This window comes from Melanostigma gelatinosum (assembly GCF_949748355.1).
Source record: "Melanostigma gelatinosum genome assembly, chromosome: 20".
Lineage (NCBI taxonomy): Eukaryota > Metazoa > Chordata > Actinopteri > Perciformes > Zoarcidae > Melanostigma > Melanostigma gelatinosum.
In genome coordinates, this window is record NC_136653.1 from 5,202,663 (window position 1) to 5,258,283 (window position 55,621).

The window sequence follows — 55,621 nt, forward strand, 5'->3', positions numbered from 1 at the left end:
TTGTGCAATAATTCAAAATCCGATGTTGCTTCTTGTCGAGGGAACTATAGTGCAATGTTTACTTCCGGGTTTGGCCTACAAAAATACGTCATTCCTGCAGCAGTCTAATGTACTTCCATAAAGTTGAGGGACTTGTCATAGACATTAAAATAATTAGTAAAGTCGCAGGAGAGAGCCTTTAATTCACATTTAAACGCAGGACATTTGCTACTTTTACTGTAAAAGAAAGAACCGAATACTTCTTCCACCGCGTCTTGTTTGTGTTATTCTGCCGTCACATCATTAAGTCGGCTTATGTTTGTGTGTGTGTGCCCGCAGTGTTACGGCACCGTTACGTTATTGTTTATAACGTGTTAAAGCCATCTGCCATGACCGCTCTGACGTATGTGACGTCCTCGCAGCTGTCCGTCAGTGACAGCCCCGTGATGTGCAGCTACAGGTCACTACTAAGCCGCTCATTGGCTGCATTGACCGAGCAGAGCAAAGTAGGTCCCCGGGATTTTACGGACCGTACCATTCTTGCCTACACGGGGTTTCACCGGGAAACAGGGACCGCGGAATGTTACTTCACCACCGCCTGAACCACACATAGCTTACTGAAGCACAATTTGTCACTTGTTTGAATCCATTGAATTATTTTAAAACGCATTAAAATGAGAAATTGCCATAGATTAATAACTCTGTCATATTTGTTCCACCCGCTGGATCAAGTTGACGGTTTGGCTCATAAATGGCTGGAGAGAAACATTTATGAGGATCGACGGTATTACCAGGTATTTACGACAAAATGAGCGCGTCGTAGCTTGAAGGCGCTTCCTCCACATAGCTGGGGATCCAGGTGAGCCGTGTTTAAAGTTAATCCAGCATTTAACACTCAGCCCGCCGCTGCGAAGAGAGAGAAAACGCAGCCGAACGGCGCTCGTTTGCAATGTTATCACGGTAGCGTTTACATGCAGCAGCTCGGAGCTTTAGCTTTAGCTCTGCGTTTACAGGACGGAGACCAGCTGCAGACTCGTATAGCAGTCCACGCGGAGTGGTAGGGTTTGCGTGCAAGAGCACGCGCTACGAACAGCGGGGACACAAACGTATGGCCGTGTGTGTGCGTGTGTTTGTGTGCGTGTAGCTAACGCAGAGCAGGCCTGCGGCTAACCCTGCAGCTGTGCTCTCGGCGCATTAACCCGTCATCAGACTTGGGCTCCCCGCAGTGATATCTACACACGCACATCAGCGACATGTGAGAAGATGCGCAGAATACAGACGTTGCACTGACTGTTCTCGTGCTGTGCGAAACAACCTCACTTCTGTCCCCCAACTGTCCTCCTGCATGCCAGCAGTGCTGGATGTGCACCTGTACGTTGTATGGACGTGAACCTCAAGTTGGGTTTGTGCTCTCTTCTTTTAAAAGGCGTTGTGCATTAGGAGAGAGGTCATCTGTATTTACCATAAACGTAGTTATTATCAACATGAGGATTATTTCCAACTATGTGGTTGCTGTGGATATAATAACAAACACCTGTTGCCCACCTACAGCAGGAAAGCAAGAACTAAGAAAACAGAAGATGAAACCCAGTTATTATCTGATTGCAGTTTTAAAATAATTGAATGTATGCAGATGGAACCCAATGTTTGTGTAATTTGATGACATACTGTGATGTTGGCAGTAGTTTTTGTTTTGTTTGGGGCACTGTACGTTTCTTTTGTAAATTATTGCAAATGTGTTCCATTCAGATCTGCATCATAGTCTGCAGCCTGCAGCTGTAGGCGACACACATAGGAGGTGCTTATGTTTACGCTTTTGATACAGTTACTGTATCGTTAGTGATGCACCAGTCTGTTGCAGTCCTGACCCTACTAACACCACTCCTCATCAGCTGGAACTGGCTGTACTGGTTTACACTGTTGCTCAGCGTATTGCTGCGCTTCTCCGCCGGGAGGTCAAAGGTCAGCGGGGGCTTCGGGAGAGCTCTCCTGCAATGTTGCTTTTGTAGCTTGTTGCGCCACACGAGCCACCCTGAGAGCTCCGAGAGCATGATTTCATCTGGCTATGTTTAATTTTGGAGTGCTGATCTAGTGTCGGCGTAGAGGCCGTGTGACAATTCACGGTCCCACCCCGAGGTGTTCAAACCGGGTCGAGCTTTCAGATTAAACACCTTCTAAGAAGTTAAAAATGAGGAATGCGATCGTCTGTGGTGAACTGAAGACGGATCGTGGAAGAAGGAGAAAATTCCCCTCCAGTCCGTCCAATCTCTCTCACCGTGGCATCTGTTCCAGAGAGTGTTCTTGGTTTTCCTTTCCAGATGCAACAACTGTTTTTATTTTCACGCTCTGCTGAGGGCCAGTCTTTGTCCCATGAAAGATGCCGTGAAAGCAGGAAAAGTCTACTGAAACAGTTTGTTAAACTATGGTTTCACTTTGTTCAGCTATCACAAATTCAGAAGTGGGGGATTCCCCAGTACAAACACAAAAAGAGAGAGAATTCTGAGCCATTGGGGCTCTAGGGGTCTGGTGTCAACCTGACGTAGTTCGGTCTGCCTCGTGATACGGCAACATTATCACATTCACTGTTGCACCTTTTTGTTTTTGGTAGAAAAACACTGCTGTCTCAGCAATATTTTTTGCCGATGATGGAAAGCAGGTCACCACACAAATCGGCAAGCACTCTTTTTCGCATTGGGTAAAACTTTCACACTCATAACAGAAACTCCCACGGCACAGCCGACACCTACTCCATGCCGGCTCTTGATTATCTTAGTTAACAAATACTCTACGGCTCACTCTTTCTCTCCCCCACGCGCTCCGGTTTGACTGCGGTTGTCGTCATCTGTGGGGAATCCTGCTGTCTGTGTGTCGTGATTGGTTGGCTCTCAAAAACACCTTGTAAACTTCTCCAAAATAGAATATCTTAAAGGGCCAGTTCACTCGTTTTTTAAATTTATTTGGTATCTGTCATTTATATTTCTGCCAGTAAAGTGGATGTGAATGGTAATTTGTTTGCACTGCTCACATTACTTTCTTCCCCCTTGTATTTAACAGACAAATGTCCTTCCAGAAATAATGTCCAAGTGCACTACCAAGTGAGACTGGACTCGTGACCTCAGCGATCTTTAGATCCACAGAACATGATGTCGACAGTTCTCACTGCTACTTTCTAGTTTACAGAATTAGTCCCGAGGAGAACTAGAGCTGAAAGAGAGAAAATGATAATCAATGAATACCACAATTTCAAGCAAAAAATATTAGTTTCAGGTTCTCAAATGTGCAAGTTTGCATTGTTTCCTTGGTCTAACATTATGGTAAATGAAATATTTGTGGCTTTTGCGCTGTTTGTTGGACAAAACAAGACCCTGGAAGACGTCAGCTGTTGCTATGGAATGTTGTGATGGGTATTTGTCGCTGTATTAACCTCAGAGGGGAATATTTCAAAATCAAACCAAACATGCGTTCATGACTACGCCACTGGAGCTAAGTGGCAAAATATGTTTGTTTTTCTTGATTTGGGTGAAGTGGCCCTTTGATAAAAGGACAGACTCCACTTTCAGTGGCTGCTCTCCGTTTGCCTTGTGAGTGTGTCACGTTGTGTGAGTGCAGGTCACTTCAGTGCAGCAGAATAAACACACCGTAAGGTATGTTCCAGAGAGCGCCACCTCTCAAGTTTAGAAGCTCATCATACGCAGAAATCAGCTTTCATTCTGGCTCCAGTTCCATTCGCTGTTCTTCTCAGAGCAGAAAACCGGGTTAGCATACACACAGTTTTATTTGTTTAAACATTATTTACAGTCTCTGCTCTTTATAGATGATTCAGCGTGAGGAGCAACCTCCCTTCACACACACACACACACACACACACACACACAGAGCAGATTTTGACTGCGATGGCCTCCTCTATCTCGCAGCTCACTGTGGGAAAACGTCTCACACTTTAAGCGTCGTCGTTAAGCATGCGACCATTACGAGTGTAAGAGTCGCGCGGCGAGATGTCGTTCATCACCACAGTGTGAGTTTGAGGGGCTGGCATCCGGCGCCAAGCGCATCCCCGTGAGCGACGTGAGCGTTTGCTTTTGCCCGGCGAGCAGCTCCGGCATGGTTTCACATGTGGCTGGACGAGGAGGTCGGAAGTCGGGCAGAGGAAACTCGGATGCTTGTCTTAACATTTCCGTTCAATCATAACCAAGATTGTGTTACCGTAACACACAGACTTTCTTTCAATTCATTTTTTTAACTCTGGTGCCAACTCATTCCAGACTTTGAAGTGAAGCGATGGGCAATTATTAGTTCCCAAATATCTAAAATTTTGCACAAGGGGTGTGATAATACGGCCGAACATTCTGCAGAGTTGGTCGGACACTGATTGAGTTTAAATTCTGCTCTCAGGCTTGGCCTACTTTTTCCAATTATGTCATCTCCACATTGTGGGTATTGGTAAAACAAAACATGAACACGACGGCAAATTCAGCGCAGAATCCTCTGCCGTGTTAAGTTCTGCCACAAAATTAGAAAGTCCATCAGCTTGTTTAAGTCTAATTGATCGAAACCCTTGAAGTGGTCTTTCTTTTCTTTGAGTTACACCTGAATGCTAAGCAGCCGATATTCATCCCCGTCTGTTAAGTGCCGCCCGAAGATGTCATGAGCGGGGAGCAGAAGAACAAGCAAAGTGCATCTCCTGTCTGAATAATGAATGGAGAGCATATTGTGTTATGGAGGATGTGGTTCAGTAATAGTCTGGTGAACAGCGCTCTCTCTGCTAAACTGTTGGTCTTGCCAGACTCTTGCTTCCAAGGAAAGTGAATGAAAATGACACGTGAAGCCTAATGACTTGACGTTTTACTGGATTTGGAGGCTGCAGGCGGCGGGAGGCATGTTATAATATTAGATGCTGCTCCGAGCATTAGCATGGTTCCTGGCTACGTTCTACTTTTTGCAAACCATTTTGTCCGCGGCGTGCGTGCCGTCGTGTGCTTACGTAACGAGTGGACCTGAGCATCGGGCCTGTACGGGCGTAGCAACTGGCTGCTTGTCATTCCACTCTGTGATTACATCATAAGTTTCCACTAAAGTAAAAGTTAAGTCAGACCGTTTTTTAAAGTGTAGGATGGCTTTTCTAAATCTGGTTCGGGAAGTGAGAGAGCAACTCCTGCCGAGGTGCCCTTGAGCAAGGCCGGAAACCCCCAAGCTGCCCGCAAGTGAGGAGCCGGCCGTTCCGAACACATTGTGTGCTGAAGTGAATGAAGGCTTTTAAAAAGGGAAGTCGTGTTCAACCACTATCAGAAAAGGCCCCGCTGTAAGAGTTCTCGCAATCAAGTGCTTTTTTTTTCATCATTTCCTGTTTCTGTGCAGCATATTTTAAATGTCTACGTAGTGATACTTTGGGATTGTTGGTTTTTCAGCAGGGAATTTCTTCAAAGCTCTGTTTTTCTCGAAGGGGACTTTCTCTTTGTGTAATGAGTTATAAAAAAGATCTTTTCCAGTAAAGTATTAGTATAAATAACTGAAAATGTTTTGCCTTTAATAATGTTATTACTCTGCTTATTGCTTTTCTTTTTACTAGAGCTACGATCAATGGAATAATCGATCAGTGGATCGACAGAAAATTAAACGGCAGCAATTTAGACAATCAATGAATATAAAAAAGCAACATATCGGCATCTGACTATTGTTTGAAGACGGTCTTCACAGGGAGTGACACCTTAAGATCAGCTAGACCCAAATTAAGACCGTGATCATGTCAGTAATGGTGTTATGAAGTGGTGCATATTAACTGTAATGAAGGGATTCTCTGTTGCTGCAGGGACAGGTTAGTTCCTGGTTTAAAGGTTTGGGTCTGTACGTAGAGGTGTGTGTTTATTTATGACTGCCAGGCAAAATTTTCTCAATTAGCTTCAGACATTTGGGAAAATCCAAGTGGTTTTGGGCCGACGCGTGTTTATGCTGTCTGAGACAGCGCTGCGCATGAGGAACCCGAGCCTGCTCCTCTGCGGTCCCTCCCACGGCAGCGTGACAGGCAGCAGAGAGGCGTTCACTTTCATCCCAAATATACCGTGTAGAGTCTCACACGCTTTGGCGTGGCTTTCTTCCAAACACATTTGTGTGTCTCTCTTTCTCTCTCTCCATCCCACAGCTATGATTTTGGCATCAGGGTTGCACCCACTCTCTCCCTCCGGCCCGGGATCATGTTACCCTGCCATTAGTCAGTCGTTCCCCCCTCGACTGTGCTCTATGTCAGGCGTAGCGGAGCCTGCCTGCCTCCCTGGACCACAGCTCAACCACAGACTCCCCTGGTCAGTGGAGCCGCTCCAGCTATGGCACGGACTCCCTGGAAAATGATGCAGAGCAGCGAGACTAGCTGCAGTTTTACAGCTGTATTTTCAATTTAACACTGGGTGAAGGAAACTCCTCTACTGCAGGACAAATGGGTTACACCCACAACCCAAGAGTGTTCACCGGCGAGGCCGTGAGCTGCACTACTACTACAACAAGCCCGGCCCCTTCCGTGTACCATGCGTCACCAGTCCGGTGATTTGTGGGCCCTCATCGTTTTATAGTTATGTAATGCCGGATCCCCTTGACGAGTAAAACCTCTTGTTAAACCCCCCACGCCGCCCCATTCCCATAAAAGTGAGTGATGCAGGCTGTGGTGCTATCCCGTTGTGGTCGGCCTGGCTCCCTATACGGCACGTGTCACTGGGGTGGAATGGGGCTCCGTACAGGTGGCATGACACTGCAGAAATTCCACTGACTTGGCTTTATTGCTTGATTAATGCACGCAGCGCAAAGCTGCTGAATCTGCGTGGGATCCTATAGGTCTAATTTACGAGTCAGTGAAGGTGTATACCTGCGTCTCTCCGCCTGTGCCCTTTTCATAGGGTGTCAACTTTTATAGAGGCTACAGCATCCTCCTCCTATTAAGCCTGTCGTGCACTCTAGTGGAGCCATAACTCCACCCTCTGCTCCCGCCAAGCTCTCGGCTCCTCAGTAATTTATTTAGGGTCCGACGTCTGTGCGTCCTGCTAGATGCACGGCTATCGCATCGCGGGCCCGCTCAGGCTAGGCTACTCCTCTCTAATTGAAAGGGAAGCAGGCATTTTCTGGAGGCCAGTGGCGTGTGCGACGCTCGTCCCTCTGCTTGTTTTACAGTAATGAGACATCTGGGGGGGGGGGGGGGGGGGGCTGGAGAGCAGAGCTGTTTGGAGAGGGAGAAGCAGCTCCAGAGCCCTCTGGCTTACAGGGCTGTCAGACACAACAACGGAGCTGACTGCGTGTTTACTCGTGTCTGTTCGTGGCTGTTTTTGTTCTGCTCCAACACCATCTCGGCAACACTAGTCTCAGTCGCCAAGCTAATGTTAGGTGAGATTTATTTCATTGGAACGAATAGTAACATATAGGCCAAGGGTAAGGCTATTTAAAGGTCTGGTAGAGAGAGTCTACTAATGTTCGGCTCACGTGACCCGTCATCTCCACTATAAAGCAGGGTATGAGATGTGGCGCTGCCACTGCAAATTATTATTACTTCAGATAGAAGTTCTGTTTTTTTTTCACCATTCCAAGGCCTGAAAACAGGATTGAATATATTGGATACTGTTACATGCCCAGCTTATTTTTGCCCACTAAACAAAAGCCTTGTGAATGCAGCGTGCCGTCCGTCACCGGGAAGTGCGGCCTTTGTGAGCCATAAAATGTATGATCGAATGAAAAATCGCCAACGTTACTTTTTCAACTTAATTAGTTAACTCCATCCTTGAGGTTAGCGCTAGCTCTCTGCTTTGGGATTGGGACTTATTCAATTCTTAAAGTACCGGTACTAATAAAATGGGATATCGTACCATTTTTAAACAGCAGTGTATGATACCTTTTCTAGAATCAGTATACTGTGCAACACTATCAAACACATGAACATTATGTTGCCCCTAAATTGTGCCAGCCCCTGTCTTCCAATGTGCCTTCATTGCTGCTTCTTTCTTGTACCATTCCAGTTTTATACAGCAACATTTGTTTTAGTTTATGGCTACACCCTGACAGGGTGTAGTTTTATGGCACTCAGAGTTATGTATAGATAAATGTCTGGTGGTCCTGGCTGAACACAGTGCTCGAGTGGTACAAACACGAAGGCCAGTCGCAGTGGCATTCAGTAAATATTCTTAGCTTTTAGCTCGTCCTGCCACCTTGTCTGTGTGCCCAACGCTTCAAGCAGCCATGCTAACTGGCCTTGCATTGCCCGTTTCACACAGCAAAGTTGACCTGGCGGTGCATTAAGGCCGGTTTGCAGTTACACTCCAGATCCAGTTGGACACGCTAAGCCCTCGACAGCTCACCAGAGACCTCTAAATTACTGCTTTTCACGGGCAGAAAAGCACCTCTCATGTTTGAGGGGAGGAGAAATGGTTTGCAAATCTTATATCTTTGCACTTGTAGAGTAAAACCAATCACGTGTACGCTCCACACGTTTGATCCTACTCGGGAAAGTATACGGTCACTCTCCGAAAAGGTACAAAGTTGACGAACCGTGGCAAAGGTACTTGAGAGGTTTAAGGTTAATACTAAACTGCTGTAATCCATTATTTGGTTGGTTTGAGAGCAGAGATAGCAATGGTTCAGCATGTAACTGTCAGTACTAAATGATTGCTTATTTCCTGCCAGAGTAGGAGGGGAGGTGGTGAGGGAGTAATAGCAAGCAGCTGCCTCAGCTGGACCTTACCGTTCCTTTCTGTCAGCCTGGTGTTCGCTCCAGCTAGCCCGCGTGCCAAAACACCTACTTGTGCTCAAGCTCCGCGCCGCCCATTCGAGAGACTAACCGACGAAGGTGACTGTGAGCAAAAAGCTCGATCCGCCTCGATGAGCAACGACTTCCCGCGAGGCCTTGTTGGAGTGAGCAGTACGAACAAAATGAAAAGCGGCATTGTTTGTCCAGCGAGTTCACCCAATGCCCGCTGCGTATGACGATCCTTTTTTACATTTTTTTATCCTGTGGCTTTGCTTTGTGATTAGCTAAACGCCCGATCGATCCCCCAGGTTGAGGTAGCCGGAAGGAAGGAGCCATATTTATCCCGTAGCGAGCAGGAGCTTGCAGGATGGTGCACCGGCTGTCCCTCTTTTCATTGGTAAAACGATAAACGTAAATCTGTGAAATGTGTCCGTGTGATATAAGTCAATAGGGGGGGGGGGGGCCGCACCACTCTCCTCCGGCGGTAGAAAATAGAGAGCCGGAGCTCTGTGGGGTTTGCTGACATTTGAGGAAAAATGGTATAAAAAAAAGCTCTCCTTCAACAAAGGGAGACGGTGTCACAAGTGCAGGATTGTTGCTCTAAAACTGGGAGCGAGGATCCGGGAGCTTCAGAGGAGCCCCCCCCCCCCCCAGCAACGCGGAGGGACCGTGTATAGGGCTAATTCACGGCTAATTAACCAAGTAATTAAGATCAGAATCTCTGCTCGGAGGAGGACTCTAAATGGTCTATACGTTCAAATAAGGGCATCAAACGGAAATCCTTTCCATTCATGAAAGGGGGTAAAATGAAAGCGTTCAGACCCTCTCCTCTGCTCTCAGCGTGTCACACGAGGGACATCCGTTGAAAAGAGACAGCCACTGTTACGGCGCGTTAAAGCCCTCGCGCCATCAGAAGCACTGTTCATAATGCATTCGCTATACATATTTCAACCTGAGTGAATTTATTTCAATAAATAATGTCACTCCAAGGACACGCTTCGATCTTTCCACGGCGGCCGCGCTGACTGTAAGCCACACCGTATTATCTCATTCCTCTGGTAGCAAATGATAGATTAACAAACAGTTTATAAACAGGGCGCCGAGCATCTCCACCGTTTTATCATCGCCGCACACTGCCGGAATAACCTCCCTTCATAATGGATGTATTCTCCAGGTTTATTCTGCTGCTACAAGCTGTGGGGATATCTATGGGTATGGCCATAATGTTGGGGTTTACTGGGGAAATTCATATAGTGGGCGATTTATGGCTGGGATTAGGGTTTTCTTGTAGTCAGTATTTAGGTGGTGCTGTCATTAGTTGCGGCTCTCTAAACGCTGCTCCTTGAGCAGAATGCTTCACTGGACTTTGAAGAGGGGCTGCAGCGCTCTCTCATGTCATGTCATGTAAGCGGCCTTGGGTCCCCTGAAAGGCGCTATATAAATTAAAGTTATTATTATTATTATTATTATGTTAACGGTCAGTGTTTGATTTCCACAAAGAAGACACTATAGGAGCCACTTTAATATAGCCACACTCCAGTCTTCTTCTTTTTTAAGGATGGCAGTGTTTGTTGGTCAGTGAGTCAGTCCATTACTCTGGAGCAGTGCTGCTCCTGTTGACGACCAGAGGATGGATCACCGTGACATTTTGCTCCGTTATTCATGGGTCTCAATGAACCCTGACCTTTACTCTAATGCCACCAGCAGGTCAAAGGTTCCACTCATTGAGTGAAAACATGTTCTCCAAAGTTGGTTTCCAAACTGTACAGTAGTTTATAAAAACGAAACGGAAGAAACGCACTATATGTAAAACTGAAATGGGAAGTAGAACTGAACGTTGAACTGTCGAAGAGTGATTGGCATTCCATGTGTAGAACGCAACAAACATCCACCAGCTCTAGAAGATGGAGGGAATTCGGTTGGAAGAACTTAATCCGCTTTTTTATAACACCCCACATAAAACACAAACGGTTGGGTAAAGAGCAGCCATGCTGGAGACAGTGTGGGCAGATGAATGCTAACTACTGTTGGGAACGTAAAGGAGCGTGTTTGGGTTATCAGCATTTAAGAAACTGAATTCTTGACATCAATAGAATTATTAATGTATGTAACAATTATTAATGATTACTAATAACAACGGGGCACCACCCTGCGGACAGGGACCAATAACCAAACGATAAAACTAAGTCTCATAATTAGTGGCCACTCGTAATGTCAATAGTCGGGTGCGACTACACATTCAGTGACAGTGAAGGGTTGAATTCGAGCACAGACTACTAGATACAGTTTCATCAAATACATATGCACAAGTAATCACAGACGACTGCTCCTTAAAGTATAACAGAGTTTATTAAATCAAAATAATAAATTATCAAATCAATTAATATAGCAACCAACAAACGTTATCATACAATTTTATATGCCTAACTAAAGAATGAATAAAATGGATGAGGGTGTATGTCTGTGTGTGTGTGTGTGTGTGTATGTCTGTGTGTGTAAAGAAAGGAGAGTCTTAAAGCTACAGCTAAAGACTACAAAGATGGCGGCGTCGAGTGACGCGGACCGAAAGGGGAGGGGCCTTAAGATACTACAGCTAAACTACCACCAGATGGCGGAGTCGAGTCACTCGGACAAAATGGCGGTGAGACTGCTGTATGTAATCACGTGTGCCGATGCACACGTGTGTTGTGAGGCGATCGTTTGAACGGGGATTCCCCAGGGGCAGAGATGGGAGCTGTGTGTGTGCGTGTTACGTGAGAGGAGGAAGAAAAGAAAAAAGGATCACGGATGCGGATTCGTTACGCGGGCTGAGTGGGCCTTTACTCAGCGTGGAACACTGTCGTTTCGACCAGCGAAATGGCTTGTGACCTGACAGGGTTTGATGAGGGTTTGATGGTTTGAGGGCCGCGGCTCCCTCGTGGCCCTCAAACCAGTCGGTTGCCAGCGTCGTGCTGGAGGTAGGAGGCTGGTGTGTCTTCATATGTCCAAGGACGGGTCCCAGGGCGAAGAGAGCGTTGTGTGCTCCCTGTTCGACGGAGGTCGAAGGGAAAAAGCAAGGAGGTGTGATCTGCAGGCAGTTTTGTTGGACAGTGGTTGAACCACAGGGGTCCTGGGGTCTCTTGGCCTTCGGCCAATGAGATTGCAGCGGTGCATTCAGGTGACTTCAGGAACCATAGTTTTTTGGGGGGGGAAATTCACACCCTAGTGTGAAATTCATTCAGAGGAGGTTTGCTCTCATCAAACTACAAATCAGGATGAAACCTTCGCTTGAAAAAGGGAAGGCCTGATTCTCTTTGTTCACAGCACATGTTGAAGCCATATGGTCAGACCCCAACATCACTCACACATGTTCTGGACATGTATAAAAATACAAGCATTCTGGGACAGAGTTATTCAGACTGGAGGAGATTCTATGCTGCAAGATTCCCAGGGACCCCCGGATTGTGTTCCTGGGAATGATACCTGGCGACATAATTCAAAAATACTTCTATCTCTTTAAAATCCTGACACTCATGTAAAAAGGCCATCACAAGGAGCTGGTTGAAAAGTGACCCTCCAAGTCCAGGACAGTGGCTGGACGTTGTGGAGGAAATATATTCTATGGAAAAATTGAGTCTTTTTCTAAGGATCAAATGGGGGGGGGGGAAGCAATCTGACAATGTTTGCATGTCCTGTTGTAACCTGGGTGCCGTACATATGTGTATGCATGCACCATGTCAGTAATCAGAATTCTGGCAAACCCCTTGTATGTAACCATGGCTTGGTTTGTGTGTCTGGGTCAGAAGAGGAGGGAATAGGCCTCTTACAGTGGAACTTACTGGTTCTCTGCTCAGGGTACAAAGCAAACCCCTGTTTCCTGAGCTGTCTTGTGCAATTTGTGCTGAGCTCAGTGCAGCTCCGGAACATTTCCACTTATGTTTCACCTCTGTCCATACGCTCTGTCAGAAGACACACCAGGTCGAGACTGTGATGGGAAAATCCAAGCTGATGAGTTTAGAGGCCACTACCTTTATTATTTTTCAGTGCTTTTCTTGTATCACATTTGAGCCCTGGGTCTTCACACATCAACTTTCTGAGCGAGGATGTAGGTAGAGATCAAAACAGTGTTACTCTCAAGAGAAGTGAAACTTTCTTTTCAGGTTCTTAAAAAAAGTCGTGCTAAATTAAGCATTTGTAAAAATCTAGTATACCTATTAATGCCAACGTGCTGCCTTTCAGGTTGCAGCCGAAATTCGTCACATAACCCAAATCACTTCCTCTTCTCCTTCCTCTCAGGCAGGAAAGGGTTACTCTCCACGTTTCCTGTCCAATTCCCAGAGCTCCGGCTACGTTCTGATTGCTTTCTTGATGTTAAACATTCCCAGGCTCCTATAACCTTCTAGCTTGCCTCGACCGTCCAAGAGCCGTCCCAGGTGAACGAGTGGGCGAACCTCCTGTTTTTAAGGATAAAATCTCAAAAAATTCTCACAGGGGGTGGGAGACTGGAGGGAGAGGGGCAGGGGGACGTGGGATGGGAAAGCATTTTTTTCTTTGCATTCCGTTCGGTTGGTGTAAGGCTGTGGGAAAGCATGTTTTCCCAACCATGGTTCGTTTGACACAGCCTGTCCCGGGAAGTAAGGCTGTGCTCGAGCTGAAGGTTTGATCGTGAAAAAGCCAGGCCCGGCATGTAGACCCATTTAAAGAGCGAGGGAATAAATAAATACGAGTCAGTCAACTTCAGGAACACGCTTCTCTGACTCTCTGGATATCGAGGTTAACACGTGCTTCCCTTTTAAAACGTCACCTCTTTTATATTTTCTTCCACGGCTCCTTCCCACTCACTTCCTTCCCTCCCGAGACAGCTGATCGACGGCTGAGTTATGGTATCTCGCCTGAGTCAGCGGAGCCTTCGCATCAGTCATGAAACAAACGGGATCCAGATTGAACTAACACGCCTGCGTGGAGGCTGCGATGTGGATGTGACCCAGGGGCAGAGCTGGGCCAAGCCGGACTATATTTAGCCCAGCGTTGCGCAGGCTAATTGCCCTCCCAGGCCTAATCATTTCCAGGCTCTGCAGCTCACAAATGACTGGAGGGGAGGCCAAACACCCACTAACCTCATGTTAAAAAGACGCAGGATCAATGGGGCTGTCGGAGGGCTCCGCAGACAAGACGAATTAGCACAATATCCATCCTCCCCGTATGCTATTAGATGTTCTGTATGCGGATCGTAGAGTTCAGTGTTGCTGTCCGCCGTTGTGTATTAATTGAATATGTGTTCCTGTTACTGTATCAGTCATTTGAAGAGCTTTGGCAGCATCCTCCACAGGCGACACTGGGAGGCTGTCTTCAGGTTATCCCTGCTTCTGAATGATAAATCCCTCCGCTGCTGCCTCCCACAGCCAGCTTAGCTCCTCCACGTGAGCCTAGCCCGGGCTGAAAAGAGAAAAGCACCAGTGCCTCGGAAGCTCTCCTTAGCTGCGGAGTTTGGTTGGTGGAAAAAGTTTACACCCCCCTCTTATGTGTGAGTTCCTGTTCGTGTCAAGTTGCGTACGTTTCCTGTGTGGTTCCTGTCCCCGAGACTTGCCCAGGTTATACAGCGGGCACATGAAGGCCCGGGTCAGAGGGTGAGGGGATGGAAGGGTAAACAGCTCGCCTCTCTGCCTGAAAACCAGCCCAAAGCTTCCTTCCTGGTCTAGTTCCCAAAGGCATGCTGGGAAACTATTTTTTCCAACCAGTACAAAGACCAGGTGGATAGCCAATGGTGAAAAGGATGATGTCTTGCTGCTGCTGGCCCCACCTGTATGATCTGTCCTTAAAGCCAGTCGCTGTGTCGCCATCTTTAGCATTTTAAAATGTCTCATTGCTAACATAACGAGGGGCCCCATCTTCTCGACACAAATGCGGCCTCTGCTAACGAGTGCAGCATTGAGTTTGGATACAGCGTGGTCACAGAGATTTAGTGGTGGTGACGGTCTTGCTCGGATTACCTAGATGTTTGTGACTGTTTGGTTCTTCAGACAGCAAAACAAACCACGTACTGACTAATATACATCGAGACAATTCACAAACAATCAGTTCTATTTGTTAATCTAATCCACAGGCAGTAAATTGATTTATTTTTCTCAAATTAAGAAATTAGTGATATGATGTTTTTGAGAAATTGGTAGCTATAATTGTCACCAGTCTTATGGTGTATGAGGACAACTCGGTATCATCTTCAAGCCGTTGTGTCGTTGAATAGTCTCCTAATTAGGCTCGGCTATCGTGAAGGCTGAAATCCTTCAAACATTTGCCTCCGTATCTTGGAGGCCGTAGGCTGCGCAGTCAAAAGGTGAGCTGAGAGCCAGAGGAGGAGGGACAGAAAGAATAAGTCAACTGTGTTTGTCAGCTTTTTAAACCCCTGAAATTGATTCTTCTTCTGCGCTCTTTATTCTAATGACACGCTAATCCTCCCCTTCCCCTCTTTTATAAATAGAGCCTCTTATTTTCCCAGCTCCGCCGTGCACTGCTTCTGAAAATTAGCACTCGTGATGAGTCTGCGCTCTCGCCAATCAATTTGCCACCAAGTCCCTCCAAAAAGGTTACCTGTGGCAACCAAGCCGCGGCCACGTAACTTAGAATTTTGCCCTCTCCTGCCAATTACCATTCAGCCCGTTAAATGAACGGCCCTGTCTGGAGAATCAGCTGAATGAAATGACAAAAAATATTGAGCTGAATAGTTCCGTGATTTCAGGGCGTTTGTCACGGGGCGAGGAGGCTGATTGGTGCAGGTGGTGCACAGGGATAAAGGAGGCGTGTCAGCCCTCGGGGCTACTTTAATCATATTAGTAGAGATCCGCTTATTTATGAGGACCTAAGTTATTCATGCTCGGCACCGGCTATCCATCACGACAGCTAGGCTGGCTCACTGTAGCATGCAACAGTCACGGAGCGGAGTTGTGCTGCTACCAGAGTAGCTGATAATCACACTCTTTAGTCATCCACTACTGTAAGGCAAGGCAAGGCAAGTTTATTTGTATAGCACATTTCAACAACAAGGTAATTCAAAGTGCTTCACATGAAAGCATAAAGGCAAAAGTAAAGGAGATTTAAAACATACATTGAAACAATAATCGATGTCTCCCTGAGACATTACGCTGCACGCATTCAACCATACACTGCCGCAATTCTGCAATTACTCGCACACAAACCACGTCTGGAAAAGATCTCTGCCGATCTGCATTTTATAGTGTACGCCTTGCACGAACTCGGTCCCGGAGGAAATGGCGATATATTGTGCACTCCTTTTAAAACCATTAAAAGCATCAAAACATAAGGCAAAAGAAAAGGAGATTTAACAGCAATTAAGAACAGTGTAGGAAATAAAATACAGTAGTAAAATACAGAAATGCAGAAATTGATGCATATATTAATTGAATGTGGTTCAATTAAAGGCAGCAGCAAACAGAAAAGTCTTCAATCTTGATTTAAATGAGCTCTCTGTAATATTGTTATTTATTAATTATTATTAAGTTATTAATACTGTAATATTCATTCGGATCATAACGCAGGATTATTATGCCGGCGATTGGCCTGCCTGTTCTCCTTTTGACCAAGTACCTGCTGTTTTTGTTTTGGTGTAGCAGTTCCCTCTGATTTCCCCTCCCGCCACCCTCCTTTTGTTCGCATGCTTGGAACGATGTAGTTGGTAAAATGCATCGAAAGGCAAAAGTTTTTTGTAGCTGTTCAAAAGGTGCTAGAATGAGATAAAGGTGCTTGAATACTGCTTGTCAGATGGTACCCCGCACCTTTCCGGAGTCAAAGTTAGGTGATGTTCGTCAATTTTTTGTACTGAAACTGACAATCTGATGATCACATTTTACAATTGACGGCCGGCTGTTACCCCTCACACGGTCAACACATCATATGAACTAGTTCTTTTCCACGCCTGTATGCGGTCTCTCCTCGAAGAAGACCTTCACCGTGTTGCACTTGGTTGTGCACAAAACAACTGACCCCAATGCATCAGGCAACGGTGCTCTTTTGGCAAATCAAGTGTTTCTTTTGCTTTTTTAACTTTTTTTTTGTTCATGCTGTGCTACTTTCGGTCTCCATGGCCAGTAAAGAGATCCAGCTCAACAAGACATACTGCCCCGACCGTCGATGAGACCTCACCTGCTAGGCCTCGCAGTGACAGGTTGAGAACAAGTAGCATTGGACCTTTGACCTTCTGAACTCTCCCTTTTGAAAAGTGTTCTGGATGTTTCCTAAATTTCTGAAAAATGTCATAAAACCGTATTCAGGAAAAAAAACCAAATATGAATATCCAGGCCTCTTGTTATGAAGAGCTAGGTCCTTTTTGCAGAAATACAAGAATGCACTCACGTGTTTCAAATCTAATTTGATTATGTTTTTCAGCTATTTTGATATATTTTGTTGTCGCAGCCCAACTGTGGGCTGTTTACCCCTTCGGCTCGTTCTGAGAAGACAAACAACATTAAGAAACCAGAAGGAAATCATAGTTTTAGGTCATGGAAGTGGTCCAACCCTGCTTTGAAAAGTCATGAGAAAGATGTGGAATTTATAATATCAAAGCTACAGTAGGTGGATGGGATGGAGAGGATGCACATGTGTTTTTAGATCCCACTTGATTTCATTTGCAGGTGATTATTTGTTCATCTGGCTTTGGTCTTGACGTTTGACAGACGTTACCTCTTTTGACTGTGGAGCCCCGGTGATAATGGCTTCATTTTGCACCGCAAAATACATCCGTGGAATTGGAGCGAACACACACACACACACACACACACACACACACACACACACACACACACAGGGCTTTATTGTGTGTTTGTGCTGCTGTTGGTGGCTGGGCAGGTCTGCGGTGTGTCTGGGTTGCTCTGATAGCGCTTGTTCCTTTTGAGGGCCCCAACATGCATGGATAACGACACCAGCCTCGTCCAGAGTCTGATCTCAGGCCAGCGCGAACCCGTCCAACGTCTCGGCTGCCAAGGACCTGGGCAGAATAGAGATACAGCCGCGGTTGATTGGTTGAGCACATCATCAGACGTGTAACACAGGCTTGATGGCTGATAGCGCCGGCCCTCCCTGCTCCGGCTCTTCGCTGGCACACAGCGATCCCTGGATGCGCCCTCGGAGGACGAGCCCACCCCTCTCGTCTCCCTCGTCTTCCCTTGATCTGCCTCAACCGGCTCCTCTCCCTCACCCTCCCCCCTACCAGTTCCCCTCTGTTCTTTCTGTGCCTCTCCCCCCCTCCCTTGAAAACCGTCTTTCTTCGCCTTCTCCCCTCCCAGTTTCTCGTGAGATCCACAGGGCCATATTTTTATCGCTTTTCTGCGGGTCCTGCGAGGGGAACCTTGAGGGTCTCAGTGGGATCAATTTAAAAGGGAAGAGCTTGTCTCTCCTCCTCTCCTTGGCCCTCTCGGCTGATTGGGTCCGCTCGCCAGGAACTTCCAGGCTTTTGATCTCAACCGCCCCCACCCACCCTCTGCTTGAAAGTTTTTGTCGGAGCGTGGCTCTAAAAAACAAAAAGAGAATAAAATCCTGTTCCACTTTCTGAGAAATGTGGGCCCCATCCCCGTTCTCTGCACCTGCGAGAGAGAGAGTGAAAGATTTGTAAACCCACTGGGTGGTACTCACAATCTATGGCGTGATTGACTTCTCCTTTGAAGATCTGAGAGCGATCCGTCTCTTCAGGTGGAGGTACGCCGAAGAGGACCCGCGGTCCTCGGGCAGCTCGCTTGAACAACCCGGTGAGAAGTTGCTGGGAGCCGTGTGGGGATCGGCTCTCTGTGTTACAAAGAGGAGAAAGGTACGAGGTGCTGCCTGGGAGCGCTCCCATGCTGAGCCTTCGTTGAGCCCTCCTTTGTACGACATGAAGGAACGGTGACTACAAGAGGGACTACATTAGACCAGTGATTCTTAACCATAGGGCCGCGGCCCATGATAGGGCCGCGGCCCATGATAGGGCCGCGGCCCATGATAGGGCCGCGGCCCATGATAGGGCCGCGGCCCATGATAGGGCCGCGGCCCATGATAGGGCCGCGGCCCATGATAGGGCCGCGGCCCATGATAGGGCCGCGGCCCATGATAGGGCCGCGGCCCATGATAGGGCCGCGGCCCATGATAGGGCCGCGGCCCATGATAGGGCCGCGGCCCATGATAGGGCCGCGAGGGCCATGGGACCGCATAGGTTATCAATTGAAGACACCAGAGATATCACTTTTATCCATGAGACGCTCAGACCCGACAACGTGCTAGCGGATGTTACCATGGAGCTACTGCCTTCAGAAAACGCTCGTACTTATAGTGCAAACCTTATCCTCCTCTTCCATAAGCCGTCAACCAACGTTTGCGTAACTGAGCTTTTCTCATTCTCGTTCGTGCGCTCGGTCGCAGCCATTAAGCACAGCAAGTCCGCTACTCACACACCATGTCTTCCACCATATATACATAGTTTTTGCAATTTGCAAAGGCTAAAAATAAAAGGAAAATAATATAATATCAAAATATAAAGGGAGAAACACCTTTAGTGTGTCAGAATATCATGTGGTTACCATGTGTCCATTTGGGTCTCCAAATGTCCTTTTAGAGCTCCGCCTGGATCTCTTCATGGAAGAAAGACTGTAGAATGGTCATACTTTGTCCAATCTTCTTCAGATTTGAGGCAGTTGTTCACTGATAGTGTAGTTGCAGCCCTATACTGTCCTTTACCTGTACAGATACAGCCACCGGCAGTTATTTATACTGAAAGATACTTTTTTATTTTATGCGGACAAAAATCTTAAATTTTTACTGACTCCAAAGGCCCACTGCTCTGTTTCTGTATGACCTACAGGTTGTCTGACACTTTTGATGCATATAAGTCAGTGTGGGCCCCGGGACACTTTGTACTTGAAAAGTTGGGCCCCGAGGTCAAAAAGGTTAAGAACCCCTGCATTAGACGACAATAACCAACCAGGGAGTGCTCTTTTCAGGCTTTTATGTTCCTGTTGGAAACCTAGAGCGCTGTTAATGGATAATCCAGGTTTATTACATTACATATTATCAACTTATTTTACTATTTGTCGCCATCATTCCAATCGGTTCTCATGTTGTATGGAATATGTATGGAATAAAACCCAGACCGTATCCTAGGTAGAAGAAGGCCACTTTCATGAAAATAAGACCCAAGTTGTAATAGATATAAAGAAACAACATTTTTCAGGCTTAGTTTAACGTCTGCAGCAAGTAATATTTCCTCAGCATATGATTATGTGAGTTTGTTGTGTAATAGAGGTGGTTTTCTGAGGAATGGGCAGTAGAAACACCTCCTCGGTCTCTTCTGTCTCCTGCCAGGTCACTGGAGGTCAGAAAGGCCCTACCTCACTGACCTCTCGTCTCTTGGGAAAACTCCAGTCATGACTCGGAATTCAAATTCAGAGTGAATTTAGCCCAACGTGGCCACAGGGTTTTTTAGCGCTTTTAGTTTTTTTTTTAGGCGGCGTCAAAAGAACATCACCCCGTCTCTCGCCAGTTGGCTGGAACCTGCAGCCGTCGTCTCCGCCGCCGAGCCGCTCGGAGAGGAACCTGACGGTTCGAGGCGGTTCGGTTACAGGCGCCTCTCTCGCCGTTAAGCAAAGCACCCCTCATTGTCAAGGCTCCTGGGTCCCTCGGTGATGACATCACCGGTGTAGTTCTGCACTAATTGAGGTTTAATGCTAGAGTAGAGAGAGCAGGGCTGTAATTTTCCCGCCCCGGCCTGGAATAGAGAAGACAGCTTTTCATGTGGTCCGGGTCTAATTTAGGCTGCGCTGCTGCAGCTGTGGGACACCTCACACTTTTGTGCTTCTCATTCTGCCTAGAAATAAAAAAAATCTAAAGTTTAAAAGCAGTTTGTTTATACAGTGATGTAAAGGACATGCCCAGACTTAGACGTACAGTAGTAGTGCTAGTCGATACACTGTTGCTAAGACATTAGAAGACTTTTCATCCAACAAAAACCACCAACGTTCCAAAGTAAGCCTGGAAGAAATAAATCCGTCCTCACCACCTCTGCCTAAAAACCGTTCTCCCTCTGAATGTAAAGCAACAGTGTAAAGCAACACAAATAGGCCCAACGTAGGCGGAGGAGGGGGAGCGCGAGGACGAAGCGGGCGTAATGTGAAGAGTGGCATTCTGTGTGTCATTACGCTGGCATGTCCACAGAGCCCGGGCGTAATCACATCCAGGCAAACAAACACGCGTCAGATGCACAGCTCGAGCTGCTCGTTATCCCTGCCGCCATATCGAGGCCCGTTTTAAGTGGAAAGCTTGAATCACAAGTGTAATCATTGACATTGCTAGCTGGTTACTGGACTGAGAGGGGGGGGGGGGGGCATCTGATAGCAGCAGGAGACCAGACAAGCTTAGGACTGTGTGGCCGTTACACTCTGTCTCTGGGGACAGACTGGAGACGGCTTGATGTTCCTTTTTCTTTCTACTCGTTTACTTCTGAAAGCAAAATACTGACGTCATTATTGATGCCATGACCATTAGAGAAGTAACCTGCAGCCCGTCTTTATAGACGTACAAGTTTGCAGTGGTACATTTACTAAAGTAATGTACTTTAGCACAGACTTGAGGTACTTGTGCTTTACTTGAGTATTTTCCATTTCATGCTACTTTTACTCCTCTACATTTCAGACTTCATTACATTTATTTAGACTTAAGTCATTCAGATTATTAATACAGAATATAACTAAAACTCTGTATTCTAGTGGATTAGGCTACCCAGCAGTATATTAAGTCATTCATATTCACTCCTACTTTACCAGCTGCAACATTAATCATTTTAATCCAACGATATACATTATTCTGAAATACTTTGACTTTTGTTACTTTTCAGTATACTTTGATGCTAATGCTTTGTACTCTTACATGAGTATTTATACAGCGTGGTACTTTTCACTGAGGTAAAATAGAGATGCCTGCCATCACAAATGTGTCCTAACAGATTGTACCATGAGAATAACTAAGGTATGTTTCATCATTCAAACCACAGAATTGTCCAATGTGCGAACTCTTGGAGCTGATCCAAACATCACTCACGGAGAGATGAGATGAAACAGAAGCTGCCTGGCAGCGGCTCGCTGTGATCAGCCCTCGTACGGAGGAGTTTGTGAGTGAACAGGAAAATAAGCCGGAGACGTGTCGTCGTGCATTTGGGTATCAGAGGCGCTGTAATGTACAGTGGCCTCGGGGTGTGATTTGGAAATGAAAGAGCGTTTTGTGATTAACTCTCAGCGCACACACACTGATCCATTGTAGCAGTCGGGTCTAGCTGGCCTCTGCTTGGGCCAAAGCCTGTTAACTCCGATTCAGAGCGTAGGGGCTGGTAATGAGCACTGTCAGAGAGAGCCGGCCGGGGTGGTTCTGCAACTTAACCATTGAATTCCCACTCGGTGTCAGCTGTGTTTTGTTTGGCATTTTTTCACTTTTGGTTTCGCTTTGCAGTCGGCGCAAATCCTGGACTTTGTGATTTAAAGTCGAGATGAAACCTCGATTTTGGCAGCTTAGCCATCACTATCTCTGTTTTTGCCACGTCATCATCTTGGTTTCTATTGTTGGTCGTCGTCATTGTTTTGTTTTGTCAACCAAAAGTGACAGGAGAGGGTGGCGCAAAGTACAAACAAACACTGAGTAAGACATTTTTAAGCGAGAAAAAGGTTTAAATTAACTTGCTGTGGTAGAGACCTGTCAATCACTGTGTAGCCCCGCCCTAAAGCATCCCCTGCTTTATGGTCTGTTTGACTCTAAAAGGACCATAATGTATTAAATGAACATCATGCTGTATTGAAGAAGACTTGAAACTAGAGATTGAGACCATAAACTCATGTTTACCGAATGCCCTTTTCTACAAACTACCTTCACAGTGATGTGTGATCACAGGTAAATACATAAAAAGATATTGGTTAAATAAATTGTAGGTAAATCATGTTACTCAGACTTGACGGTGGCTGCTTTTACCCCTCTTACCTGGAGTGAATAACTCCGTCTTTCAAAGCGTAGCACCTCAAGAGGCACTCCTTCAGGACTTGAGTACTGGCACACTTGGTGACACATTTCCTGTGACTACTTCATAATAAAAGTCAATTTGTGTTTTGCCAGTTGAATGCTTTTAACGTGAAGCTGTAGCAGTAGACAATGTTCCAATTTGCATTAGCAGCAATTTAGTTCGGCACATTTTTGTAATACTGCAAATATATAAATAACGCAATACTTTCATTAATGCGCCACAGGCTCAATCCCCATTGTGTTACCTCATTTGGGAATAATTATTTTCTTTACAGACATTTATGTTGATGAAATCTTTGAGATTGCCACTGAACTGGAGTTTTCAGGTATTAGGTATTAGGAATTGGGTTTTATTGCAGTTTGGTTAAAATGAAGGTGCGGCCCTCGATGTGATCTTCAATATTTTGAGTAGAAGTTATGTACTGTGTATATGCGTAACTTCAAAATAATTTTCAGTATCGTACACCCAAACTCCCCTTGAATAAATGTCTTTTTTTGTCATGAATAACAGAGCTAAATCAATGAATTATTACATTCGGGGGAACAGAAAATACAAAGTGACGTCACTGACATCATTCAAACGATCGGTGCTCTGTGCGTTTGTCCTCGAGGTTTATATCCAGAGCGGTTGTTTTCTTCACGGTGAGCATTTTTCCCATGCGCGTCCCCATCCCGCCTCATTAGAATCGGCTTGTTTCGAGTGGATGACTTGCTGCGTTTGTCAGATTTTTTTTGAGTTCATGCAGCACACAAAAACAGAGCGCGGTTCCAGCATGGCGTGTCCTGGACTCCCATTTCTCAATAATTTATCCAGACAACTTGAATGAATATGCACTAAAAACCCCTTTCTGGTGCTCTTTCTCTCTGTGTGTGTGTGTGTGTGTGTGTGTGTGTGTGTGTGTGTGTGTGTGTGTGTGTGTGTGTGTGTGTGTGTGTGTGTGTGTGTGTGTGTGTGTGTGTGTGTGTGTGTGTGTGTGTGTGTGTGTGTGTGTGGCAAATGTGCGGCTGTGTGTATGCAGCTCTTTCCTGCCTGAAACAAAGGAGGTGTCAGGGCGAATTAGGCCCCCCTACGACTGAACGCCCAGAGAGCTGAGAGATGCACCGCAGGTTCTGCTGAGTCGCACATGAGCCACGGTGTCTGCCTCCCCCCTCCACCGCTCCACTCCTGAGTTGCCCTAACAAGGTTGTTGGATGAGGATAAGGCGTGTTAAATGAATAATTTACACAGAAGAGCGCTCCTTATTTATTTAATACGGCTGGATCTGACTGAGTGGGCAGCCCCGCGTCCCCCGACTGCCAAGACACTGGCTAAACGAGCGCTCGCTCGGCTTAATGGAGGGCCAAGGCGACAGGCATTTAGAGAGAGCAAAGGGGTACATGGGAGACTGTGTAGAGTGTGTGTGTGTGCGCGCTTGTGAAACAGGCGGTGCGGAGCCGCGCTCGTGTGTGAATCTTGTCGCCGCTGTATGTACATTGGCGTCGCACCACGCTACTCTTCATACCTCTCTGCAACAGATCACATGAGAGACCCTCAACTGCTTCTGATGGACATCTAGAGAGTAACTGCACACTTGAACATGTTTTTTAAGCTATGAACTAAATGATGTAAATGCACTGAGATGAAATGCATCCATGCCAGTGTTAATATTGGTATTTCTTAACAAATTTATAAAAATCTCCATTTATGCTTGAAAATGGCTCAAAATGCCATATACTGCCTTGAAGAAGCCTGAATCTTGCCCGGTCAATTCTGAGATAGATCTGAAGGGTTGAGACTAATAAAACTAATCCAAGTCATGAAATGAATCTATACCAATGCCTCTAATCAGACCCCCGTCCATGGCCCTCCCCCGAGCCTCTCTGCGTCTGACTTTATTTGTAACCACTGTGTAGCTTTACAATCGCAGCTGATTGAGCGGCTGGCGAGTTAGCTCCTTCAGTAGCTCTGGCTCTCATGTCTGTGGAGGCTTTCGTCATACTGAAGTGGGTTTGGTTTTATCTCTCGGACCCTTAAGCAGGTTTTTTCCCATCTTTCAGCATTATGCAGTGGGCGGACTCAAGCTCATAATCATATCATTAACTATATTTAAACAGACGTTAATACATTGAATGATGATTCATCATCATATTCTTCACAATGTCTTCCGTTCCTTTTTATTTCAAAGTGCCATTTTTGAAAATGTAGTTTTTATGGTTTGGTATGAATCGCATCACTGAACTAACCAGCTAGCTACAGCTGCTAACACTCGCGCTAAGCTCACAAGCCAAACCAGCTAGTTAGCTTGTTAGCTAGGTAGCGTGCAACGCCCTATTGAGAGAAATAAAAGGAGAATTTAAGTATATTGTAAGCGTGTATACTGTGTGTATTTACTGCAGCAGCCTTTACCTGGTAGATTCAGAATGACTTTGATGTTGTTTTTGCTGTAGCTAACAGGAGCTAACTGGCTCATTCTGGCTGAGGTGACTTATGACCGCTCCAGTGTTATGAAAAGTGACATCAGGAAATAGAAGTGGGGCAAAAGGCCATTCAGAAATAATAAGACTTTTGACAAAGGATGTTTTAAAATGAACAACTCTATAATGAATTAACAATATGAAATAGCATTTCATAATAATGACGAGTTGTATTATTTATAGCTGAAATAATATATAGCCTTGTGTTTTTTTGTTGTATTTTGTCCACTTTATTTAAAGGTCAATGTTTCATGTCTTTACAGGGGGAGTGTGGAGAGGGGGGGGGACAGGACCACCACGTGGGCACCACCCAGAAAGAGGAGCAGCTGAGGAGGGAGGATCATCCAATCGGTAAACACTTTGTTTTTTAAAGAACAGCAGTTGTTTTAGGATACAATAAGGTACACGTCATGGCAGCGGCATTTTCTGTAATTATGTTCGCACAGTTTGCAGGACGTGAGACAGCGGGATGAGAGGAGGAATCTGTTTGATTGTTCGGAAACAAATGCAAGACGATTACATGTCAGGTTGTTGCATAACATCGGCCCTCTTGTTCTAGCACTTGAGGGAGGAAATAAACCGCTCCGGCCAACCGGGTTAAGATCAAAAATCCTTAAAATCTTCTCTCTGACATCTGGGTTTGTCATTTTCTTGCCCGTGTCCTCCTCATATTCTCCTTCTTCCTCCTGTGGAAAAGGCAGCCACAGTTCCCTTTTGTGTGTGTGTGTGTGTGTCTCCCAGGAGAATGAAATCCCACAGCTCACACTGACCTCATTATAAAAATAGCTCATCTATCCAGCCATCCCATTTCCCTCCATTTCCCCTTCTCCTCCGCAATCTCTTAGATATGTATCGTGATCCACTCTACCTTCCCCTCTCTCCTCTGTCTCTCCATCAGTGTTTGCTTTGGACTTAACGTGAGATTAAAAGCTTATGCAAGCCCTTGTAATGCAAGGTCCCCCCCCCCCAGCACCTGTCATTACCAATCTGCCCGTAATCCGGGATCATAAGATGTCTTTTAATCATAAAGCATCTCTGAGTAACATTAAAGACGTGTTTACACGATTCTTTGAACGTTGTGCCTTACTGTGGTTTTTTTCCCCCACAACCCCAGAACTCCTCTCCTCTCCTGGTCCACCTCAGCCAGTGGAGTAAGACCCCCCCCCCCCCCCCCCCCCCCCCCTCTGGACTCTAGACAAAGACGGAGACAGACAGACAGACACATTAAGGATTCACCAAATCTTCACGAAGCACAATTGCTTTGAAAGATGAAAACCCAATTCTCTTCGGAAGACTTTGTTTCTTTGTTCGGAAAGAAATGTGATTGCGCTTTTGTGCTGTTTTTTCCAGTAAAGCCTTGTTGTACATTCACAGTTCAACACATAGTCACCCCCGGTCAACACATAGTCACCCCCGGGAGCTCTTTCTACAAGCGCAGCACTGTCGACCACTGAGCCCCTCCACTGGAGCAGCTCGGCTACTAAAGATCTGCAGAAACAATAATTAGAATACAAATGATTATAAGTAGCAGTAAGCGTTTCACAGAGTTTAAGGTCTTCAACAACGGTGATTAGGGGTGGGGTGGGGGATGTCTTCACATTCAGGGTCTATTAAACTGCACCTGGACTGTATTTCATCCGTCGCCTCGTACCTGAAGCAACGCAGCCTCCTGCTGTTGGTTTAACGCATGGCTGATTGCAGTCGGAACAGAGTCCCTTGGAGCAGATTTAAGTTTCAAGGTATTTGAGTCCAAGTCAAAATTTCAAGTCATGTCAGAAGAAGCAAAGTGCAAGTCAGCCACAGGTCTTTCAGGTCTCTGAGTTCGGACACTTAAAATGACACGATTACCTCGCTCCCCTACGAAACCGCGTACAAACATGATGTCTGCACTCTCTCTCAGTGAAGCGCATCTAAAGTGTCCCACTTTAAAAAATGCAATGCATATAGAAGGAGTGTGGTACCAAAGCCTCGTAAAGTTTTTAAAGATTCAGGTTATGGGAAGTCCCGGGATACGGATTGTTGACTTCTTGCTGTGAAATAAAGCTACAGGTTTCAAGTCCTATTTGTATCTTAAATCCAAGTTTCAAGTGTGCAGTTCTGTTGCAATGTCACGTTTAATGTTGCCCATGATTTATTGTATAAGATAATACCATTAAAGGAATACTTTTCCCTCAACATGACCATTTAAATATCAATTACTCACCCCGTGTTACTTAGAATTGGTAGAGAAAAGTTGTTTTTCCTGCATGTCTACACGGTGAACAAAAAAAGGACAAAAGGCCTTGATGAATTGAAGTAAATGGAGCTTTAACATCAGCAAAACTTTATCAAATCGTTTAAAAACTTAACTCGTACAGATCTGACTACTTCCGGAACACATGCATCTTCGCACAAACCTTGCTATTTAACAAAGTTCCTCAAAACACAACCCTCATTTACTTTAATTCATCAAGACATGTCTCTATTATCTGATCATTCGTTCATCGTGGCATTCAAGAAAATGGTCAAGAATTGAAGGTAACACGCTGAGTCATTAATGTACAAAGGATCATTTTGTGGCCTGTCGCCTGCCTGGTGAAAATCTATTCTTTGCTTTGACAGTGTAGTGTTACAATCATAGACTGTATATAAGAAGTGACCGTAGTCATCATGACGTCACACATCGGTTTGAGGACTGTTGTTATGAAGCCCCGATTTTGCCGTCGCCATCTTGGATTACGACTGTCGCCATCTTGTTGTTTTTTGCCACCGATAAACCGAAGTGACCATATTTGGAATGTGGAGGAGTGACGTTGAGACGCCGTATACGGCTCTGATAGCGTCAGCGACCTGTCAATCACAGTAAGCCCGCCCTAAAGCATACTCCAAACTGGACCATAATGTACTAAATGAACATCATGCTGTATTGAAGAAGACTTGAAACTAGAGATTGAGACATAAACTCATGTTTATAATGTTTACTGAGGTAATACATCAAGAGAGAAGTAGAGTCATTTTCTTATAGACTTCTATACAACCAGAGGAGTCGCCCCCTGGTGGACACCAGAGAGAATGCAGCTTTAAGACACTTCAGCATTGGCCTATTACAGAACCAGAGGTTGCCGCCTGGTTACAACAGGTTACCACCAAGTGCAACAAGCGTACATGTTTGTTTGTGTTGTCCGCTACCTTCGTACCTGCATATCCAGTAGCTTATCCCCCCCCCCCCTAGAAAGGCCATCTTATGTTAACTCAGTAAAGCTGCCTCACATTGACCTGCTTTTGGAAACCCAGGCATATTCTTTTGATCTCGCACCGGGTCTCTTGGAGCATCCGTCATTAAGGAAGTTCACTCAACGCTCCCTCTTCCTCTAATCGTGGCTGAAGCTCCTCCACGTGCCCCCTTCTCTGCTAGTGCCCTTCACTCCATCGCAGCCCCTTTAAGATCCTCTACCCTGCTGCCGCCCTTCGCTTCAAAGCCGCCCTAACTTTGCTTGAAAGCCAAAACCACTGTTGTACGTCCTTCACCGCTAAGCTGACGTGTTTGTGTCTGCGCCGTGTTGCCCTTGGGGTGGGTTACCTCCACCTCCACCCCCTCCATCTCATCTCTTCTCCTCCCTCACCTTGCTGTTTATCCGTCTCTGGGCTCGTCACGTCCCTGAACCTGCTCTAATTAGCATCCCACACAACACTGTTTATTTACTCCGGTACCGACAGAAGGGGAGGGAGGTGAGAATGAAAGGGGGAGAAAGAGACAGAGAAAGCCGGCAAGAGGAAGAGAGAGCGAGAGTGGGAGGGCTGGGAACAGGAAGAGAGGGAGAAAGGATTCAGAGAATCAAAGAGCTGTGAGCCTCTTTCTCATAGTGGATGCAGAGGGTAATGATAGTTAGAAAGACATGATGCAAAAAGTGGAGAAAGTGAGAGACGGAGAACTTTCTCCGCCTCTCCACGCCTCCTCGCTGCCTTTTCCAGCGTTTCATCTGAGATGCAGAGTGCCTAAAATTAGCAAGCTGGCAGCTTCCTTCCTTCCCTCCTTCCAGAGCCCCCATTAAAGTGCTCCCATTGCGTCGAGTGATCATTAAGGTGGGACTGGGAGCGCAGGTGTTATCTTAGTGTCCCAGTCGAGGTTGCAGTGGCATCCCTTTTTCCTTGGCGGGGCCAACGTGAACAAAATATATTTTGCAATCCTGATTGGGGAGTGTTTGTGTGTCAATGTATCCGAGTGTTACAGTCTTTGCGTGAGGGGTGAGTTAATAAAGGAAGGATGAGGGGAGAGGACAGGAGGACAGAGTTAGATGGAGATGGACAGGTCCTCTTGTGTGTGGTGTTCAACCTGTTGTGTTGTGGTCATGCTACCTGATGCATTTTTGTATTCAGTCTTATGTCTCATATCCAACTTTCTGTGTCTTATGTAACATGTTAAGCATTCTTGACGACCACCCGAGATTTACGGTCTTGGTGTGTTTCAAGTGTCGTGTTGTGGACCACGAGGGGTGGGAACCGCTATGCACCTCTACGATTCAGAGGGCTACGATGTGATTATATAACGATTATCGATTCATCTTGATGCATCAAAAATGTTTATGTACCAGATTCATTTGTATCACTGTGTTTATCTGCTATTTTAAAAGCACTTCCTATTTGTAATGATACATGATTAAAAAACAGATTAATTTACTTCCATTATCTTTTATTCAATATTAGTGACAGATAGAACAGATGTGTCAACTGGAGGGTTACATTTCCCAGCATTGCAAAGAGCCAACAAGAAAAGGAATGAAGGTGGGCCTGTAGCAACAACAAGCTGCCCTTCATAAAGCGTTGGTTTGGTTGTAGAGTGAGAATATCGCTGTGTCCGTAAAAACGTTGAGATGAATGTTGTATCTCGGTTCCAAAGGGTGCAACGCGGAGCGAGAGCTCTGATTCTCAATGACTATGCCATCATGGAAAGGGGCAAAAGGGGGACAGTCCTCCCTCAAAGGCATTCACTGGTTCATGCGGTTCACGCATAAAGGGATCAACGTAGTTGTGTGAAGAATAAAAAAATAGAAACCGTAAAACATGAGGACCATGTCTACTTTTGTACCTCAGGGACTCTGCATCATTTTGGGATCATTTTTGGAAAGTCATAAAACTTGTCTGATTGCTCCCCCACTTTCTAGATGATGAGGGGGTTCAGACTTGGTTTGATAATCCAACAAGCACGTTTGAAGCATTCCGGGGGCCTTTAATGCCCTTTTCACTCGTCTACTCGTTCTTGTGCACCTCCGCAAACCTCTACAATTATTTAATTGACCCTTCGCTTAGACCTGACCTCGAACGCAGACTGGTCACAGTGGTTTCAGATTTTCTTCATTTTTATGTTGGTTTAGTGGATTTGGAGCTGGTTTAATGTTAACAGTGATGCTACCCGGAGAGGTTGGACGGAGATATACGTTTCTACAATGTTACGTTCTTCGTAAAAAACCCGTGGACCTAACATTAGCAAATCGTTAACGAGCGCTTAAACTTCTATGCTACGTTAACTACTAAACAGATACTGAATGTTTATGCTCCTTTTGCTTTTTAATTATTGTAACAGTGAATTATGACCGACCCGGCTTTACAGGAACACTGTTCCTTCATTTCCAGGTGATGTGGTGGTTCACTTTTACACTGTGTTAGTTTCTATCTTTATCTTATTAAACAGTTTTCACTGCTGAATTCCTTTGACATAATATATGCATATATATATAATATATATATATAATTTATTTATATTTGTCCTTCAAACATATTGTAGACCCTTCTGTCCGTTTCTCTCTGAAATAGCTTTTTCGTTTTTCCAAAAATGAGATGACATTTCTTCACGGAGTGCAGTTAGTGACAGTGTGGGCTCCATGGTAGCTCCATGGTAGCTCTGACAGCTACCAGCCGTAGCGAAGGGTCAAGTGTGACTTGATCTAGTGCGTGCCTCTCGAAATTTGAAACGTTGTGATCTACGGTCTGACTCCTTTTTTTGGAGTCATTGCTGGTCTATATAACCAGCTGGTGGTCACAGAATTTTGTATTCGGTATTGGCTTGTCCAGCTGGAATGGGAACACGGTCTTGGTGTTTAGGGTCATGCTTCTCAGAGGGTGACCAATCGGTCCAAGTCCACACAAATCCGCTGGTTAAATCAGGTCACTATTCCATCTCGGTCATTCCAGTCAAACTATGTGTAGCCACCGTTTCACACTGGGAAAAATAGTTTGTTCCATGTGCTCCTTGCGTCCTACATTACATCCGACTGAGCTCACCATGTTTTTATCTGCTCAGGCAAGCTCACCTTGCATGTCATACATCCACCAGTTTCCCCTTTCTTTCGTGCGTGTTATCGACTTCTGTAGCAATCTTATGGCACATCGTCATTTCCTGCCTGGTTCCTGTTGGTCACTCAGCAAAAATGTACTCGCAGCAGCTTCCTGACGTCAGTGACTCTGCACATTTCTGAATCAGAATGTTGGACTCTGCCAGTGTGTTTTTCACAGACTTGAATTCAGCAGATGAAATGGCCGTTTCTCACATGCCGTCACACTGATGGGATAGTAAAGCATTCTGAAATGGTCCCTTCTGTTTGAAGGTCTAATTGTGGCAATTTCAGCAACATTTGAACTTTCAGTTCCCGATGTTTGTTTTTCTGACACATTCCCAGGCAGCATCAGTTGTCACCTTCCTGCACCGACAGCCCTCATTCCTCTCTTTTACTTAATCTCCTCCTCCGGCTCCCTTCCCTTTCTCCGCCACTCTTTAGTGCTGTTTGACCTATTCAGAAGGGTCCAAATGTCACGGCAGAGGGAAAGGTCGGGTAAAGGTTTAGTGTCGAGCATGGCTAACGCAGTGCTGGCTGCCTGAGGTGGAGAGGAGCACGGTAGCACTCGGACACACTGCTGTCACCTCCGCTCCACGCCGACGCCACTCACAGCTCTGAGCCGGCAGCCATGTCGTCTGCGCGCATGTGACTGAATGTGTGCGCGCGCTCATTTGGTTGATCTGCGAGCATGGATGATTGAGGACGTTACAGTTTTCCAGGGAGGACACATGGCCTTGTTGGACATGGGGTCAAAGGTCATTGGTTGTCAGAGGTTTACAGCATCCTGCCTTCAAAGAGCTTCTTTTCTTTTTACCGAGGGTCCAGCTTGTCTACAGTGACCGCTAATTCTGAAATCCTTAAGCTGTGGAGGGGGGGGGGGGTATTTTCCCTTTCCTTGTTTAGCTACGAAAGAAAGTGATTAGTGAATTAGTTTTTATTCATTTTTCTTTCTATTTCAATGAATGCAAAGCAGCCAGGGTCTCTGTTAAGCGTATTCTCCAAGAGGAATGGCGGGTTAGCAGAGGGATTTCTCTATCGATTAATCTACATCCACATGCAGGGCAGAGCAGCGGGAACCTAATTGGAATGGATTTCTCAGTTGCATTGATTTGCTCAGGTGACAGTGGATGACGTGTGTGTGTGTGTGTGTGTGTGTGTGTGTGTGTGTGTGTGTGTGTGTGTGTGTGTGTGTGTGTGTGTGTGTGTGTGTGTGTGTGTGTGTGTGTGTGTGTGTGTGTGTGTGTGTGTGTGTGTGTGTGTGTGTGTGTGTGTGTGCGCGCGCCATGAATACCATATGATGCTGTGATGTCTGATTTTTTTATATTTTTTTTACTGTTTGCGCAGTGAAAGGGTAAAAGCAGCAGTTTCACGCGACCGAATCGCGTGTGTGTGTTCACCTTCTCTCCCTCCCCTTGGCCCTCTCATTCAGCAGAGCTCTGGGATGAAACAAGGACCTCTGCAAACAGTGATTTCATTTTCCCCATGACCGCCTTCGCTCCAGACCTCTAGCTCACACACACACACACACACACACACACACACACACACACACACACACACACACACACACACACACACACACGTACACCTTAGGCTGGGGAGCAAAGATGAGCAGTTAGCATGCGTGCAGGAAGAAGCAATCGAGCACAGATAACACTTAAGTTCATTCAGGAGGAAAAAACAAATGGAATGATCCCTCTTGGACCGCAAGATTCTCTGACTGTCCCTTTTTATTGTTGTTGTAATAATGGCCTGAAAAGGGCGAGAGAGAATTTTAAATTTGTTTTGTTTTAATTACCTCTCTCACTCACTCAGGTTCACTAATCCAACATGCTGAGGGAGAGCGAGGAGGTGGTTGAAAGATGGCCGCTGGACATGGCTTCTCACAGCCAGCTGGCCCTGACCCCCCGTGATCTGCCCTCTTATCTAGCCCAGATCCTGGCCTTTCATCTGGGCTAAAACCTGGGGGAGATTGGCCTCTGATGGGTTTTTTTTGGCCCTCCCTCCCTCCATTCCAGACCCCCTCCATCTCCATCTTCGAGTCCCAGATGAGCATTGCTCTCACCTACAAGGGAGATAACAAACCTCACACTACTCTGCTCCCTGCTTTGCTTTCCTAAAAACACTGCACATTTGATTTTTTCCCCAAACTCACCACAAGAGAAACTACTTCCCGTGCACTTTTGTGGGAGCAAAATGCAGGACCTTGCAGTTGAAACAGTAGTGGGCCAAAAGCGAGACTAAACGGAGTTGGAGAATGCATCGGGGATGCTACCAAAGCACAGCGCTCTCCGTGTTCTGACCTGTCACAGAGCGGTGCTTTCGCCTCGCTCTGAATTGCATTGCTAGCTAACAATAGGCAGGTGGTTGTTGGCAGGTCGGCCCTTCGGTCTTAGCTGGAGCGCCTCTACACGTGACGCTGGTCGAGGTCTGAGGGTGTGAGCTGAAGTTTTGTGTGTGTGTTCACTTCATTCCATTCCAGGTGGATGCCTGGTCCGTCCCCACACTGCCCTCCTGCTCAACCCTGACCTGTTTCCAGCATAAACAGCAGATCCTCACCTCTCACCCCTCTGGCTTTACCTGATAATCTGTCTCTGTGGATCACCCCCACCTTGTTTTTCTTCTCTCTCTCTCGCTCTCCCCCTCAGTGTCTCACATTCTCTCCAGAAACCAGGTTTGTGCGTCACCCTAGCCCTGACCTCTGACCCCAGCCAGATTAGAGCAGTTGGCGTTTCAAATCCAGCGGCAGATTGAGTAGCATCTGTGACCTCCCTGCGCATTTCTCCCCTCGTCCTGCTGTGTTGTACCCCTCAGAATCAAGACGGCCGTCAGATCTCAGTCCCAGTTGGTTAGACAGGTTTGAAGTGGAGGGCATTTTCAGGTTAATGCGCCGGTGTCCTCTAATGTCAAATAGATACATTTTAGTAGCTATGTAAAGTATTCAGACCCCTTCACTTTGTGTTTTAGATTCATTAGATTAAGTGTACCTTTTGTCCACTCACAGAAACACGTAATTACAAAGGGAAAACATGTTTTTAGAAATGAGAATTTGTTGAATTTCATACTATGGCACACAAGTGAGCTAGGTCTACCTTGTGTTTGATTTTTTTTTGTGATACATATTTCAATGAAACAAATACAGGGATTAACGCCACACATTTTGTACTGTAAAATAAAGTTAAATGCAGCATTCTGGCCCACTTTAAGAACAAAATTAAGAGGCGAGCCCCGTCAATGCTGAAGCGATAGGACTCTTTTGAAAAAGTGTTAAGACATGGTGATATAATACTAGCTTTTGCTTCGTCTCTGCATTTGGCCACACTCGCTCAGTAACTTCCATTAGATCAGCGAGAATATCCTCTACACGAGACTACTTTTGGTCAATCTGCCTTCTCTGTAACAGCAGTGGAACAGCCTGCCTGAAGGTGTGAGGAGCTGCAGCTCTATCAGCACTTTTAAATCCAACTTAAAAAGTATTTTAAAAGCTGCACAACACTGCACACACTGACCTCATTTCTTGTAGTCTTTTCTGACTTGATTTTATTGACAAACACTCATTTCTGACGTGCTATCTGTGTAGCGTTGTATTGGGTGTCTTGTATGTTCTTTATCTCTGTATTATGTCTTTTCCTTTTACTGTGTTGTTGTCTTGTCCTTGTTGACCTGCCAAGGGACTGCAGATGCAAATTAGCTTAAGCTATAATCTGGTACAGTGCATTGAATGGTGACATTTATGTTTAAACTGTATATGGTCCCTTTTAAATAGAGAAAAGAAAGAGTGTCCCTGCCGTTCTGAGTCCAGAGCATCAGGAGCAGATGCAGCTCTACAGGCCCAGCTCTTGAGCATCTTCAGCTCTCTGGTTTTCTTTCAGACAGTTTGTTTCTTTTTCTCTGCGTCTCACTGTGAACGAGAACCACCTCAGGAGAGCAGAGGAGGATGACGGCGGGACGAGCTGGTACATAACAAGTGAATAAAGCCTTGTTCTCTACCATCTCCCATGGGACTGAGCTGGAGAAGAGTTGTTTCCATGCTGATGATGCAGATGGAGGCGCACTGAGATTGTGTAGTCGTCGTGACGGCCCCATTCTGTATGGTCATAGTCCTCATCACAGAAACTCACCTGCTGTATCGGCGTACTTCCTGTCGTAGAGCTCAGAGAGTGAGAGGATGTGTTAAACCGGTAGCTTCAGGGCCTCCGGGAATCAGGGGAAGGCTCTTCTATGAAAACACCAGCTGCTGCCGGATCAGTTAACAGATGCAGTTGGTCTTGGCAGCTTTTTCTTACCAAGTCGTCGCCGATACAAATTTGCGAACTTAGCCTGACTTTAGAAACACTTCAGCAGTAAAAGTTATGTTTCACAGTAAGGCCCTCTAGGGGAATGAACCATCCTATGGAAGTACAACATTAAGGATTACTCGGTTGTCTTTCCTCATGATTTTCAACCATATTAGCGAAATGGCTCTAGGAATGGCAACGTCAGTTGGTCCACCACTTCACCAGTCCAGACTGAAATATAGCAGCTATTTCACCAGATCAGCAGAATAACTTCTTCAGACCCTCCAATTACAACATTATTTCTCAGAAGTGCAGACCTGCATGTAACATGTGCGATCTTCTTTTAAAGGAAAGGGAATTTAAGTACCAGTTGTAATGGTTTTGGATACTAGGCTCATCTACGGAGCCCAATGTTTGTAAAGGAACCACCGAGAGTCACAGGTCAGTTTAACCAAGCCTTGTATTGTGATTATTTTCCAAACAAAAAATTCATTACATACAAATATAAATAAAGTTCATAAGTTTCAGTTCAGTTGGATCCTACCACCGCTCCTGTGGGAAGGAAGGGGATTTGGGGTCCAAGGAAAACTCCATCCTGTAGCTCACCATCCAAACCTTTACAGATGATCCAGAACCCTCATTCACAAAAAACCTGACCTAGAAAAGGTCACAAGGAATAATAAATGAACATAAACCTTTAAAGCAGGGGTCTCAAACTCCCGGCCCGCGGGCCGAATCCAGCCCGCCACGTCATTTTATGTGGCCCGCAAATCCGCCAGCAAAAAAAAAAAAGTAAAAAAAAAAATCTTTATTTTAAAGTTAGACTTGATAATAAAAGAGATAGAAAGATGAAGTTATGAGATAGAAAGTCATAATTCTGAGATAGAAAGTCAAAATGATGAGATACTTAAACACAGTCATAGAAGCAGCTCTTTGGCTGATTACTGTACATTTGACATGGAAATGTTTTGCGAGTACTTTGAAGACTACGTGTCTTTACAACGCATGAAATACTTCACGTGGGATTGTGCAAACGCACCCTTGAAAGGATTTTAAGCTTTGAACAAAGTTATTCTGATAACTTGTTTGATATTTGTCTTTGATATTTTCTTTAATAGTTTGATCTTTGATAGAGTAATGTGGGTTTCTTAACCCTAAATTAAAAGGATTTATGTTATAATAACAGAAATGTGCTTAAATATATGTTTACATTTATATAACTGCATGTACAATAGTTTTACACTTGAATAAACAACAATCAAATGCAGAGAGTTATTTAACAATATGTTACGAGTAGTTACATTTACAACCAGCCCTTTGAGGGCGACCATGATGCTGATGTGGCCCAGAGTGAAAATGAGTTTGAGACCCCTGCTTTAAAGGGTAAATACAAATATTTGTCATGTACATCATAGTAATACATATGTCACTTTAAATTATGAACAGTTTTTTAGTTTTAACAACTGCACAGAATGAATCGCTCAAACAAAAAGAAACTGAAAATAATTACAGGGCTAAAAAAATAAAAACTCCACAATCAAATAATTTATTCAACCCAGCTATGGAAATTAGATGCAGTCTTGTTATACTCACTGCTGACTGCAGAATGAGTGTGAGGAACCACACGGTCTCGTTACGACGCAGAACGTTGTTGCTGCTTCTTAGTTGCTGTCCGGCGGAACCACATCTAAACAGGAAGTGGGCTGTCTACCCCGGATATTTACGGCAGCGCGCCGTCCGCGATTGGCTACGTCATTTGCGTATCATTAAACAGTATCTGGATCAGAGGGTCACATGCAGCCTTATCAACAGCAGAATCTGAGTTTTACACAAACCTAAAATCAGTCTTTGGCTAAATGCAAAACATGGTAAATCAATCTCTTGTAGATTGTACAATGCTCTCCATTATGCTAAAAATGAAAACACCCTGTCCATAAAAAAGTGGGCAAAGGAAGCAGGAATGGGGCTTTGTGAGGACGCTTGTGGGGGAGATTTGCAGTTTTCAACGGTCCTAAACTAAGTCCATGGATTCGAACACTGCTGGAAAAATGAAGATATTTGAAGACCCCATACCAGGAGACAAATATGAGTTTAACATGTTGGAGACAATGTGGCTCAATGGAGGCAAATCATTTCCATATATTCTGTGACGGTCCCAGGCTGATTTTATATTGGAATGGCATTCACAAATCATTAAGCACGGTATTCAAGTCTCAAATGCTCCTGAACTTGGAGACTCTTAATCTGGGCCACGTTTTGTTTTTGAAACAGAGGGACAGAAAGCTGCTGCAAGTCAAAATATCAATCACTAGAACTGAATACAGTACCACCTACACTCAACGTTTTGTACAGAATAACTTTGGAATTATTGAAAATGGAAAAGTTGACATATTCTTTGAAGATCCAAATGACAAATTCTCTCAAATTTAGAATGACTGAATGAATTTTTAACCCTCTATCGATTTATGCTCCCGGAGCATCGTCATCAGGTCCACATTTTAAAATGTCCAATATATTAGTTCATGTCCAAAAAGCTACAACGTAGCTGTACTTTGTGTTTAGTGGGCTCAACTAAGATGTTGGACATGGTACACATAGCCTGCTGAGGATCAGTTTGGTAACATTGTCAGTACAGTTGCATATGTCCATGTATACATTCATTTGGCAAAAATAAGGTTCATGAAATGATGGTAATATTTGCTGTCTAGTTCCTCCTGTTTCTTCCTGTCCCTAGTTCCTCCTGCTACAGGCCATGGACATTGATGACATGGTGCCATCTGTATATCTGAGCAAACACATCTGTGTACAGACGCTTGTAGACACAGCAGCGCAAGGACAGTGCGTGACAGAAACAATCTGTGTATATCATCAGATTAGATGTGGGATCACCTTCCTGAACACATTTGCATAGTAATGAGAAAAATTGACGGGACAAGCTTTGTGTTTTAAGTGCTTCCTACATTCTTAGGATGATGGTGATGAATTTAATGTTATCTTACTGTCGAGCATCAACTGCATTGGTTTTCTTACAATTTTAGCCGTCTCCCAAGTTCAAACAAGACATGCTGCTCCCTTAGTGTTGCTACTTTTCCCGGTGGAATAAGACAAAGGGATCTATTAAAACGGATCTTGTTTTTGTGTGGAGTTACTTGGTGTCAGGTGACGTCTGCTGAATCATCTGTGACAAAAGGATTATAGGCCTACTGGTTCTGCTTCTCCAGCTGTTGATACACACCTCTTTTTTTCCCCCCTCATGTCCAAAAGTAAACTTTAACATGGCAGAATGAATCGTCAAGCGTTGCCTCTACTCCTAACTCTGTAGCCACAAAATATGCCAAGAGGGACACACATCCCACGGTTTTGTTCCACTCGGTCTTCAGCCAAAGTCACAGTCAAACTGGAGTCAACCATCCACAGAGAGAAGGAATATCTCCAGTTTTATAGAGTCATAATGCGGTAGGGGTACTGTATAAATAATCTCCACGCACGGAAACACTTCCAGCTGTTAAACAATATGCCCATTGCAGATTTTCTTTTTGAATGCATGAAGCATCTTGCTCAGACTGCTTTGGAAATGAATACAGAGGGGGTGGGGGGTTATTGAGAAATCCTGTTGTTGAATATTTGCCTTTTGTGACACCTCCAACTTGCACTTAATGCTGATTATTATTACAGAGTGGAGTGCCTGTATCAAACGTTGCTGTTGAAAGTCGGGTCATAATGTGAAATTCAAACTTCACAGGCTGTTTACAATTAGGCCCTTTGATGCATTCCTGTAATCTATCCCTCCTTTTGATATAAAGACTCAGTATTGATACAAATGAAGGGACTTTGCCTTTGTTTTTAAAGCCATACCTGTGGCTTTTGATTGATGGATGGAAACTGTACGGTAGATTTATATAATATAGACTTGTTTAAAACCTCAGTCTTGAGGTCATAGTTTCCTCAAAGACTTCAGCAGTATTTTGTATCAACACAGTCAGAATGGTGATCCACTGAGTGAAAAAGCCTTATCCCCGTTGGATAACCATGAAACGTTATTTGTGAACAAGGGATGATAAAGTAAATCCAGGGCTTCCTTCAGGGGCATCCTCATTGCCTTCGGCCAGGTTGCAGTGCTGGTCAGTGGAGGGGGAGATGAGAGGGGAGCCCCTCTTCATCTAGTAAAGATCCTGACGTTTGGCAGCTTTCACGCTCCGCTGGCTGATCCTTCCAGGAAGTGTGGGGGGGGAGCAATAAGGAGCCCCCCTCTCCCGCAGAGCCCCAGCATGTACCACGGCTGCATGCTGGGCCCAAATCAAAGGGAGCAGTCTGTCCTTAGCCTGGGGGAGAGTGAGTCTGCTGTGTGTGACCAGAGAGACATGGATAATCGGACAGCTTGTCACACTCGTGCAGATGCCTGTCTTTTGGACAGTTGGTTTGCTTCTCTCCTGCTTGGGTTGCACAGTAACAACACAATCAAAATAACTGATGCATTTGCAGTGAGGTCACATTTACAGTCGTGATCTTGGCACCTTTCAGAAGAGACCAGAGGAAGTCATGTAGCCACCTTAGTTATTCCTATTAGATCAAACACATTAAAGAATGCAATCATACGATGTAGCAATATTGGCAGTTATTGTTGATGTTGAAACTTGAGGTAAGCGGGTTAGGGTTGTTAAGGTTGAAAGGGCTATCTAGTGTCACTGCAATAACTAATACAACTGTTTCCTTTGTTCTGTTTCAGTTGGTAGCCAGTGAGTCCAGCCTTTCAGATGAAGAACCTTCAGTTCCGGAGCATCGCCCCCAAGGCCCCGGCCGTGGTGCCCTCCCCCTCCCCTGCGGTCCTGTCCTGCCAGCCTCCCTCTGCCCTCCCTGAGGCTACCACCGCCTCCAGCCCCAAGTCCATCATTGTGCCCACCCAAAACTATGCACTGATGCAAATAGCAGGTCAGGATGGCACGTTCTCTCTGGTGGCACTGCCCCCCTCTGTATCCTCTCAGACACCACAGCAACAACAGCAACACACCCAAAATAACCTCAAGTTGCCCATTCCCAGATACCAGCCAGTGAGGAGCAAGGGGACCACCGATAAGGTCAAGTCACCACCGCTATCTGCTCGGGCGAAAACAGCCTCCAAGGTTGCTGTGACAGCGCAAACGAAGTCAGTTGTAAGTGGGGCATCAACAGTGATGAAGAAAAAACAGCAGGAGTGCAAGCACACAAAGGAAACCCGAGTGCCCAAAGAGGAGCCTTCAGAGCAGGTCATTCTGATTGAACCAGCCTCCTCTGACATCTCTGTCACTGCTCTACTCCCAGACAATGCTGTCCTGTACCCGAGTTCTCAGTTAGAGCGAGCACAAGATGGCTCTGAACTACCTACTGCAACTAGTCTTATTCAGAATCTCCAGTACCCCCCCGCTGCTGTCAAAGACTCTCCAGGCAAATCCCAGGAAGAAAGTAAGACTACACTGAGGCTGTGCCCATCTAAGTCAGCTGCAGTCCAGCCCCAGAGCAGTATCACTGTCCTGTCCTCAGCCATTTTCAGCAAAGCAGTCCAGATTATCCCATCCCCACCTAAAGGTAAACTGCCCATTCTGCCCTACTCTAAAATGAAAAGTACCCTTATCCCAGCTGCCAAGCTCAACAATTTGTCCCCAGAGAAGAAAGGTTTCTCTTGCCAGACTGGACTCACCAGCCGCTTAGATCCTACATCCAAGATCCTCGAGACAGCTGACGCCTTGGGTCACAACCAGGTGCCAAAATCAACTCTACAGCCCCAGGCCAAGACCACACTCATGCCTGTGTTGGGAACCCTCCAGAAACCACCTGGCAAGAAGAGGGGGAGGAAGAGAAAGACCATGGAAGACATCTTGGCATTTGAGGCGAGAAAGAAGAGGTCTTTGTCGTTCTTCCGTAGAAGGGTCCCAGAGAAACCACCAGCAGTTGTTCCAGGCTCCAAACAAAAGGAAGTTGATATTTCAAAGAAGTACCGCAGCATCCGACCCAAGCCCATGTTGGTTATGGAGACAGTTCCCCAACTGGTTAGTTTGCCTGCCATTACGCCAGATGGCCAAGAACAGGAGCTCGTTCTTGGTCATCATCTACCCACCACTACCACAACCAAGGCCCTGGACTGTCCTCCCCAACCAGCCCCAGTAAGCGTCCACCTGAGAGGTGCCTCCCATTCGCGAGTGTTCATAGGCAGCCGGCCGCTCCACCGTTGCCCCACCTGCAGCCGCTGTTTTCAATTCAAGCATCACCTCCAGAGCCACACCAACAGCCACACCAACAGCCGGCCCTACGTCTGCCCGGTCTGCCGCAAAGCGTACGCTCACTCTGGCAGCCTGAGCACCCACATGAAGCTTCACCACTCCGAGGTACGCCCACGTCGGTCGCTGAGCTGCGAGTTCTGCGAGAAAGCGTTTGGATATGTGGGGGTTTACTTCAGTCATTTGAGAGAGGTCCACAAGGTGGTGCTGACCGTGGAGCCGTCCATCAGCCACCATGAGAACGACCCGTCTGTGGAGGGGTGAGATTATACATTGAGCACCTGCTTCATTGTGACCTTTACTTTATAGCAAGTTGAATGCAGAGATGTCAACATATACATTTAAATAAATAAATGAATGACATGACTAGGCAACTTTTTCCAGTCATAACAAAGTAAAAAAGCATTGTTTGTTATTTTCCTCACAAGGGCCAACTTCCCAGAGCCATCAGATGAGCAGGATCGCGAAGACCCGGTGGAGCTGCAGATTAAATGTGGCCGCTGCCAGGCTATCACTCCCACCTTTGCTGACATGAAGATGCATTTAGTGCATGTGCATGGGGAGGAGGTCCAGGTTTCATTACATGATGGCCAATCGGTGCGGGTTGGCCGCGAGGCTGAGAATGAGCTAGTAAAGCATGCTGCCCACTACTGGCGACAGCTCAACGAGAAGCGCAACCTGGTCAAGTGCGGCAGCTGCGACGAGGAGTTCATTTCCTTCTCCAAGCTTAAGAGGCACATCATGTCCCACCACCGTGGAAGGGAGGGGGAGGACAGCGAGACCCTCTCATCACCAGATAGGGGTGGAGGCCTTGGGGTCCTTGCAGCAGGTGCGGCCTTCAACTGTGTGCTTTGCAGCGAGGTGTTGGACAGTAAAGAGGGGGTGGTGGAGCACTGGAGGAGTCGCCACCACTGTGAGCAGCCCAACGTTCTGTGGCAAGCACTGAGCTCCTACTCTGGCCAGGAAGAGGCTGAGGCGGATGGGGACCTGGACACTCCTGCTCCAAGCCCACACTATCCCACCTAGCCTTTAGATGGGCACTGAGCCCTTACGGTGACTCCTTTCACACACACTCAGTCCTAACAAAAGGTCCTCAGTCCTCACTAGTTTCATCTCTCACCAGTTGAGGGTTTTCGCTTGGTCCAAAAAAGAAAATAGTAAAAGAATATCAAGCCAATGGTGAAAATTGATCTTAGTGTTACAATTCATAAGGGATATTATCTCAGAGAATCCAATTTTATAGGTAATGTTATTTTTCATGTTATTTTGATTGCACTGTTTTGTTTTTGGACATTTTGTTTGGAGGTATGTATTTAATATCCTGTGGATTATTATTTTCTACTGCTTATTTAAATCTTGTTCAAAGGGTAATTTATAACCTAGCTGACAGTAATACTGTCAAAGGGTAACTTCTCCCAAATTCGTACCTCTTATGGGATCTAGCCGTCCAGATAATGTAGTTCTACATCATACTTTGGTGCCACACGGTGGATCTCACACATACGCGCAGGTCGAGGTGTGACCATGCGATGATGTAGGCCGCACGTCCCAGTACAAATTCTTTATGTCGTCAAGCAATCTGTTCCTTCTATTTTCTCGCAGTTGAGTAAACTGATCGTATCAATTTGGCTTGTCGCTTGTAGCTTCCTAACCTGAGGGTTAGTGCTTAGTTTTGTAACCAGTTTTTATTTATCTGTTTTCTGTTCTCACATTTACGGTTCATGCTGAACTACCACTAGACCGGTGAATAAACCGGCGGTTTGCCGGGCTCATTGCTGACTTAAACCAGGTGTTTTTTTGCTTCTTGCTGTGCTGTTATTAGCTCTCTGCTCTTGGAGGGATGCAGCTTCATCAGGGAGTACTCGTTAAATGGTAGGTTACTAGGGTAAATTAATCCGACAGAGCTTTAGTGCAAAGCTGCTACCATGACTATGATTTCATACCATGTGTATTTTTTTATTTCTAAAGAAGGATGGCCGGTTCCAACCAATCCTAGACCTGGGGGGGTTGAACAAGTTTTTAAAGGTTCTGCCAATCCGAACGTTGCAGATGGCAGATGTTGTCCAGTCAGTTGCACGGGGGTCCTGATTTGTGTCAACAGAGCTCAATGATGCCTATTTTCGCTTAACACGCACTACACCACAGGCAGTTCCTGAGGTTGGCCTTACGAGAGCAGGCTTACCAATTCACAGTGATGCCGTTCGGTCCCTCAGGGTGTCCCGTACTTATGTCCCCTTCAAATCTGGCTCAATTGGCTCCACTTTGATCCCAAGTAGCACCGGGGCCAGAACCTCAGGGTGTCCAGCTTTTATTGCCAAAAGAGGAGACCAGACCTCTCTCATCTAGAGTGACGCATCCAAATCTGAATCGCCCTCTGCTGTGTTTGTCTGGCTGTTGGAAGCCTGTCATCCTGTGAACAGTCAGTGATCCACACGGTGTTACATTTGAGGGCTCCCTCTACGCTAATCTGTGGAAGCTTTTTTCCAAGCGATTCACAAGACGTGGTGAGGTACCAAAGAGCTGCCTAGTGGCCATCATTCTGCGTTTCCTGCAGTCATCGGTTGATGGTGGTAGTTTCAGTAGGGCACGTGAGAGCAGACCACCAGACAGTGGGTGAACCCCTGTCAAAACAGACTTTCTAATTGAATTGTGGATGTGATTCTACACGCTTACAGGTCTCTGGTCCTGCCTGCACCTAGTAATGTAAAGTTCCAATCTACTCGGAGTGTGTCTACGTCCTGGGCAGCCTTGAAAGGGTTCTCACAAAGACATCTGTGCTGCTGCAACCTGGCGAACTTCATGTAACTTTGCTCACTAACACGGCTGCTCATCATGCTATGTCAACGGCAATCCTGTCAACGGCTTCCATTCCTTCGTGCGGTCAGCGTTCCTCGTGACCTTGTGGTATAATTCATACAGTGCTGAAGCAACGCTGTCTGGCGGTCAGGAATAATGATATGGAACGAGAGTTACGAATATAGTGTGTGGGAACAGATTCTTTGATGGCATTAGGGTTTTGTACTGGGCCGTGCTCCTTACGTCATCTCAGCTCACAGGTGACTTTGTTGGGATGACAACTTGACCTGAGCATATGAGAATGGTGATCCAGAATTCATAGAACCGTCGTTACATTCATAAATCTCATTTTATGAGCACAGTTTTTGAGTTATCTGTGCTGAGATTTCTGCCTCCACCCCAATGACAACATCTCACTCTGTGGATTATTCAAAGATCTTCTTTATCTCAACTGAAACTAGCATGCTCATGGCTAGAAAGCACTAGGGGAAAGTGAAAGCATGTTTTTTTTTCCTTACTTTGGTTGGACCTTTCTAAAATACTGAGACATGTCAATCTCATAACGAGGGCACACCGTCTACTGGCACACCGGCTGACAATTAATCTATTGTCCTTATTATTATTATTACAGTTTAAAATAAATCAGTATGTGTATACAATCCTTTTATGTAATATTGCTCCTGTTACGGAAGATCAATATTTCAGTTATGACTTGAACTTTCACGGTCCGATGAAGGGGAGTATTAGGGTCCTCTGACAACCCGGACCCATGAAGGAACACTTTCCTAACCAGCACCCAAGTGACATCCGTGTGGCCTTCTGAAGAAACAGCTGTGTTCATGCGTAGTGTGGCTCACCGTCAGTATGGTCCTCTGGAGGCCAAGTTCTGTTTCCTTGACTTGTTTATTATTAATGCCTATTTGTGTATTCTGTGATATGCCAAGGGTCTATTCACACTCGTGATTGTAGAAGTGAGTTTTGCATTCAGCTTTTTAACCACTGACAGAATACTTTTTGTTGACTTCTTCGATACGCAGAGGAAACCATCGAATTGCCTACCTGTTGTTGCCAGCTTATGTACGCACCTGTGGAAATGTGTGCACCCAAACTCTATTATTAGAGTTAATATAAACTGTTGTTAAGTCCAGAAAATATGCTATTTTATACTCTAGATTAATACAGAGGTCTTTCAGTATATTTATGCTTGTTGTTGGTCCTTAGAGAACCAGCACTGAGACTTTTATTATGTTTGCTTCTTCTAAGTTGGCGGATGCTTAACGTCTTGTTTCTTGATGGGAGGCCATCACTACATGGCAAGTATCTCTGCTAACATACGTCTGTGTTTATCTTTCATATGAAGAAAAAAAGAACGTCACAGGGTCAAGTGAATGTACCTGAATGTTTTCAAAACCCTACCAAAAGTATATATATATATAATGCTATATAGACTTATTCCATAGATAGAATATATAGATATATTGAGAAAAAAAGACAAATATATATATATTTACATAGAGTAACTTGTGAATCAGCTGCTGTGTTCTGTCATAATGGAGGAACGAGACGAGAGATGAATATATCATTGCCAACACTGGCAACAAAAGCCATGTCGATCTGTCCTTATGTGTCTGACACACAACGCTGTGAATGAAGGGCAAAGCACTGATGTGTACATGTCGCACTGAGTGGGTAACCGACAGTAGTACTGCTGTTCGTTGGATGCCATGTTTGAGTGTTCATCAGTGAACTGTCCTTTTTTCAAGCCTTCAACACAAAGCAGGAAATGACAGAATTAAGGGTCAGACTCTTCTTTCCTCAGTTAGATGAGCAACATACATGACTGTCACTGTTAGCACAAGTCGGAAAGTGAAAAATGCCACATTATGTGATGTGTTTGACTCACTGTTGACTGTGTCCCAAAAAGACTGAAAGTGTTTGTGTTCGTGACTTTGTGTTCCTGAAGAACCCGATGTTTATGAGAATAAAGATATGCTTTGTTGAGAACATGGTGTCTGTGCTGCGTTTATGCCTCACCGGGACAGAAATGAGAGGAAATAGAGGCATGTCTCTGGGTGGTCCGTCCGTCGGGTACATTCCTGTGAATCTCATGTCCTTATAGTTTCATGTAGGCTAAAGTGAGCGACTGATGGAGTGAGCGAGTGCTATATTCATTTTCTGAGTCACATATCAGTTCAGCAGGCAGCCCTGCTTCACAGGTGCACCACGCCGTGCTGACCTGCTTTGCCAAAGCGTTTAGGACACGGCCGCCCATCTAGTTGTGATCAGCCCTGAAGGTATTTACACAGAAATCATCATTGAATATTTGAATCATTTATATGAGAAAAATACCAAAGAAAATGAGAAATGATTCATTTGTATTCATAGTTTATGAATAGAATATGTAGAATAAGCATATTCTTTAGTTGGAACCACGGCGGGCATGTATAGCAGAATGAAACCATTTTGTGTTAGTGTGAGTTCTTATTTGGCCAGGTAGTCATTGTAAATGAGAACTGCTTCTCATTTGACTTATCTGGTTAAATAAAGGTAAAATAAAAACATTTGAACACAGTCGCATGTCTGAGGTGGCAATCGAACTCACTCCGACGGTCTTGGTTGCTGCCCAACACATTGATAGTCGTTCCACAAGCCCATGGAGCCCAGTGCACGGTGTGTATTCACGCCCCTGCTTAATACCCTGCAGATGCAAAGGCCTCATCTACTGTAGCAAACAAGGACAGCTTGAGGCAGACAGGAGGGTAGCGTCACTGTGTGTTCATCAGAAGACATTCAGAGCATGGGATTAATTGATATTTCACTCTGAAAAGGTGAGTGCACTGTGTGTATGTAAGCGTCCAGCAAAGTGGGTTCGCCGAAGGGCTTTTGAGAGCCTATGCCGTACCTCTGTGCTCCTCCCCTCCCAACACTCCTTCCATCTGTCTGCTCTGGCATCAAAACATTCTCCGTATTTCTACCTTTTGGTTTTAATGCACACTGCTATGTCTCTTTTACCAGCTAGAACCACACATGAGCCACATCACAACAAGTATCTTTGAATTGCAACTATCACAGTAGGTTGGAGACTGCTGAGGTTCAGAGAACGGTTTCCATGTTCTGAGATAAGCACAAAGACAATGGTTATATTCCTTGTGACTGCTTCATATTTAATGGCTGGAGATGACATTAGTATCTCCGTTTCCCCTCTGCGTGTCTTTTTCTGCTTTGCAGGATGCATTTAGAGCAAAAAGAAACACGAAACCACTCTTCAAATTCACAGACAACAGAGGGACAAATATGTTAGTAAGAGAGTGCGCTTTCTATTTGTTCCAATGCCGTCAGTACCAAATAGTCTCTGCTCTGCCTCAGGCCCGGCCCATGCAGTCATTGCCACACCAGTGTGGAATGCAGGTCCTCAGCTCTAATTGATTTGGAGGCAAATGACCCTGTATCAAAGGTCAAAGGGCACTTCTGGTGCGATTTCTGCTGCTACTCAAACAAGCAACAGCCCGACAGAGAGTAAAAAGAAGCAACTCCCCGGCACAAAACAACCTCAGCAAGGTTGACGTCAACTCCTCAACTTCTTTAAACTACTTTGCATGGACTCAAAGGTTTCAAATGAGAGCGCCTCAACTTCAGGTGGCTTTCAGCTCCGGTGGAACCCACAGATAAAGCTGCGACATCAGTACATATCGGGGCCCAATCTAGCATCACCACCGCACTACATCGCAGGCGCAGATAAAAAGGAAAGCTCTATACGGTGATGCATATTTCCCTTTAATCAGAGCTAACGTGTACCGCAGCCGTCACACTGCACTCCCACCTCACCGTGGCTCTCAGGGGGGACAGGGGAGATCAAAGCTAGCCCCCCCCCCCCCTACTTGTACACGATCAGTGGGAAAGAAGGAGAACTGCTCTCTTTCGTTTTCTCCTTCTTTCTTTCTTTGGGTCTTGCTCCCCCTTCAACACTACCGAAGTGTCGAGATTGAGCAGGAAATGTGAGGGACAAACGGTGTGTATGAACAGAAATGTACTTGCTTAGTGTGTGTACTAGTTTAGCGCTTTAGTTTTGACCCTGTCGCACTGATCTAGCAGGGAGGAAACAAGGCCGCGAAACAACAAGCAGGGGGACGGAAAATAACAAAAGTGGCGTCACTGGGAGAATGCCAGGGGGAGATTTATAGGACAGTAAAAACGTGACCCACACTGACCACAGATGTCCGCGAGAACAACTTAGGTGGGGTGTAATGTGAGTGCAACATGCAATCTTTTGGCCGACGGAAGCTCCACTCCCACCTTCTCACTTCTCACTGTTCATGCTCTGTTGCCAGTCAGCCTCAATACACTAACATCCGTGAAGCCTCTGTCTGCACGTGTGATATGTTGGTGATACGTGTGCACATTCATCAAAGTGATTCTACGGTTTCATCAAAGATTCATCAACTCTCCTGGATGTCAGGATTTAGATGTACAAATCGGTAATCCCACATCTATGAACTCTCCCTCCATCTCTCTCTCCCTCTCTCTCTCTCTCCATCTAGAGATGTGATCCGCCCTTCCCTTCCCTGCTGCCTCTCGGTCTCGGGTTTCAAAGTGTCCCGTCTCTCCTCACCCTCCCAGATTAGTCATCTAATGAGCAGCAGGGCAGATCAGGTGAATAATTGATGACGGGCGGCTAGAGAAAGGCATCGATCCGATTCTGTGGAGCAGGGATGGAGACACCTCAGGAGGATGAGCAGGTGCAGGTACATCACTGTGGGCTGATTGGGATTCAGATTCATGAAGGGGATACGCATAAATAGACTCCTCTGGAGGACATGGGCCTCTCAAAAACATGCATGAGATCACCGTTTCATGAAACTCAACCTCCACATTATGGAACAATATTTGTTGCTTATACAGTTCTGTTAAATTATGTTTAGATTGTGCAATGTGGGGATAATCGTGCAGTGATTGATTATAATGGTCCAGAACCTTCAAGGGGAGCAAAGTGTGAGAATCATTAGGCTTGTGATGCATAGACATCCACCTATGACGCCAGTAGCATTGTTCATAAAAGACGTGTTAAAGTGAAAATAGCATATCCCAGTGTCAACTGTTAAAGTGGCCATTATCAATATTTTTATGACAATAATTTATGAAATGACAATATGAAAACTGTGACAGTGTCACTCATTTTGATGAACCTATAAGCGGATGATCACCCGATTGGACGTGAGTGAGGGTTGTGCCAACAGTCCTCTACTTCTCTGTATTGCTAAACCACGCCCACCTTTGACCCAATTAAATCCGCAGAACAATTTGATTCTAATAACTCTCAAAATGAAACCTCGCCCATATATGTGGCTCAAAAACATTAAGAAGCTGAAGATGTTCTAAGTGCTGTTTCCCTGTGACTTGAAGACATCAGGCTTTTCTAATATATATATATATATATATATATATATATATATATATATATATATATATATATATATATAAGCGTTTGTAGTAGCTGTAATTCATAGATTCAAGTATTTAGGAACCAGGAAATATAAAGACTACAAAATACCACATAGGGCGGCAGAAGTGGGTCCAAAAATCACTGGTCTTTCACCCAGGAAACCGTTGTTTGTGCCGTACATTAAACGAGTTTATTTAACTTCTGTACTAAACTCTTCTCTAGTTATTAGAACCCAAACCACGATCTTTTCCTAAACCTAACCATGTTGTTTTGTACCCTAACCCTGACTAAGTATTCCACAACATTCTCCTAATAACCAAGTTGTATTGTTGCCTAACCTAAGACCAAAGTTTATTTTGAAGACTGTATGCATGTAATGACCAGAAATTGATCCGTATTGCTGGACATGCAAATAGAAATCCACCAAAAATGAGGAGTAACTTTTTCGTAAGATATAGAAATCGTTGTATGAGGACACGATGAAGTATATCCACAAGGGGACAGATCAGCTCAAACAGTCACACAGAAATAACTTCCTTGTCCTCATTCTACCTGTTTTTTATTATTCATAACATGTAGCCAATTTGGAATCTAATTATACTGAAGTCTTGCATGATGCAGCATGACAAACTCCTAAAAGTCTGTCTGAATACATACTAGCAACAGTTAGTCATCACGGCCAATGTCAGCCTAGATAACTTGAAGGGTTGGATGGTAAAGCAAGGCAAGGCAAGTTTATTTGTATAGCACATTTCAACAACAAGGTAATTCAAAGTGCTTCACATAAAACCATTAAAAGCATCAAAACATAAGGCAAAAGAAAAGGAGATTAGAGTAAAAACTTCCATATAAAGATCAGATTTTGTGTGCAGAGAGCAACTCAGTCGCTGGTTCATATCAAGTACCTTAACTAAACTCTCCTGTTCCATTCCCATACTGGATCCAATAGTCTCTTCAGCATGAGAGGAGACGGTACAGCCAACTGCGCAAATCAAAAATATGCTTTTCATTTGTAGAAGACTTGTTTCTGCCAAAGGAGCAAGCTTAGACAACCGCTCCAACTTCCTACCTTCCAGCAAGTGCTCACATGGAACAATGAGATCGAGATGGGATCTTGTTGCATCTGTCCTGATTTAGAAATACAATATTTTTCGTTCCAAGATCGGACATGTAAGCACTGAGACTACATGGCCTACAAGACAAGCTTAATCAGTGTGTGCAATGTCAGGAAAAGTAAGCAGCTGAAGGTTGTAAAGGGTTTTAACTTCCAACCCACCACGTGCTTCATTCCTGTACAGGAAGAGCAACAGAACTCGTCGCTCAACCCTACACTGTGTATGTTGGACACCTTATTCTGATATGGAGCTGATGGACAGCGTGTTGGTGACATTGCTCCGAGTGTGCCTGCCTCTTCACGTCCATGTCGCTTCGGTGGGGAATCCGCTCCGGGGTGCTGCTCATTGCCTTTTGGGTCCAGATGGTCAAGAGCTCCCAGTGTTCAGCAGGGTAGGCGCCGTTTGCCCCAAGGAGGACTCCTGCCATCTGTTCCAATCCTCTCCTCTCTTCTCAGATAACTCTCTGAGCCTCAATCCGCTCGATGTAAAAGGCTCCGGATCATTCGGGATGGTCTGATTCTGCCCCATTCCGTGTTTCTCCTTGAAGGGTGGGCGAATAAAATCAGCTCACCTCGAGATCTAAACATCGGCACCAGGAGCTGATGAAAATATGCGTCGGTCTTTATTCTGTCATGATGGGTCTATTTGACCTCTGTCCTGTCCTCATTCCTTTTCTATCAGCTTCTATTTCTGCTACCTGTGTGTGCACAGCAGTGTGTGTGTGTGTGTGGGTGTGTGGGTGTCCAGCATAATTCTCACGAGGCAGAGAGCATCTTTCTGGAGTCATCTTAGCTCCAGGGATGCTAATGCCGCCCTTCGCCTTTGGGGAATTACGTCTGCCTGAGCAGTAACCTACATTTACCGAGCAGTCTTACACATAAGGTTAATGAATCAGGCCTGCTGGAAGACGAATGGACCCTTCACATCAGCATACACACAGATATAACAATCGGCAATGCAATCATACCAGACACGCACGCACACACACACTCACACACAAACAAGGAGCTTTCTGTTTGCTGTAGCGCAAACGCTAACAAGGTTAGCAAGTAAGCAGGCATCTGAATGGGTCATTTATTTATTTAGTCTGGCTCCAAGGAGCCGTGGGCGTGGACTAATAAGTGGAAGAAGGTTCCTCTGCACAGAATTGTGTGCGAGAGTGTGTGTTAGTGTGTGTGTGTGTGTGTGTGTGTGTGTGTGTGTGTGTGTGAGAGAGAGAGAGAAAGTGAGGTTTTGATTTGAGAGCCGGAGCCCATCATCCGCCCATTGTTTCTTTTCCCTCCCACCTGCAATTAAGACAAGAAAGAGACAAGTGGGGAAATTCCCGTCACTGATTTAGCTCATGCATCTGTAATGTCTCATGCAGTTAACTACTGATCGAGTAGATTAAGGAGGGCGGCCTGGATTCAGTGCATTTTGTCCAAGGCATGATGGGAAGGGGATGTGGTGTATTACATGGTAAGTGTGTGTGTGTGTGTGTGTGTGTGTGTGTGTGTGTGTGTGTGTGTGTGTGTGTGTGTGTGTGTGTGTGTGTAAAACAGAGAGAGATATGCTCCACACCTCCACCCCCATCTTGTCTCCTGTCCCTGCACCCTCAGAGGCGACTCCGGCTGGGATCCGCTCACCGTCTCCCCCCCGGGGAAGACCGCCATCCAACTCGGGTCGTCAGAATCAGTTATGCTCAAGCCCCTTGTTCTCCTCGGCAGCGTTTACATGACTCACATTTTTCAGACCCTGTCTCAAGCATCCTCTTTCCTTCCTTCTTTCCTTCCCTCCATTTGCTCAAAACAACAACACACAACTCCCACCCTTTGCACACCGCCCTGAGCCCCCCCCCCCCCCCCCCCCCCCGCTGTCAGGACCCAGGAATAATTCCCCTCCTTTTCCGGCACTTTCGGGGGGAAAGCGACGCGAGGTGATAAATCTGCGGCGATGTACTGTAGAACAAAAATGAAATGAAGGAGAAGAGAAGCAAAGCCTGCGAGGCACAGCCTTCCTGCTCAGCACAGCAGAAAAAAAAGCACAGTCCACCCCAGGAGGATGGAGATGGAGGGATTAAAAAGAGGAGTGACAGGGTGAAACGGGACAGTAAAAGAGAGTTACTCACCTTGGACCCTGGATGCTGAAGGCAGCTGAGTTTGCTCACAGGATATCGTACAGCTGGAAGCCTTCAGCTCTCCTCCTGAGCCAGAGCTGTAAAAACATCTTTCAACATAAATGCAGAGCAGAAGGGGCTCAGGCCTGCGATGCTAAGCTGTTGAAATGTGCTCAGGTATCATAGATCTTATTGAGAAGCAAACAATAGATGACCTAGGGCTGATATGTGGGAGGGTTTGTGTCCATCAAGATAATCAATACCATGTTACTTGCCAGAGCACAGCCAAGGAGAGGTCCTGGTGCTCCCAACATTTCTCATACTTAATGCCTGACTGAACCTAACGGCTCATAGGAGGAGGGGGTTCCATACCCACTGTTCCGGGCATCCGCAGGCACCACGGAAATACTTAGGGAGCCGACCTGGAGTGTTTACCTGCCCCGATGAGTAGCAGAAAATACAAACAATGCAGGGCGTAATTGGCATCGATGCGCTTTAAAAGCCCCCCCATGCAAACACCTGCAGCCCACGAAGCCAGGCAGCCCCCTGGGAAATCAAACATTAGCATTTAGCCGTTTCATCTGATGCACTAATCAGAGCCAAACGTTTCAATAATACAACACAAGAGCAGTTACGCAACCCAAAGAGAGAGAGAGAGAGAGAGAGCACTCAGCGACAAAGGTATTTCCAGAGGTTGCGAAGTATTTGGCGCCGGCGCTAAATGGTTGGATGGATCTGGGTGGAGTGGAGGGTGAGCCAGTGACCCCGGCTAACCTTCCAGTTGTTTTCCACAGTGTGTTGAAATCTGTGAGATTTGCCAACAGGGTTTACTGCTGCAGTCTACAGGCCTGCTATCGGCTCTGTGAGGCTGTGCTGTGGCAGTGCTTGGTGATGGTATTTTGAGCAAGTAATGTTCACCATCTTAGTTCAGCATGTTAGCATGCTAACATTAGCTACTTAAAACCCTTTGGTATCGAGAGACCCCCACGGGGGTCTTTTTAGAAAAGTGTAGCATTCAGCGTGTCGTAGAAAGCATTTGTCATGAACAAATATAATTAATGATCCAGACATATTAAATATCGAATAAATGGAAAAAGTCCAAGCAACATCATCATACCAGCCATTGTAAACACTGCAAACACAATTATACATGAACTAACATCATATCTGGAAGATATCTAGAAGATTTGCCACGATTTTGGCCAAAAATCAACGAACTATGCTTTCTGTATGGATCTCTCATCACCAAGCAGGCAGCGCACATAGCGGATTGATATATCACATAGGGCTGCGTTTCAACGCCGCGAAGAACAGCATTGTCGAAATTACTCTATTTCAAACCGTTCAAAAGTTATGGATATATAAGCCAACATCAGCCAGAGGTCAGCAGAAAAAAATAGGGTAAAAAAACTTACGTTTTGATGATTTTGGTGATGAAAAATGGATTTAATCCATAGGAGTTTTGCGCAGCTACTTCCTGCATGTCGTCTTGCATGTCTGTGGGTGAGATCAATGCGCTGGCAGAATGAATGACAAAATGGCAGACGATTCTGCGAGGTGGACCAATCCATGTACACAGGGGGGTTCGGCCAGCATTTCGCGATTTTTAGTCAGTAAACAGACCCGGATACGATCAAACACCCCCACATGGCTCCCGTTGGAGTATCTCACATCGAAAAAGGTGTGCCATGAATAAATCGGCCAATCACAGGCCTTACCAGGGTCACATAGACACATATTATGAGCCATTTATTGTTATGATTGACAGATATGACACATCATAACTGCTCAAAGTTAATCCAAATAGTGTCAAACTGCTTTATTAGGATTATTGAACACTCTTAGTGATAAGAAAAGTGAATATATAGTTAATATTTAGTTATATAGTATATACAATTATAATACAGCAATGCAACTGCTGGTTCAGAAAATCTAAATTTTGCTTGACTCAGACCATTTATGCTGGCCTGCTTCACTCAATCGAAGTAAAATATGTTGTGGGGACATGTAAAACGTGTTGTTCTATGTCTGTTGCATATTTTTAGGCAAGAATCTGCATTATTTTAAAAGAAAAGTTCAATACAAGTGCTTTTTTTCAGGCGAACCTGAAACTTTTCCAATTTGAGCTGTGCCATAAGTGTGTCTGTTATCAACCAGTAACATATACACAA

The 55,621-nt window shown here is 45.5% G+C and overlaps 1 protein-coding gene across 2 annotated transcripts; it reads left to right on the plus strand.

Annotated features, from left to right (window-relative positions):
• Positions 1–751: 751 nt before the first annotated feature.
• On the plus strand, positions 752–46,794 carry znf438 (zinc finger protein 438). 2 transcript variants are annotated; one of them, XM_079291906.1, is made up of 4 exons: positions 752–838; positions 25,429–25,516; positions 40,480–42,264; positions 42,433–46,794. In XM_079291906.1, exons 3-4 carry the CDS (start codon positions 40,508–40,510, stop codon positions 43,028–43,030), a joined length of 2,355 nt encoding a protein of 784 aa, XP_079148032.1. In that variant the 5' UTR covers positions 752–838; positions 25,429–25,516; positions 40,480–40,507; the 3' UTR covers positions 43,031–46,794. The 2 variants fall into 2 exon arrangements, with proteins under 2 accessions (XP_079148032.1, XP_079148033.1); XM_079291907.1 differs by lacking the exon at positions 752–838 and adding an exon at positions 23,788–23,894.
• The last annotated feature ends 8,827 nt before the right edge of the window (positions 46,795–55,621 follow it).

Bases quoted from the DNA above. Each gene is read 5' to 3' on its own strand.
- znf438 (XM_079291906.1), top strand. From the start codon at position 40,508: ATGAAGAACCTTCAGTTCCGGAGCATCGCCCCCAAGGCCCCGGCCGTG. The intron at 42,265-42,432 runs GTGAGATTATAC...TTTCCTCACAAG, and splicing joins AACGACCCGTCTGTGGAGGG to GGCCAACTTCCCAGAGCCAT.